The sequence below is a fragment of the Ovis canadensis genome, chromosome 6, assembly GCF_042477335.2.
Source record: "Ovis canadensis isolate MfBH-ARS-UI-01 breed Bighorn chromosome 6, ARS-UI_OviCan_v2, whole genome shotgun sequence".
Classification (NCBI taxonomy): domain Eukaryota; kingdom Metazoa; phylum Chordata; class Mammalia; order Artiodactyla; family Bovidae; genus Ovis; species Ovis canadensis.
In genome coordinates, this window is record NC_091250.1 from 12,645,841 (window position 1) to 12,716,665 (window position 70,825).

Here is a 70,825-nt window from a genome sequence, read left to right on the forward strand (position 1 = left end):
TGATTTCCGGGTGGGGCCCACGTGATTTCCGGGTTGGCCCCACGTGATTTCCGGGTGGGGCCCACGTGATTTCCGGGTGGGGCCCACGTGATTTCCGGGTGGGGCCCACGTGATTTCCGGGTGGGGCCCACGTGATTTCCGGGTGGGGCCCACGTGATTTCCCCGTGGGGCCCACGTGATTTCCCCGTGGGGCCCACGTGATTTCCCCGTGGGGCCCACGTGATTTCCGGGTGGGGCCCACGTGATTTCCGGGTGGGGCCCACGTGATTTCCGGGTGGGGCCCACGTGATTTCCGGGTGGGGCCCACGTGATTTCCGGGTGGGCCCCACGTGATTTCCGTGTGGGGCCCACGTGATTTCCGGGTGGGGCCCACGTGATTTCCGGGTGGGGCCCACGTGATTTCCGGGTGGGCCCCACGTGATTTCCGGGTGGGGCCCACGTGATTTCCGGGTGGGGCCCACGTGATTTCCGGGTGGGGCCCACGTGATTTCCGGGTGGGGCCCACGTGATTTCCGGGTGGGGCCCACGTGATTTCCCCGTGGGGCCCACGTGATTTCCGGCTGGGGCCCACGTGATTTCCGGGTGGGGACCACGTGATTTCCCCGTGGGGCCCACGTAATTTCCCCGTGGGGCCCACGTGATTTCCGGGTGGGGCCCACGTGATTTCCGGGTGGGGCCCACGTGATTTCCCCGTGGGGCCCACGTGATTTCCCCGTGGGGCCCACGTGATTTCCGGGTGGGGCCCACGTGATTTCAGGGTGGGGCCCACGTGATTTCCCCGTGGGGCCCACGTGATTTCCCCGTTGGGCCCACGTGATTTCCCCCTGGGGCCCACGTGATTTCCGGGTGGGGCCCACGTGATTTCCCCGTGGGGCCCACGTGATTTCCGGGTGGGCCCCACGTGATTACCGGGTGGGGCCCACGTGTTTTCCGGGTGGGGCCCACGTGATTTCCGGGTGGGGCCCACGTGATTTCCGGGTGGGGCCCACGTGATTTCCGGGTGGGGCCCACGGGATTTCCGGGTGGGGCCCACGTGATTTCCGGGTGGGGCCCACATGATTTCCCCGTGGGGCCCACGTGTTTTCCGGGTGGGGCCCACGTGATTTCCGGGTGGGGCCCACGTGATTTCCGGGTGGGGCCCACGTGATTTCCCCGTGGGGCCCACGTGATTTCCGGGTGGGGCCCACGTGATTTCCGGGTGTGGCCCACGTGATTTCCGGGTGGGTTCCACGTGATTTCCGGGTGGGGCCCACGTGATTTCCGGGTGGGGCCCACGTGATTTCCGGGTGGGGCCCACGTGATTTTCGGGTGGGGCCCACGTGATTTCCGGGTGGGGCCCACGTGATTTCCGGGTGGGGCCCACGTGATTTCCGGGTGGGGCCCACGTGATTTCCGGGTGGGGCCCACGTGATTTCCCCGTGGGGCCCACGTGATTTCCGGGTGGGGCCCACGTGATTTCCGGGTGGGGCCCACGTGATTTCCGGGTGGGGCCCACGTGATTTCCCCGTGGGGCCAACGTGATTTCCCCGTAGGGCCCACGTGATTTCCGGGTGGGGCCCACGTGATTTCCGGGTGGGGCCCACGTGATTTCCGTGTGGGGCCCATGTGATTTCCGGGTGGGGCCCACGTGATTTCCGGGTTGGCCCCACGTGATTTCCGGGTGGGGCCCACGTGATTTCCGGGTGGGGCCCACGTGATTTCCGGGTGGGGCCCACGTGATTTCCGGGTGGGGCCCACGTGATTTCCGGGTGGGGCCCACGTGATTTCCCCGTGGGGCCCACGTGATTTCCCGGTGGGGCCCACGTGATTTCCGGGTGGGGCCCACGTGATTTCCGAGTGGGGCCCACGTGATTTCCGGGTGGGGCCCACGTGATTTCCGGGTGGGGCCCACGTGATTTCCGGGTGGGGCCCACGTGATTTCCGGGTGGGGCCCACGTGATTTCCGGGTGGGGCCCACGTGATTTCCCCGTGGGGCCCACGTGATTTCCGGGTGGGGCCCACGTGATTTCCCCGTGAGGCCCACGTGATTTCCCCGTGGGGCCCACGTGATTACCGGGTGGGGCCCACGTGATTTCCGGGTGGGGCCCACGTGATTTCCGGGTGGGGCCCACGTGATTTCCGGTTGGGGCCCACGTGATTTCCGGGTGGGGCCCACGTGATTTCCGGGTGGGGCCCACGTGATTTCCGGGTGGGGCCCACGTGATTTCCCCGTGGGGCCCACGTGATTTCCGGGTGGGGCCCACGTGATTTCCGGGTGGGGCCCACGTGATTTCCGGGTGGGGCCCACGTGATTTCCGGGTGGGGCCCACGTGATTTCCGGGTGGGGCCCACGTGATTTCCCCGTGGGGCCCACGTGATTTCCGGGTGGGGCCCACGTGATTTCCGGGTGGGGCCCACGTGATTTCCGGGTGGTGCCCACGTGATTTCCCCGTGGGGCCAACGTGATTTCCGGGTGGGGCCCAGGTGATTTCCGGGTGGGGCCCACGTGATTTCCGGGTGGGGCCCACGTGATTTACGGGTGGGGCCCACGTGATTTCCGGGTGGGGCCCACGTGATTTCCGGGTTGGCCCCACGTGATTTCCGGGTGGGGCCCACGTGATTTCCGGGTGGGGCCCACGTGATTTCCGGGTGGGGCCCACGTGATTTCCGGGTGGGGCCCACGTGATTTCCGGGTGGGGCCCACGTGATTTCCGCGTGGGGCCCACGTGATTTCCCCGTGGGGCCCACGTGATTTCCCCGTGGGGCCCACGTGATTTCCGGGTGGGGCCCACGTGATTTCCGGGTGGGGCCCACGTGATTTCCGGGTGGGGCCCACGTGATTTCCGGGTGGGGCCCACGTGATTTCCGGGTGGGGCCCACGTGATTTCCGGGTGGGCCCCACGTGATTTCCGTGTGGGGCCCACGTGATTTCCGGGTGGGGCCCACGTGATTTCCGGGTGGGGCCCACGTGATTTCCGGGTGGGCCCCACGTGATTTCCGGGTGGGGCCCACGTGATTTCCGGGTGGGGCCCACGTGATTTCCGGGTGGGGCCCACGTGATTTCCCCGTGGGGCCCACGTGATTTCCGGCTGGGGCCCACGTGATTTCCGGGTGGGGACCACGTGATTTCCCCGTGGGGCCCACGTAATTTCCCCGTGGGGCCCACGTGATTTCCGGGTGGGGCCCACGTGATTTCCGGGTGGGGCCCACGTGATTTCCCCGTGGGGCCCACGTGATTTCCCCGTGGGGCCCACGTGAGTTCCGGGTGGGGCCCACGTGATTTCAGGGTGGGGCCCACGTGATTTCCCCGTGGGGCCCAAGTGATTTCCCCGTTGGGCCCACGTGATTTCCCCCTGGGGCCCACGTGATTTCCGGGTGGGGCCCACGTGATTTCCCCGTGGGGCCCACGTGATTTCCGGGTGGGCCCCACGTGATTACCGGGTGGGGCCCACGTGATTTCCAGGTGGGGCCCACGTGATTTCCGGGTGGGGCCCACGTGATTTCCGGGTGGGGCCCACGTGATTTCCGGGTGGGGCCCACGTGATTTCCGGGTGGGGCCCACGTGATTTCCGGGTGGGGCCCACATGATTTCCCCGTGGGGCCCACGTGTTTTCCGGGTGGGGCCCACGTGATTTCCGGGTGGGGCCCACGTGATTTCCGGGTGGGGCCCACGTGATTTCCCCGTGGGGCCCACGTGATTTCCGGGTGGGCCCCACGTGATTTCCGGGTGTGGCCCACGTGATTTCCGGGTGGGGCCCACGTGATTTCCGGGTGGGGCCCACGTGATTTCCGGGTGGGGCCCACGTGATTTCCGGGTGGGGCCCACGTGATTTCCCCGTGGGGCCCACGTGATTTCCGGGTGGGGCCCACGTGATTTCCGGGTGGGGCCCACGTGATTTCCGGGTGGGGCCCACGTGATTTCCGGGTGGGTTCCACGTGATTTCCGGGTGGGGCCCACGTGATTTCCGGGTGGGGCCCACGTGATTTCCGGGTGGGGCCCACGTGATTTCCGGGTGGGGCCCACGTGATTTCCGGGTGGGGCCCACGTGATTTCCGGGTGGGGCCCACGTGATTTCCGGGTGGGGCCCACGTGATTTCCCCGTGGGGCCCACGTGATTTCCGGGTGGGGCCCACGTGATTTCCGGGTGGGGCCCACGTGATTTCCGGGTGGGGCCCACGTGATTTCCGGGTGGGCCCCACGTGATTTCCGGGTGTGGCCCACGTGATTTCCGGGTGGGGCCCACGTGATTTCCGGGTGGGGCCCACGTGATTTCCGGGTGGGGCCCACGTGATTTCCGGGTGGGGTCCACGTGATTTCCGGGTGGGGCCCACGTGATTTCCCCGTGGGGCCCACGTGATTTCCGGGTGGGGCCCACGTGATTTCCGGGTGGGGCCCACGTGATTTCCGGGTGGGGCCCACGTGATTTCCGGGTGGGGCCCACGTGATTTCCCCGTGGGGCCCAGGTGATTTCCGGGTGGGGCCCACGTGATTTCCGGGTGGGGCCCACGTGATTTCCGGGTGGGGCCCACGTGATTTCCGGGTGGGGCCCACGTGATTTCCGGGTGGGGCCCACGTGATTTCCGGGTGGGGCCTTCGTGATTTCCGGGTGGGGCCCACGTGATTTCCGGGTGGGGCCCACGTGATTTCCGGGTGGGGCCCACGTGATTTCCGGGTGGGGCCCACGTGATTTCCGGGTGGGGCCCACGTGATTTCCGGGTGGGGTCCACGTGATTTCCGGGTGGGGCCCACGTGATTTCCGGGTGGGGCCCACGTGATTTCAGGGTGGGGCCCACGTGATTTCCCCGTGGGGCCCACGTGATTTCCCCGTTGGGCCCACGTGATTTCCCCGTGGGGCCCACGTAATTTCCGGGTGGGGCCCACGTGATTTCCGGGTGGGGCCCACGTGATTTCCCCGTGGGGCCCACGTGATTTCCGGGTGGGCCCCACGTGATTACCGGGTGGGGCCCACGTGATTTCCGGGTGGGGCCCACATGATTTCCGGGTGGGGCCCACGTGATTTCCGGGTGGGGCCCACGTGATTTCCGGGTGGGGCCCACGTGATTTCCGGGTGGGGCCCACGTGATTTCCGGGTGGGGCCCACATGATTTCCCCGTGGGGCCCACGTGTTTTCCGGGTGGGGCCCACGTGATTTCCGGGTGGGGCCCACGTGATTTCCGGGTGGGGCCCACGTGATTTCCCCGTGGGGCCCACGTGATTTCCGGGTGGGCCTCACGTGATTTCCGGGTGTGGCCCACGTGATTTCCGGGTGGGGCCCACGTGATTTCCGGGTGGGGCCCACGTGATTTCCGGGTGGGGCCCACGTGATTTCCGGGTGGGGCCCACGTGATTTCCCCGTGGGGCCCACGTGATTTCCGGGTGGGGCCCACGTGATTTCCGGGTGGGGCCCACGTGATTTCCGGGTGGGGCCCACGTGATTTCCGGGTGGGTTCCACGTGATTTCCGGGTGGGGCCCACGTGATTTCCGGGTGGGGCCCACGTGATTTCCGGGTGGGGCCCACGTGATTTTCGGGTGGGGCCCACGTGATTTCCGGGTGGGGCCCACGTGATTTCCGGGTGGGGCCCACGTGATTTCCGGGTGGGGCCCACGTGATTTCCCCGTGGGGCCCACGTGATTTCCGGGTGGGGCCCACGTGATTTCCCCGTGGGGCCCACGTGATTTCCCCGTGGGGCCCACGTGATTTCCGGGTGGGGCCCACGTGATTTCCGGGTGGGGCCCACGTGATTTCCGGGTGGGGCCCACGTGATTTCCGGGTGGGGCCCACGTGATTTCCCCGTGGGGCCCACGTGATTTCCGGGTGGGGCCCACGTGATTTCCCCGTGGGGCCCACGTGATTTCCGGGTGGGGCCCACGTGATTTCCCCGTGGGGCCCACGTGATTTCCGGGTGGGGCCCATGGGATTTCCCCGTGGGGCCCACGTGATTTCCGGGTGGGGCCCACGTGATTTCCCCGTGAGGCCCACGTGATTTCCCCGTGGGGCCCACGTGATTTCCGGGTGGGGCCCACGTGATTTCCGGGTGGGGCCCACGTGATTTCCGGGTGGGGCCCACGTGATTTCCGGGTGGGGCCCACGTGATTTCCGGCTGTGGCCCACGTGATTTCCGGGTGGGGCCCACGTGATTGCCGGGTGGGGCCCACGTGATTTCCGGGTGGGGCCCACGTGATTTCCGGGTGGGTCCCACGGGATTTCCGGGTGGGGCCCACGTGATTTCCGGGTGGGCCCCACTTGATTTCCGGGTGGGGCCCACGTGATTTCCGGGTGGGGCCCACGTGATTTCCGGGTGGGGCCCACGTGATTTCCGGGGGGGGCCCACGTGATTTCCGGGGGGGGCCCACGTGATTTCCCCGTGGGGCCCACGTGATTTCCGGGTGGGGCCCACGTGATTTCCGGGTGGGGCCCACGTGATTTCCGGGTGGGGCCCACGTGATTTCCGGGTGGGGCCCACGTGATTTCCGGGTGGGGCCCACGTGATTTCCCCGTGGGGCCCACGTGATTTCCGGGTGGGGCCCACGTGATTTCCGGGTGGGGCCCACGTGATTTCCGGGTGGGGCCCACGTGATTTCCCCGTGGGGCCAACGTGATTTCCCCGTGGGGCCCACGTGATTTCCGGGTGGGGCCCACGTGATTTCCGGGTGGGGCCCACGTGATTTACGGGTGGGGCCCACGTGATTTCCGGGTGGGGCCGACGTGATTTCCGGGTTGGCCCCACGTGATTTCCGGGTGGGGCCCACGTGATTTCCGGGTGGGGCCCACGTGATTTCCGGGTGGGGCCCACGTGATTTCCGGGTGGGGCCCACGTGATTTCCGCGTGGGGCCCACGTGATTTCCCCGTGGGGCCCACGTGATTTCCCCGTGGGGCCCACGTGATTTCCGGGTGGGGCCCACGTGATTTCCGGGTGGGGCCCACGTGATTTCCGGGTGGGGCCCACGTGATTTCCGGGTGGGGCCCACGTGATTTCCGGGTGGGGCCCACGTGATTTCCGGGTGGGCCCCACGTGATTTCCGTGTGGGGCCCACGTGATTTCCGGGTGGGGACCACGTGATTTCCCCGTGGGGCCCACGTGATTTCCCCGTGGGGCCCACGTGATTTCCGGGTGGGGCCCACGTGATTTCAGGGTGGGGCCCACGTGATTTCCCCGTGGGGCCCACGTGATTTCCCCGTTGGGCCCACGTGATTTCCCCCTGGGGCCCACGTGATTTCCGGGTGGGGCCCACGTGATTTCCCCGTGGGGCCCACGTGATTTCCGGGTGGGCCCCACGTGATTACCGGGTGGGGCCCACGTGATTTCCGGGTGGGGCCCACGTGATTTCCGGGTGGGGCCCACGTGATTTCCGGGTGGGGCCCACGTGATTTCCGGGTGGGGCCCACGTGATTTCCGGGTGGGGCCCACGTGATTTCCGGGTGGGGCCCACATGATTTCCCCGTGGGGCCCACGTGTTTTCCGGGTGGGGCCCACGTGATTTCCGGGTGGGGCCCACGTGATTTCCGGGTGGGGCCCACGTGATTTCCCCGTGGGGCCCACGTGATTTCCGGGTGGGCCCCACGTGATTTCCGGGTGGGGCCCACGTGATTTCCGGGTGGGGCCCACGTGATTTCCGGGTGGGGCCCACGTGATTTCCGGGTGGGGCCCACGTGATTTCCGGGTGGGGCCCACGTGATTTCCGGGTGGGGCCCACGTGATTTCCGGGTGGGGCCCACGTGATTTCCGGGTGGGTTCCACGTGATTTCCGGGTGGGGCCCACGTGATTTCCGGGTGGGGCCCACGTGATTTCCGGGTGGGGCCCACGTGATTTTCGGGTGGGGCCCACGTGATTTCCGGGTGGGGCCCACGTGATTTCCGGGTGGGGCCCACGTGATTTCCGGGTGGGGCCCACGTGATTTCCGGGTGGGGCCCACGTGATTTCCGGGTGGGGCCCACGTGATTTCCCCGTGGGGCCCACGTGATTTCCCCGTGGGGCCCACGTGATTTCCGGGTGGGGCCCACGTGATTTCCGGGTGGGGCCCACGTGATTTCCGGGTGGGGCCCACGTGATTTCCGGGTGGGGCCCACGTGATTTCCGGGTGGGGCCCACGTGATTTCCGGGTTGGCCCCACGTGATTTCCGGGTGGGGCCCACGTGATTTCCGGGTGGGGCCCACGTGATTTCCGGGTGGGGCCCACGTGATTTCCGGGTGGGGCCCACGTGATTTCCGCGTGGGGCCCACGTGATTTCCCCGTGGGGCCCACGTAATTTCCCCGTGGGGCCCACGTGATTTCCGGGTGGGGCCCACGTGATTTCCGGGTGGGGCCCACGTGATTTCCGGGTGGGGCCCACGTGATTTCCGGGTGGGGCCCACGTGATTTCCGGGTGGGGCCCACGTGATTTCCGGGTGGGCCCCACGTGATTTCCGTGTGGGGCCCACGTGATTTCCGGGTGGGGCCCACGTGATTTCCGGGTGGGGCCCACGTGATTTCCGGGTGGGCCCCACGTGATTTCCGGGTGGGGCCCACGTGATTTCCGGGTGGGGCCCACGTGATTTCCGGGTGGGGCCCACGTGATTTCCGGGTGGGGCCCACGTGATTTCCGGGTGGGGCCCACGTGATTTCCCCGTGGGGCCCACGTGATTTCCGGCTGGGGCCCACGTGATTTCCGGGTGGGGACCACGTGATTTCCCCGTGGGGCCCACGTAATTTCCCCGTGGGGCCCACGTGATTTCCGGGTGGGGCCCACGTGATTTCCGGGTGGGGCCCACGTGATTTCCCCGTGGGGCCCACGTGATTTCCCCGTGGGGCCCACGTGATTTCCGGGTGGGGCTCACGTGATTTCAGGGTGGGGCCCACGTGATTTCCCCGTGGGGCCCACGTGATTTCCCCGTTGGGCCCACGTGATTTCCCCCTGGGGCCCACGTGATTTCCGGGTGGGGCCCACGTGATTTCCCCGTGGGGCCCACGTGATTTCCGGGTGGGCCCCACGTGATTACCGGGTGGGGCCCACGTGATTTCCGGGTGGGGCCCACGTGATTTCCGGGTGGGGCCCACGTGATTTCCGGGTGGGGCCCACGTGATTTCCGGGTGGGGCCCACGTGATTTCCGGGTGGGGCCCACGTGATTTCCGGGTGGGGCCCACATGATTTCCCCGTGGGGCCCACGTGTTTTCCGGGTGGGGCCCACGTGATTTCCGGGTGGGGCCCACGTGATTTCCGGGTGGGGCCCACGTGATTTCCGGGTGGGGCCCACGTGATTTCCCCGTGGGGCCCACGTGATTTCCGGGTGGGGCCCACGTGATTTCCGGGTGGGGCCCACGTGATTTCCGGGTGGGGCCCACGTGATTTCCGGGTGGGGCCCACGTGATTTCCGGGTGGGGCCCACGTGATTTCCGGGTGGGGCCCACGTGATTTCCGGGTGGGTTCCACGTGATTTCCGGGTGGGGCCCACGTGATTTCCGGGTGGGGCCCACGTGATTTCCGGGTGGGGCCCACGTGATTTTCGGGTGGGGCCCACGTGATTTCCGGGTGGGGCCCACGTGATTTCCGGGTGGGGCCCACGTGATTTCCGGGTGGGGCCCACGTGATTTCCGGGTGGGGCCCACGTGATTTCCCCGTGGGGCCCACGTGATTTCCGGGTGGGGCCCACGTGATTTCCGGGTGGGGCCCACGTGATTTCCGGGTGGGGCCCACGTGATTTCCGGGTGGGGCCCACGTGATTTCCGGGTGGGGCCCACGTGATTTCCGGGTGGGGCCCACGTGATTTCCGGGTGGGGCCCACGTGATTTCCGGGTGGGGCCCACGTGATTTCCGGGTGGGGCCCACGTGATTTCCGGGTGGGGCCCACGTGATTTCCCCGTGGGGCCCACGTGATTTCCGGGTGGGGCCCACGTGATTTCCGGGTGGGGCCCACGTGATTTCCGGGTGGGGCCCACGTGATTTCCCCGTGGGGCCAACGTGATTTCCCCGTGGGGCCCACGTGATTTCCGGGTGGGGCCCACGTGATTTCCGGGTGGGGCCCACGTGATTTCCGGGTGGGGCCCACGTGATTTCCGGGTGGGGCCCACGTGATTTCCGGGTTGGCCCCACGTGATTTCCGGGTGGGGCCCACGTGATTTCCGGGTGGGGCCCACGTGATTTCCGGGTGGGGCCCACGTGATTTCCGGGTGGGGCCCACGTGATTTCCGGGTGGGGCCCACGTGATTTCCCCGTGGGGCCCACGTGATTTCCCGGTGGGGCCCACGTGATTTCCGGGTGGGGCCCACGTGATTTCCGGGTGGGGCCCACGTGATTTCCGGGTGGGGCCCACGTGATTTCCGGGTGGGGCCCACGTGATTTCCGGGTGGGGCCCACGTGATTTCCGGGTGGGGCCCACGTGATTTCCGGGTGGGGCCCACGTGATTTCCGGGTGGGGCCCACGTGATTTCCCCGTGGGGCCCACGTGATTTCCGGGTGGGGCCCACGTGATTTCCCCGTGAGGCCCACGTGATTTCCCCGTGGGGCCCACGTGATTTCCGGGTGGGGCCCACGTGATTTCCGGGTGGGGCCCACGTGATTTCCGGGTGGGGCCCACGTGATTTCCGGTTGGGGCCCACGTGATTTCCGGGTGGGGCCCACGTGATTTCCGGGTGGGGCCCACGTGATTTCCGGGTGGGGCCCACGTGATTTCCCCGTGGGGCCCACGTGATTTCCGGGTGGGGCCCACGTGATTTCCGGGTGGGGCCCACGTGATTTCCGGGTGGGGCCCACGTGATTTCCGGGTGGGGCCCACGTGATTTCCGGGTGGGGCCCACGTGATTTCCCCGTGGGGCCCACGTGATTTCCGGGTGGGGCCCACGTGATTTCCGGGTGGGGCCCACGTGATTTCCGGGTGGGGCCCACGTGATTTCCCCGTGGGGCCAACGTGATTTCCCCGTGGGGCCCACGTGATTTCCGGGTGGGGCCCACGTGATTTCCGGGTGGGGCCCACGTGATTTCCGGGTGGGGCCCATGTGATTTCCGGGTGGGGCCCACGTGATTTCCGGGTTGGCCCCACGTGATTTCCGGGTGGGGCCCACGTGATTTCCGGGTGGGGCCCACGTGATTTCCGGGTGGGGCCCACGTGATTTCCGGGTGGGGCCCACGTGATTTCCGGGTGGGGCCCACGTGATTTCCCCGTGGGGCCCACGTGATTTCCCGGTGGGGCCCACGTGATTTCCGGGTGGGGCCCACGTGATTTCCGGGTGGGGCCCACGTGATTTCCGGGTGGGGCCCACGTGATTTCCGGGTGGGGCCCACGTGATTTCCGGGTGGGGCCCACGTGATTTCCGGGTGGGGCCCACGTGATTTCCGGGTGGGGCCCACGTGATTTCCCCGTGGGGCCCACGTGATTTCCGGGTGGGGCCCACGTGATTTCCCCGTGAGGCCCACGTGATTTCCCCGTGGGGCCCACGTGATTTCCGGGTGGGGCCCACGTGATTTCCGGGTGGGGCCCACGTGATTTCCGGGTGGGGCCCACGTGATTTCCGGTTGGGGCCCACGTGATTTCCGGCTGTGGCCCACGTGATTTCCGGGTGGGGTCCACGTGATTTCCGGGTGGGGCCCACGTGATTTCCCCGTGGGGCCCACGTGATTTCCGGGTGGGGCCCACGTGATTTCCGGGTGGGGCCCACGTGATTTCCGGGTGGGGCCCACGTGATTTCCGGGTGGGGCCCACGTGATTTCCCCGTGGGGCCCAGGTGATTTCCGGGTGGGGCCCACGTGATTTCCGGGTGGGGCCCACGTGATTTCCGGGTGGGGCCCACGTGATTTCCGGGTGGGGCCCACGTGATTTCCGGGTGGGGCCCACGTGATTTCCGGGTGGGGCCCACGTGATTTCCGGGTGGGGCCCACGTGATTTCCCCGTGGGGCCCACGTAATTTCCCCGTGGGGCCCACGTGATTTCCGGGTGGGGCCCACGTGATTTCCGGGTGGGGCCCACGTGATTTCCCCGTGGGGCCCACGTGATTTCCCCGTGGGGCCCACGTGATTTCCGGGTGGGGCCCACGTGATTTCAGGGTGGGGCCCACGTGATTTCCCCGTGGGGCCCACGTGATTTCCCCGTTGGGCCCACGTGATTTCCCCGTGGGGCCCACGTAATTTCCGGGTGGGGCCCACGTGATTTCCGGGTGGGGCCCACGTGATTTCCGGGTGGGCCCCACGTGATTTCCGTGTGGGGCCCACGTGATTTCCGGGTGGGGACCACGTGATTTCCCCGTGGGGCCCACGTGATTTCCCCGTGGGGCCCACGTGATTTCCGGGTGGGGCCCACGTGATTTCAGGGTGGGGCCCACGTGATTTCCCCGTGGGGCCCACGTGATTTCCCCGTTGGGCCCACGTGATTTCCCCCTGGGGCCCACGTGATTTCCGGGTGGGGCCCACGTGATTTCCCCGTGGGGCCCACGTGATTTCCGGGTGGGCCCCACGTGATTACCGGGTGGGGCCCACGTGATTTCCGGGTGGGGCCCACGTGATTTCCGGGTGGGGCCCACGTGATTTCCGGGTGGGGCCCACGTGATTTCCGGGTGGGGCCCACGTGATTTCCGGGTGGGGCCCACGTGATTTCCGGGTGGGGCCCACATGATTTCCCCGTGGGGCCCACGTGTTTTCCGGGTGGGGCCCACGTGATTTCCGGGTGGGGCCCACGTGATTTCCGGGTGGGGCCCACGTGATTTCCCCGTGGGGCCCACGTGATTTCCGGGTGGGCCCCACGTGATTTCCGGGTGGGGCCCACGTGATTTCCGGGTGGGGCCCACGTGATTTCCGGGTGGGGCCCACGTGATTTCCGGGTGGGGCCCACGTGATTTCCGGGTGGGGCCCACGTGATTTCCGGGTGGGGCCCACGTGATTTCCGGGTGGGGCCCACGTGATTTCCGGGTGGGTTCCACGTGATTTCCGGGTGGGGCCCACGTGATTTCCGGGTGGGGCCCACGTGATTTCCGGGTGGGGCCCACGTGATTTTCGGGTGGGGCCCACGTGATTTCCGGGTGGGGCCCACGTGATTTCCGGGTGGGGCCCACGTGATTTCCGGGTGGGGCCCACGTGATTTCCGGGTGGGGCCCACGTGATTTCCGGGTGGGGCCCACGTGATTTCCCCGTGGGGCCCACGTGATTTCCCCGTGGGGCCCACGTGATTTCCGGGTGGGGCCCACGTCATTTCCGGGTGGGGCCCACGTGATTTCCGGGTGGGGCCCACGTGATTTCCGGGTGGGGCCCACGTGATTTCCGGGTGGGGCCCACGTGATTTCCGGGTTGGCCCCACGTGATTTCCGGGTGGGGCCCACGTGATTTCCGGGTGGGGCCCACGTGATTTCCGGGTGGGGCCCACGTGATTTCCGGGTGGGGCCCACGTGATTTCCGGGTGGGGCCCACGTGATTTCCGCGTGGGGCCCACGTGATTTCCCCGTGGGGCCCACGTGATTTCCCCGTGGGGCCCACGTGATTTCCCCGTGGGGCCCACGTGATTTCCGGGTGGGGCCCACGTGATTTCCGGGTGGGGCCCACGTGATTTCCGGGTGGGGCCCACGTGATTTCCGGGTGGGCCCCACGTGATTTCCGTGTGGGGCCCACGTGATTTCCGGGTGGGGCCCACGTGATTTCCGGGTGGGGCCCACGTGATTTCCGGGTGGGCCCCACGTGATTTCCGGGTGGGGCCCACGTGATTTCCGGGTGGGGCCCACGTGATTTCCGGGTGGGGCCCACGTGATTTCCGGGTGGGTTCCACGTGATTTCCGGGTGGGGCCCACGTGATTTCCGGGTGGGGCCCACGTGATTTCCGGGTGGGGCCCACGTGATTTTCGGGTGGGGCCCACGTGATTTCCGGGTGGGGCCCACGTGATTTCCGGGTGGGGCCCACGTGATTTCCGGGTGGGGCCCACGTGATTTCCCCGTGGGGCCCACGTGATTTCCCCGTGGGGCCCACGTGATTTCCCCGTGGGGCCCACGTGATTTCCGGGTGGGGCCCACGTGATTTCCGGGTGGGGCCCACGTGATTTCCGGGTGGGGCCCACGTGATTTCCGGGTGGGGCCCACGTGATTTCCGGGTGGGGCCCACGTGATTTCCGGGTGGGGCCCACGTGATTTCCGGGTGGGGCCCACGTGATTTCCGGGTGGGGCCCACGTGATTTCCGGGTGGGGCCCACGTGATTTCCGGGTGGGGCCCACGTGATTTCCGGGTGGGGCCCACGTGATTTCCGGGTGGGGCCCACGTGATTTCCCCGTGGGGCCAACGTGATTTCCCCGTGGGGCCCACGTGATTTCCGGGTGGGGCCCACGTGATTTCCGGGTGGGGCCCACGTGATTTCCGGGTGGGGCCCATGTGATTTCCGGGTGGGGCCCACGTGATTTCCGGGTTGGCCCCACGTGATTTCCGGGTGGGGCCCACGTGATTTCCGGGTGGGGCCCACGTGATTTCCGGGTGGGGCCCACGTGATTTCCGGGTGGGGCCCACGTGATTTCCGGGTGGGGCCCACGTGATTTCCCCGTGGGGCCCACGTGATTTCCCGGTGGGGCCCACGTGATTTCCGGGTGGGGCCCACGTGATTTCCGGGTGGGGCCCACGTGATTTCCGGGTGGGGCCCACGTGATTTCCGGGTGGGGCCCACGTGATTTCCGGGTGGGGCCCACGTGATTTCCGGGTGGGGCCCACGTGATTTCCGGGTGGGGCCCACGTGATTTCCGGGTGGGGCCCACGTGATTTCCCCGTGGGGCCCACGTGATTTCCGGGTGGGGCCCACGTGATTTCCCCGTGAGGCCCACGTGATTTCCCCGTGGGGCCCACGTGATTTCCGGGTGGGGCCCACGTGATTTCCGGGTGGGGCCCACGTGATTTCCGGGTGGGGCCCACGTGATTTCCGGTTGGGGCCCACGTGATTTCCGGGTGGGGCCCACGTGATTTCCGGGTGGGGCCCACGTGATTTCCGGGTGGGGCCCACGTGATTTCCCCGTGGGGCCCACGTGATTTCCGGGTGGGGCCCACGTGATTTCCGGGTGGGGCCCACGTGATTTCCGGGTGGGGCCCACGTGATTTCCGGGTGGGGCCCACGTGATTTCCGGGTGGGGCCCACGTGATTTCCCCGTGGGGCCAACGTGATTTCCGGGTGGGGCCCACGTGATTTCCGGGTGGGGCCCACGTGATTTCCGGGTGGGGCCCACGTGATTTCCCCGTGGGGCCAACGTGATTTCCCCGTGGGGCCCACGTGATTTCCGGGTGGGGCCCACGTGATTTCCGGGTGGGGCCCACGTGATTTACGGGTGGGGCCCACGTGATTTCCGGGTGGGGCCCACGTGATTTCCGGGTTGGCCCCACGTGATTTCCGGGTGGGGCCCACGTGATATCCGGGTGGGGCCCACGTGATTTCCGGGTGGGGCCCACGTGATTTCCGGGTGGGGCCCACGTGATTTCCGGGTGGGGCCCACGTGATTTCCGCGTGGGGCCCACGTGATTTCCCCGTGGGGCCCACGTGATTTCCCCGTGGGGCCCACGTGATTTCCGGGTGGGGCCCACGTGATTTCCGGGTGGGGCCCACGTGATTTCCGGGTGGGGCCCACGTGATTTCCGGGTGGGGCCCACGTGATTTCCGGGTGGGGCCCACGTGATTTCCGGGTGGGCCCCACGTGATTTCCGTGTGGGGCCCACGTGATTTCCGGGTGGGGCCCACGTGATTTCCGGGTGGGGCCCACGTGATTTCCGGGTGGGCCCCACGTGATTTCCGGGTGGGGCCCACGTGATTTCCGGGTGGGGCCCACGTGATTTCCGGGTGGGGCCCACGTGATTTCCGGGTGGGGCCCACGTGATTTCCGGGTGGGGCCCACGTGATTTCCCCGTGGGGCCCACGTGATTTCCGGCTGGGGCCCACGTGATTTCCGGGTGGGGACCACGTGATTTCCCCGTGGGGCCCACGTAATTTCCCCGTGGGGCCCACGTGATTTCCGGGTGGGGCCCACGTGATTTCCGGGTGGGGCCCACGTGATTTCCCCGTGGGGCCCACGTGATTTCCCCGTGGGGCCCACGTGATTTCCGGGTGGGGCCCACGTGATTTCAGGGTGGGGCCCACGTGATTTCCCCGTGGGGCCCACGTGATTTCCCCGTTGGGCCCACGTGATTTCCCCCTGGGGCCCACGTGATTTCCGGGTGGGGCCCACGTGATTTCCCCGTGGGGCCCACGTGATTTCCGGGTGGGCCCCACGTGATTACCGGGTGGGGCCCACGTGATTTCCGGGTGGGGCCCACGTGATTTCCGGGTGGGGCCCACGTGATTTCCGGGTGGGGCCCACGTGATTTCCGGGTGGGGCCCACGTGATTTCCGGGTGGGGCCCACGTGATTTCCGGGTGGGGCCCACATGATTTCCCCGTGGGGCCCACGTGTTTTCCGGGTGGGGCCCACGTGATTTCCGGGTGGGGCCCACGTGATTTCCGGGTGGGGCCCACGTGATTTCCCCGTGGGGCCCACGTGATTTCCGGGTGGGCCCCACGTGATTTCCGGGTGTGGCCCACGTGATTTCCGGGTGGGGCCCACGTGATTTCCGGGTGGGGCCCACGTGATTTCCGGGTGGGGCCCACGTGATTTCCGGGTGGGGCCCACGTGATTTCCCCGTGGGGCCCACGTGATTTCCGGGTGGGGCCCACGTGATTTCCGGGTGGGGCCCACGTGATTTCCGGGTGGGGCCCACGTGATTTCCGGGTGGGTTCCACGTGATTTCCGGGTGGGGCCCACGTGATTTCCGGGTGGGGCCCACGTGATTTCCGGGTGGGGCCCACGTGATTTCCGGGTGGGGCCCACGTGATTTCCGGGTGGGGCCCACGTGATTTCCGGGTGGGGCCCACGTGATTTCCGGGTGGGGCCCACGTGATTTCCGGGTGGGGCCCACGTGATTTCCGGGTGGGGCCCACGTGATTTCCCCGTGGGGCCCACGTGATTTCCCCGTGGGGCCCACGTGATTTCCGGGTGGGGCCCACGTGATTTCCGGGTGGGGCCCACGTGATTTCCGGGTGGGGCCCACGTGATTTCCGGGTGGGGCCCACGTGATTTCCGGGTGGGGCCCACGTGATTTCCCCGTGGGGCCCACGTGATTTCCGGGTGGGGCCCACGTGATTTCCGGGTGGGGCCCACGTGATTTCCGGGTGGGGCCCACGTGATTTCCGGGTGGGGCCCACGTGATTTCCGGGTGGGGCCCACGTGATTTCCCCGTGGGGCCCACGTGATTTCCGGGTGGGGCCCACGTGATTTCCGGGTGGGGCCCACGTGATTTCCGGGTGGGGCCCACGTGATTTCCCCGTGGGGCCAACGTGATTTCCCCGTGGGGCCCACGTGATTTCCGGGTGGGGCCCACGTGATTTCCGGGTGGGGCCCACGTGATTTCCGGGTGGGGCCCACGTGATTTCCGGGTGGGGCCCACGTGATTTCCGGGTTGGCCCCACGTGATTTCCGGGTGGGGCCCACGTGATTTCCGGGTGGGGCCCACGTGATTTCCGGGTGGGGCCCACGTGATTTCCGGGTGGGGCCCACGTGATTTCCGGGTGGGGCCCACGTGATTTCCCCGTGGGGCCCACGTGATTTCCCGGTGGGGCCCACGTGATTTCCGGGTGGGGCCCACGTGATTTCCGGGTGGGGCCCACGTGATTTCCGGGTGGGGCCCACGTGATTTCCGGGTGGGGCCCACGTGATTTCCGGGTGGGGCCCACGTGATTTCCGGGTGGGGCCCACGTGATTTCCGGGTGGGGCCCACGTGATTTCCCCGTGGGGCCCACGTGATTTCCGGGTGGGGCCCACGTGATTTCCCCGTGAGGCCCACGTGATTTCCCCGTGGGGCCCACGTGATTTCCGGGTGGGGCCCACGTGATTTCCGGGTGGGGCCCACGTGATTTCCGGGTGGGGCCCACGTGATTGCCGGTTGGGGCCCACGTGATTTCCGGCTGTGGCCCACGTGATTTCCGGGTGGGGTCCACGTGATTTCCGGGTGGGGCCCACGTGATTTCCCCGTGGGGCCCACGTGATTTCCGGGTGGGGCCCACGTGATTTCCGGGTGGGGCCCACGTGATTTCCGGGTGGGGCCCACGTGATTTCCGGGTGGGGCCCACGTGATTTCCCCGTGGGGCCCACGTGATTTCCGGGTGGGGCCCACGTGATTTCCGGGTGGGGCCCACGTGATTTCCGGGTGGGGCCCACGTGATTTCCGGGTGGGGCCCACGTGATTTCCGGGTGGGGCCCACGTGATTTCCGGGTGGGGCCCACGTGATTTCCGGTTGGGGCCCACGTGATTTCCGGGTGGGGCCCACGTGATTTCCGGGTGGGGCCCACGTGATTTCCCCGAGGGGCCCACGTGATTTCCGGGTGGGGCCCACGTGATTTCCGGGTGGGGCCCACGTGATTTCCGGATGTGGCCCACGTGTTTTCCGGGTGGGGCCCACGTGATTTCCGGGTGGGGCCCACGTGATTTCCGGGTGGGGCCCACGTGATTTCCGGGTGGGCCCCACGTGATTTCCGGGTGGGGCCCACGTGATTTCCGGGTGGGGCCCACGTGATTTCGGGGTGGGGCCCACGTGATTTCCGGGTGGGGCCCACGTGATTTCCGGCTGGGGCCCACGTGATTTCCGGGTGGGGCCCACGTGATTTCCCCGTGGGGCCCACGTGATTTCCGGGTGGGGCCCACGTGATTTCCCCGTGAGGCCCACGTGATTTCCCCGTGGGGCCCACGTGATTTCCGGGTGGGGCCCACGTGATTTCCGGGTGGGGCCCACGTGATTTCCGGTTGGGGCCCACGTGATTTCCGGCTGTGGCCCACGTGATTTCCGGGTGGGGTCCACGTGATTTCCGGGTGGGGCCCACGTGATTTCCCCGTGGGGCCCACGTGATTTCCGGGTGGGGCCCACGTGATTTCCGGGTGGGGCCCACGTGATTTCCGGGTGGGGCCCACGTGATTTCCGGGTGGGGCCCACGTGAATTCCCCATGGGCCCACGTGATTTCCGGGTGGGGCCCACGTGATTTCCGGGTGGGGCCCACGTGATTTCCGGGTGGGGCCCACGTGATTTTCGGGTGGGGCCCACGTGATTTCCGGGTGGGGCCCACGTGATTTCCGGCTGTGGCCCACGTGATTTCCGGGTGGGGCCCACGTGATTTCCGGGTGGGGCCCACGTGATTTCCCCGTGGGGCCCACGTGATTTCCGGGTGGGGCCCACGTGATTTCCGGGTGGGGCTCACGTCATTTCCGGGTGGGGCCCACGTGATTTCCGGGTGGGGCCCACGTGATTTCCCCGTGGGGCCCACGTGATTTCCGGGTGGGGCCCACGTGATTTCCGGGTGGGGCCCACGTGATTTCCGGGTGGGGCCCACGTGATTTCCGGGTGGGGCCCACGTGATTTCCGGGTGGGGCCCACGTGATTTCCGGGTGGGGCCCACGTGATTTCCGGGTGGGGCCCACGTGATTTCCGGGTGGGGCCCACGTGATTTCCCCGAGGGGCCCACGTGATTTCCGGGTGGGCCCACGTGATTTCCGGGTGGGGCCCACGTGATTTCCGGGTGGGGCCCACGTGATTTCCGGGTGGGGCCCACGTGATTTCCGGGTGGGGCCCACGTGATTTCCGGGTGGGGCCCACGTGATTTCCGGGTGGGGCCCACGTGATTTCCCCGTGGGGCCCACGTGATTTCCCCATGGGGCCCACGTGATTTCCGGCTGGGGCCCACGTGATTTCCGGGTGGGGTCCACGTGATTTCCAGGTGGGGCCCACGTGATTTCCCCGTGGGGCCCACGTGATTTCCGGGTGGGGCCCACGTGATTTCCGGGTGGGGCCCACGTGATTTCCGGGTGGGGCCCACGTGATTTCCGGGTGGGGCCCACGTGATTTCCGGATGTGGCCCACGTGTTTTCCGGGTGGGGCCCACGTGATTTCCGGGTGGGGCCCACGTGATTTCCGGGTGGGGCCCACGTGATTTCCGGGTGGGCCCCACGTGATTTCCGGGTGGGGCCCACGTGATTTCCGGGTGGGGCCCACGTGATTTCGGGGTGGGGCCCACGTGATTTCCGGGTGGGGCCCACGTGATTTCCGGCTGGGGCCCACGTGATTTCCGGGTGGGGCCCACGTGATTTCCGGGTGGGGCCCACGTGATTTCCGGGTGGGGCCCACGTGATTTCCGGGTGGGGCCCACGTGATTTCCCCGTGGGGCCCACGTGATTTCCGGGTGGGGCCCACGTGATTTCCGGGTGGGGCCCACGTGATTTCCCCGTGGGGCCCACGTGATTTCCGGGTGGGGCCCACGTGATTTCCGGGTGGGGCCCACGTGATTTCCGGGTGGGGCCCACGTGATTTCCGGGTGGGGCCCACGTGATTTCCCCGCGGGGCCCACGTGATTTCCCCGCGGGGCCCACGTGATTTCCGGGTGGGGCCCACGTGATTTCCGGGTGGGGCCCACGTGATTTCCCGGTGGGGCCCACGTGATTTCCGGGTGGGGCCCACGTGATTTCCGGGTGGGGCCCACGTGATTTCCTGGTGGGCCCCACGTGATTTCCGTGTGGGGCCCACGTGATTTCCGGGTGGGGCCCACGTGATTTCCGGGTGGGGCCCACGTGATTTCCTGGTGGGCCCCACGTGATTTCCGTGTGGGGCCCACGTGATTTCCGGGTGGGGCCCACGTGATTTCCCCGTGGGGCCCACGTGATTTCCGGGTGGGCCCCACGTGATTTCCGGGTGGGGCCCACGTGATTTCCCCGTGGGGCCCACGTGATTTCCCCATGGGGCCCACGTGATTTCCGGGTGGGGCCCACGTGATTTCCGGGTGGGGCCCACGTGATTTCCGGGTGGGGCCCACGTGATTTCCGGTTGGGCCCCACGTGATTTCCGTGTGGGGCCCACGTGATTTCAGGGTGGGGCCCACGTGATTTCCGGGTGGGGCCCACGTGATTTCCGGGTGGGGCCCACGTGATTTCCGGGTGGGGCCCACGTGATTTCCGGGTGGGGCCCACGTGATTTCCGGGTGGGGCCCACGTGATTTCCGGGTGGGGCCCACGTGATTTCCGGGTGGGGCCCACGTGATTTCCGGGTGGGGCCCACGTGATTTCCGGGTGGGGCCCACGTGATTTCCGGGTGGGCCCCACGTGATTTCCGGGTGGGGCCCACGTGATTTCCGGGTGGGGCCCACGTGATTTCCGGGTGGGGCCCACGTGATTTCCGGGTGGGGCCCACGTGATTTCCGGGTGGGCCCCACGTGATTTCCGGGTGGGGCCCACGTGATTTCCGGGTGGGGCCCACGTGATTTCCCCGTGGGGCCCACGTGATTTCCGGGTGGGGCCCACGTGATTTCCGGGTGGGGCCCACGTGATTTCCCCGTGGGGCCCACGTGATTTCCCCGTGGGGCCCACGTGATTTCCCCGTGGGGCCCACGTGATTTCCGGCTGGGGCCCACGTGATTTCCGGGTGGGGCCCACGTGATTTCCGGGTGGGGCCCACGTGATTTCCGGGTGGGGCCCACGTGATTTCCGGGTGGGGCCCACGTGATTTCCGGGTGGGGCCCACGTGATTTCCGGGTGGGGCCCACGTGATTTCCGGGTGGGGCCCACGTGATTTCCGCGTGGGGCCCACGTGATTTCCCCGTGGGGCCCACGTGATTTCCCCGTGGGGTCCACGTGATTTCCGGGTGGGGCCCACGTGATTTCCGGGTGGGGCCCACGTGATTTCCGGGTGGGGCCCACGTGATTTCCGGGTGGGGCCCACGTGATTTCCCCGTGGGGCCCACGTGATTTCCGGGTGGGCCCCACGTGATTTCCGTGTGGGGCCCACGTGATTTCCGGGTGGGGCCCACGTGATTTCCGGGTGGGGCCCACGTGATTTCCGGGTGGGCCCACGTGATTTCCGGGTGGGGCCCACGTGATTTCCGGGTGGGGCCCACGTGATTTCCGGGTGGGGCCCACGTGATTTCCGGGTGGGGCCCACGTGATTTCCGGGTGGGGCCCACGTGATTTCCTCTTGGGGCCCACGTGATTTCCGGCTGGGGCCCACGTGATTTCCGGGTGGGGACCACGTGATTTCCCCGTGGGGCCCACGTGATTTCCCCGTGGGGCCCACGTGATTTCCGGGTGGGGCCCACGTGATTTCCGGGTGGGGCCCACGTGATTTCCCCGTGGGGCCCACGTGATTTCCCCGTGGGGCCCACGTGATTTCCGGGTGGGGCCCACGTGATTTCAGGGTGGGGCCCACGTGATTTCCCCGTGGGGCCCACGTGATTTCCCCGTTGGGCCCACGTGATTTCCCCGTGGGGCCCACGTGATTTCCGGGTGGGGCCCACGTGATTTCCGGGTGGGGCCCACGTGATTTCCCCGTGGGGCCCACGTGATTTCCGGGTGGGCCCCACGTGATTACCGGGTGGGGCCCACGTGATTTCCGGGTGGGGCCCACGTGATTTCCGGGTGGGGCCCACGTGATTTCCCCGTGGGGCCCACGTGATTTCCGGGTGGGCCCCACGTGATTTCCGGGTGTGGCCCACGTGATTTCCGGGTGGGGCCCACGTGATTTCCGGGTGGGGCCCACGTGATTTCCGGGTGGGGCCCACGTGATTTCCGGGTGGGGCCCACGTGATTTCCCCGTGGGGCCCACGTGATTTCCGGGTGGGGCCCACGTGATTTCCGGGTGGGGCCCACGTGATTTCCGGGTGGGGCCCACGTGATTTCCGGGTGGGGTCCACGTGATTTCCAGGTGTGGCCCACGTGATTTCCCGGTGGGGCCCACGTGATTTCCGGGTGGGGCCTTCGTGATTTCCGGGTGGGGCCCACGTGATTTCCGGGTGGGGCCCACGTGATTTCCGGGTGGGGCCCACGTGATTTCCGGGTGGGGCCCACGTGATTTCCGGGTGGGGCCCACGTGATTTCCGGGTGGGGCCCACGTGATTTCCGGGTGGGGTCCACGTGATTTCCGGGTGGGGCCCACGTGATTTCCCGGTGGGGCCCACGTGATTTCCGGGTGGGGCCCACGTGATTTCCGGGTGGGGCCCACGTGATTTCCGAGTGGGGCCCACGTGATTTCCGGGTGGGGCCCACGTGATTTCCGGGTGGGGCCCACGTGATTTCCGGGTGGGGCCCACGTGATTTCCCCGTGGGGCCCACGTGATTTCCGGGTGGGGCCCACGTGATTTCCCCGTGAGGCCCACGTGATTTCCCCGTGGGGCCCACGTGATTTCCGGGTGGGGCCCACGTGATTTCCGGGTGGGGCCCACGTGATTTCCGGGTGGGGCCCACGTGATTTCCGGTTGGGGCCCACGTGATTTCCGGCTGTGGCCCACGTGATTTCCGGGTGGGGTCCACGTGATTTCCGGGTGGGGCCCACGTGATTTCCCCGTGGGGCCCACGTGATTTCCGGGTGGGGCAAACGTGATTTCCGGGTGGGGCCCACGTGATTTCCGGGTGGGGCCCACGTGATTTCCGGGTGGGGCCCACGTGATTTCCCCGTGGGGCCCACGTGATTTCCGGGTGGGGCCCACGTGATTTCCGGGTGGGGCCCACGTGATTTCCGGGTGGGGCCCACGTGATTTCCGGGTGGGGCCCACGTGATTTCCGGGTGGGGCCCACGTGATTTCCGGGTGGGGCCCACGTGATTTCCGGGTGGGGCCCACGTGATTTCCGGGTGGGGCCCACGTGATTTCCCCGAGGGGCCCACGTGATTTCCGGGTGGGGCCCACGTGATATCCGGGTGGGGCCCACGTGATTTCCGGGTGGGGCCCACGTGATTTCCGGGTGGGGCCCACGTGAATTCCGGGTGGGGCCCACGTGATTTCCCCGTGGGGCCCACGTGATTTCCCCGTGGGGCCCACGTGATTTCCGGGTGGGGCCCACGTGATTTCCGGGTGGGGCCCACGTGATTTCCGGGTGGGGCCCACGTGATTTCCGGGTGGGGCCCACGTGATTTCCCCGTGGGGCCCACGTGATTTCCCCGTGGGGCCCACGTGATTTCCCCATGGGGCCCACGTGATTTCCGGGTGGGGCCCACGTGATTTCCCCGTGGGGCCCACGTGATTTCCGGGTGGGGCCCACGTGATTTCCGGGTGGGGCCCACGTGATTTCCGGGTGGGGCCCACGTGATTTCCGGGTGGGGCCCACGTGATTTCCGGATGTGGCCCACGTGTTTTCCGGGTGGGGCCCACGTGATTTCCTGGTGGGGCCCACGTGATTTCCGGGTGGGGCCCACGTGATTTCCGGGTGGGCCCCACGTGATTTCCGGGTGGGGCCCACGTGATTTCCGGGTGGCGCCCACGTGATTTCCGGGTGGGGCCCACGTGATTTCCGGGTGGGGCCCACGTGATTTCCGGCTGGGGCCCACGTGATTTCCGGGTGGGGCCCACGTGATTTCCGGGTGGGGCCCACGTGATTTCCGGGTGGGGCCCACGTGATTTCCGGGTGGGTCCCACGTGATTTCCCGGTGGGGCCCACGTGATTTCCGGGTGGGGCCCACGTGATTTCCGGGTGGGGCCCACGTGATTTCCGGCTGGGGCCCACGTGATTTCCGGGTGGGGCCCACGTGATTTCCGGGTGGGGCCCACGTGATTTCCGGGTGGGGCCCACGTGATTTCCGGGTGGGCCCCACGTGATTTCCGGGTGGGGCCCACGTGATTTCCGGGTGGGGCCCACGTGATTTCCCCGTGGGGCCCACGTGATTTCCCCGTGGGGCCCACGTGATTTCCGGGTGGGGCCCACGTGATTTCCGGGTGGGGCCCACGTGATTTCCGGGTGGGGCCCACGTGATTTCCCCGTGGGGCCCACGTGATTTCCCCGTGGGGCCCACGTGATTTCCCCGTGGGGCCCACGTGATTTCCGGGTGGGGCCCACGTGATTTCCGGGTGGGGCCCACGTGATTTCCCGGTGGGGCCCACGTGATTTCCCCGTGGGGCCCACGTGATTTCCGGGTGGGGCCCACGTGATTTCCGGGTGGGGCCCACGTGATTTCCCGGTGGGGCCCACGTGATTTCCGGGTGGGGCCCACGTGATTTCCGGGTGGGGCCCACGTGATTTCCGGGTGGGCCCCACGTGATTTCCCCGTGGGGCCCACGTGATTTCCCCGTGGGGCCCACGTGATTTCCGGGTGGGGCCCACGTGATTTCAGGGTGGGGCCCACGTGATTTCCCCGTGGGGCCCACGTGATTTCCCCGTTGGGCCCACGTGATTTCCCCCTGGGGCCCACGTGATTTCCGGGTGGGGCCCACGTGATTTCCCCGTGGGGCCCACGTGATTTCCGGGTGGGCCCCACGTGATTACCGGGTGGGGCCCACGTGATTTCCGGGTGGGGCCCACGTGATTTCCGGGTGGGGCCCACGTGATTTCCGGGTGGGGCCCACGTGATTTCCGGGTGGGGCCCACGTGATTTCCGGGTGGGGCCCACGTGATTTCCGGGTGGGGCCCACATGATTTCCCCGTGGGGCCCACGTGTTTTCCGGGTGGGGCCCACGTGATTTCCGGGTGGGGCCCACGTGATTTCCGGGTGGGGCCCACGTGATTTCCCCGTGGGGCCCACGTGATTTCCGGGTGGGCCCCACGTGATTTCCGGGTGTGGCCCACGTGATTTCCGGGTGGGGCCCACGTGATTTCCGGGTGGGGCCCACGTGATTTCCGGGTGGGGCCCACGTGATTTCCCCGTGGGGCCCACGTGATTTCCCCGTGGGGCCCACGTGATTTCCGGGTGGGGCCCACGTGATTTCCGGGTGGGGCCCACGTGATTTCCGGGTGGGGCCCACGTGATTTCCGGGTGGGTTCCACGTGATTTCCGGGTGGGGCCCACGTGATTTCCGGGTGGGGCCCACGTGATTTCCGGGTGGGGCCCACGTGATTTCCGGGTGGGGCCCACGTGATTTCCGGGTGGGGCCCACGTGATTTCCGGGTGGGGCCCACGTGATTTCCGGGTGGAGCCCACGTGATTTCCCCGTGGGGCCCACGTGATTTCCCCGTGGGGCCCACGTGATTTCCGGGTGGGGCCCACGTGATTTCCGGGTGGGGCCCACGTGATTTCCGGGTGGGGCCCACGTGATTTCCGGGTGGGGCCCACGTGATTTCCGGGTGGGGCCCACGTGATTTCCCCGTGGGGCCCACGTGATTTCCGGGTGGGGCCCACGTGATTTCCGGGTGGGGCCCACGTGAATTCCGGGTGGGGCCCACGTGATTTCCGGGTGGGGCCCACGTGATTTCCGGGTGGGGCCCACGTGATTTCCGGGTGGGGCCCACGTGATTTCCGGGTGGGGCCCACGTGATTTCCGGGTGGGGCCCACATGATTTCCCCGTGGGGCCCACGTGTTTTCCGGGTGGGGCCCACGTGATTTCCGGGTGGGGCCCACGTGATTTCCGGGTGGGGCCCACGTGATTTCCCCGTGGGGCCCACGTGATTTCCGGGTGGGCCCCACGTGATTTCCGGGTGTGGCCCACGTGATTTCCGGGTGGGGCCCACGTGATTTCCGGGTGGGGCCCACGTGATTTCCGGGTGGGGCCCACGTGATTTCCCCGTGGGGCCCACGTGATTTCCGGGTGGGGCCCACGTGATTTCCGGGTGGGGCCCACGTGATTTCCGGGTGGGGCCCACGTGATTTCTGGGTGGGTTCCACGTGATTTCCGGGTGGGGCCCACGTGATTTCCGGGTGGGGCCCACGTGATTTCCGGGTGGGGCCCACGTGATTTCCGGGTGGGGCCCACGTGATTTCCGGGTGGGGCCCACGTGATTTCCGGGTGGGGCCCACGTGATTTCCGGGTGGGGCCCACGTGATTTCCGGGTGGGGCCCACGTGATTTCCCCGTGGGGCCCACGTGATTTCCCCGTGGGGCCCACGTGATTTCCGGGTGGGGCCCACGTGATTTCCGGGTGGGGCCCACGTGATTTCCGGGTGGGGCCCACGTGATTTCCGGGTGGGGCCCACGTGATTTCCGGGTGGGGCCCACGTGATTTCCCCGTGGGGCCCACGTGATTTCCGGGTGGGGCCCACGTGATTTCCGGGTGGGGCCCACGTGATTTCCGGGTGGGGCCCACGTGATTTCCGGGTGGGGCCCACGTGATTTCCGGGTGGGGCCCACGTGATTTCCCCGTGGGGCCCACGTGATTTCCGGGTGGGGCCCACGTGATTTCCGGGTGGGGCCCACGTGATTTCCGGGTGGGGCCCACGTGATTTCCCCGTGGGGCCAACGTGATTTCCCCGTGGGGCCCACGTGATTTCCGGGTGGGGCCCACGTGATTTCCGGGTGGGGCCCACGTGATTTCCGGGTGGGGCCCATGTGATTTCCGGGTGGGGCCCACGTGATTTCCCCGTGGGGCCCACGTGATTTCCGGGTGGGGCCCACGTGATTTCCCCGTGAGGCCCACGTGATTTCCGGGTGGGGCCCACGTGATTTCCGGGTGGGGCCCACGTGATTTCCGGGTGGGGCCCACGTGATTTCCGGGTGGGGCCCACGTGATTTCCGGTTGGGGCCCACGTGATTTCCGGCTGTGGCCCACGTGATTTCCGGGTGGGGTCCACGTGATTTCCGGGTGGGGCCCACGTGATTTCCCCGTGGGGCCCACGTGATTTCCGGGTGGGGCCCACGTGATTTCCGGGTGGGGCCCACGTGATTTCCGGGTGGGGCCCACGTGATTTCCGGGTGGGGCCCACGTGATTTCCCCGTGGGGCCCACGTGATTTCCGGGTGGGGCCCACGTGATTTCCGGGTGGGGCCCACGTGATTTCCGGGTGGGGCCCACGTGATTTCCGGGTGGGGCCCACGTGATTTCCGGGTGGGGCCCACGTGATTTCCGGGTGGGGCCCACGTGATTTCCCCGTGGGGCCCACGTAATTTCCCCGTGGGGCCCACGTGATTTCCGGGTGGGGCCCACGTGATTTCCGGGTGGGGCCCACGTGATTTCCCCGTGGGGCCCACGTGATTTCCCCGTGGGGCCCACGTGATTTCCGGGTGGGGCCCACGTGATTTCAGGGTGGGGCCCACGTGATTTCCCCGTGGGGCCCACGTGATTTCCCCGTTGGGCCCACGTGATTTCCCCGTGGGGCCCACGTAATTTCCGGGTGGGGCCCACGTGATTTCCGGGTGGGGCCCACGTGATTTCCCCGTGGGGCCCACGTGATTTCCGGGTGGGCCCCACGTGATTACCGGGTGGGGCCCACGTGATTTCCGGGTGGGGCCCACATGATTTCCGGGTGGGGCCCACGTGATTTCCGGGTGGGGCCCACGTGATTTCCGGGTGGGGCCCACGTGATTTCCGGGTGGGGCCCACGTGATTTCCGGGTGGGGCCCACATGATTTCCCCGTGGGGCCCACGTGTTTTCCGGGTGAGGCCCACGTGATTTCCGGGTGGGGCCCACGTGATTTCCGGGTGGGGCCCACGTGATTTCCCCGTGGGGCCCACGTGATTTCCGGGTGGGCCCCACGTGATTTCCGGGTGTGGCCCACGTGATTTCCGGGTGGGGCCCACGTGATTTCCGGGTGGGGCCCACGTGATTTCCGGGTGGGGCCCACGTGATTTCCGGGTGGGGCCCACGTGATTTCCCCGTGGGGCCCACGTGATTTCCGGGTGGGGCCCACGTGATTTCCGGGTGGGGCCCACGTGATTTCCGGGTGGGGCCCACGTGATTTCCGGGTGGGTTCCACGTGATTTCCGGGTGGGGCCCACGTGATTTCCGGGTGGGGCCCACGTGATTTCCGGGTGGGGCCCACGTGATTTTCGGGTGGGGCCCACGTGATTTCCGGGTGGGGCCCACGTGATTTCCGGGTGGGGCCCACGTGATTTCCGGGTGGGGCCCACGTGATTTCCGGGTGGGGCCCACGTGATTTCCGGGTGGGGCCCACGTGATTTCCCCGTGGGGCCCACGTGATTTCCCCGTGGGGCCCACGTGATTTCCGGGTGGGGCCCACGTGATTTCCGGGTGGGGCCCACGTGATTTCCGGGTGGGGCCCACGTGATTTCCGGGTGGGGCCCACGTGATTTCCCCGTGGGGCCCACGTGATTTCCGGGTGGGGCCCACGTGATTTCCCCGTGGGGCCCACGTGATTTCCGGGTGGGGCCCACGTGATTTCCCCGTGGGGCCCACGTGATTTCCGGGTGGGGCCCATGGGATTTCCCCGTGGGGCCCACGTGATTTCCGGGTGGGGCCCACGTGATTTCCCCGTGAGGCCCACGTGATTTCCCCGTGGGGCCCACGTGATTTCCGGGTGGGGCCCACGTGATTTCCGGGTGGGGCCCACGTGATTTCCGGGTGGGGCCCACGTGATTTCCGGGTGGGGCCCACGTGATTTCCGGCTGTGGCCCACGTGATTTCCGGGTGGGGCCCACGTGATTTCCGGGTGGGGCCCACGTGATTTCCGGGTGGGGCCCACGTGATTTCCGGGTGGGTCCCACGGGATTTCCGGGTGGGGCCCACGTGATTTCCGGGTGGGCCCCACTTGATTTCCGGGTGGGGCCCACGTGATTTCCGGGTGGGGCCCACGTGATTTCCGGGTGGGGCCCACGTGATTTCCGGGTGGGGCCCACGTGATTTCCGGGTGGGGCCCACGTGATTTCCGGGTGGGGCCCACGTGATTTCCGGGTGGGGCCCACGTGATTTCCGGGTGGGGCCCACGTGATTTCCCCGTGGGGCCCACGTGATTTCCGGGTGGGGCCCACGTGATTTCCGCGAGGGGCCCACGTGATTTCCGGGTGGGGCCCACGTGATTTCCGCGTGGGGCCAACGTGATTTCCCCGTGGGGCCCACGTGATTTCCGGGTGGGGCCCACGTGATTTCCGGGTGGGGCCCACGTGATTTACGGGTGGGGCCCACGTGATTTCCGGGTGGGGCCCACGTGATTTCCGGGTTGGCCCCACGTGATTTCCGGGTGGGGCCCACGTGATTTCCGGGTGGGGCCCACGTGATTTCCGGGTGGGGCCCACGTGATGTCCGGGTGGGGCCCACGTGATTTCCGGGTGGGGCCCACGTGATTTCCGCGTGGGGCCCACGTGATTTCCCCGTGGGGCCCACGTGATTTCCCCGTGGGGCCCACGTGATTTCCGGGTGGGGCCCACGTGATTTCCGGGTGGGGCCCACGTGATTTCCGGGTGGGGCCCACGTGATTTCCGGGTGGGGCCCACGTGATTTCCGGGTGGGGCCCACGTGATTTCCGGGTGGGCCCCACGTGATTTCCGTGTGGGGCCCACGTGATTTCCGGGTGGGGACCACGTGATTTCCCCGTGGGGCCCACGTGATTTCCCCGTGGGGCCCACGTGATTTCCGGGTGGGGCCCACGTGATTTCAGGGTGGGGCCCACGTGATGTCCCCGTGGGGCCCACGTGATTTCCCCGTTGGGCCCACGTGATTTCCCCCTGGGGCCCACGTGATTTCCGGGTGGGGCCCACGTGATTTCCCCGTGGGGCCCACGTGATTTCCGGGTGGGCCCCACGTGATTACCGGGTGGGGCCCACGTGATTTCCGGGTGGGGCCCACGTGATTTCCGGGTGGGGCCCACGTGATTTCCGGGTGGGGCCCACGTGATTTCCGGGTGGGGCCCACGTGATTTCCGGGTGGGGCCCACGTGATTTCCGGGTGGGGCCCACATGATTTCCCCGTGGGGCCCACGTGTTTTCCGGGTGGGGCCCACGTGATTTCCGGGTGGGGCCCACGTGATTTCCGGGTGGGGCCCACGTGATTTCCCCGTGGGGCCCACGTGATTTCCGGGTGGGCCCCACGTGATTTCCGGGTGGGGCCCACGTGATTTCCGGGTGGGGCCCACGTGATTTCCGGGTGGGGCCCACGTGATTTCCGGGTGGGGCCCACGTGATTTCCGGGTGGGGCCCACGTGATTTCCGGGTGGGGCCCACGTGATTTCCGGGTGGGGCCCACGTGATTTCCGGGTGGGTTCCACGTGATTTCCGGGTGGGGCCCACGTGATTTCCGGGTGGGGCCCACGTGATTTCCGGGTGGGGCCCACGTGATTTTCGGGTGGGGCCCACGTGATTTCCGGGTGGGGCCCACGTGATTTCCGGGTGGGGCCCACGTGATTTCCGGGTTGGCCCCACGTGATTTCCGGGTGGGGCCCACGTGATTTCCGGGTGGGGCCCACGTGATTTCCGGGTGGGGCCCACGTGATTTCCGGGTGGGGCCCACGTGATTTCCGGGTGGGGCCCACGTGATTTCCGCGTGGGGCCCACGTGATTTCCCCGTGGGGCCCACGTGATTTCCCCGTGGGGCCCACGTGATTTCCGGGTGGGGCCCACGTGATTTCCGGGTGGGGCCCACGTGATTTCCGGGTGGGGCCCACGTGATTTCCGGGTGGGGCCCACGTGATTTCCGGGTGGGGCCCACGTGATTTCCGGGTGGGCCCCACGTGATTTCCGTGTGGGGCCCACGTGATTTCCGGGTGGGGCCCACGTGATTTCCGGGTGGGGCCCACGTGATTTCCGGGTGGGGCCCACGTGATTTCCGGGTGGGGCCCACGTGATTTCCGGGTGGGGCCCACGTGATTTCCGGGTGGGGCCCACGTGATTTCCGGGTGGGGCCCACGTGATTTCCCCGTGGGGCCCACGTGATTTCCGGCTGGGGCCCACGTGATTTCCGGGTGGGGACCACGTGATTTCCCGGTGGGGCCCACGTAATTTCCCCGTGGGGCCCACGTGATTTCCGGGTGGGGCCCACGTGATTTCCGGGTGGGGCCCACGTGATTTCCCCGTGGGGCCCACGGGATTTCCCCGTGGGGCCCACGTGATTTCCGGGTGGGGCTCACGTGATTTCAGGGTGGGGCCCACGTGATTTCCCCGTGGGGCCCACGTGATTTCCCCGTTGGGCCCACGTGATTTCCCCCTGGGGCCCACGTGATTTCCGGGTGGGGCCCACGTGATTTCCCCGTGGGGCCCACGTGATTTCCGGGTGGGCCCCACGTGATTACCGGGTGGGGCCCACGTGATTTCCGGGTGGGGCCCACGTGATTTCCGGGTGGGGCCCACGTGATTTCCGGGTGGGGCCCACGTGATTTCCGGGTGGGGCCCACGTGATTTCCGGGTGGGGCCCACGTGATTTCCGGGTGGGGCCCACATGATTTCCCCGTGGGGCCCACGTGTTTTCCGGGTGGGGCCCACGTGATTTCCGGGTGGGGCCCACGTGATTTCCGGGTGGGGCCCACGTGATTTCCGGGTGGGGCCCACGTGATTTCCCCGTGGGGCCCACGTGATTTCCGGGTGGGCCCCACGTGATTTCCGGGTGTGGCCCACGTGATTTCCGGGTGGGGCCCACGTGATTTCCGGGTGGGGCCCACGTGATTTCCGGGTGGGGCCCACGTGATTTCCGGGTGGGGCCCACGTGATTTCCGGGTGGGGCCCACGTGATTTCCGGGTGGGTTCCACGTGATTTCCGGGTGGGGCCCACGTGATTTCCGGGTGGGGCCCACGTGATTTCCGGGTGGGGCCCACGTGATTTTCGGGTGGGGCCCACGTGATTTCCGGGTGGGGCCCACGTGATTTCCGGGTGGGGCCCACGTGATTTCCGGGTGGGGCCCACGTGATTTCCGGGTGGGGCCCACGTGATTTCCCCGTGGGGCCCACGTGATTTCCCCGTGGGGCCCACGTGATTTCCGGGTGGGGCCCACGTGATTTCCGGGTGGGGCCCACGTGATTTCCGGGTGGGGCCCACGTGATTTCCGGGTGGGGCCCACGTGATTTCCGGGTGGGGCCCACGTGATTTCCGGGTGGGGCCCACGTGATTTCCGGGTGGGGCCCACGTGATTTCCGGGTGGGGCCCACGTGATTTCCGGGTGGGGCCCACGTGATTTCCCCGTGGGGCCCACGTGATTTCCGGGTGGGGCCCACGTGATTTCCGGGTGGGGCCCACGTGATTTCCGGGTGGGGCCCACGTGATTTCCCCGTGGGGCCAACGTGATTTCCCCGTGGGGCCCACGTGATTTCCGGGTGGGGCCCACGTGATTTCCGGGTGGGGCCCACGTGATTTCCGGGTGGGGCCCATGTGATTTCCGGGTGGGGCCCACGTGATTTCCGGGTTGGCCCCACGTGATTTCCGGGTGGGGCCCACGTGATTTCCGGGTGGGGCCCACGTGATTTCCGGGTGGGGCCCACGTGATTTCCGGGTGGGGCCCACGTGATTTCCGGGTGGGGCCCACGTGATTTCCCCGTGGGGCCCACGTGATTTCCCGGTGGGGCCCACGTGATTTCCGGGTGGGGCCCACGTGATTTCCGGGTGGGGCCCACGTGATTTCCGGGTGGGGCCCACGTGATTTCCGGGTGGGGCCCACGTGATTTCCGGGTGGGGCCCACGTGATTTCCGGGTGGGGCCCACGTGATTTCCGGGTGGGGCCCACGTGATTTCCGGGTGGGGCCCACGTGATTTCCCCGTGGGGCCCACGTGATTTCCGGGTGGGGCCCACGTGATTTCCCCGTGAGGCCCACGTGATTTCCCCGTGGGGCCCACGTGATTTCCGGGTGGGGCCCACGTGATTTCCGGGTGGGGCCCACGTGATTTCCGGGTGGGGCCCACGTGATTTCCGGTTGGGGCCCACGTGATTTCCGGGTGGGGCCCACGTGATTTCCGGGTGGGGCCCACGTGATTTCCGGGTGGGGCCCACGTGATTTCCCCGTGGGGCCCACGTGATTTCCGGGTGGGGCCCACGTGGGGCCTCAGGAAAGGCCAGTCCCCATGCGAGTTACTAGGAGGCCTCTCGGGATTCCTCTCACTTCGATGCCGGGGCCTAAGACCTTGTGTGGAGTCGGGGCCGGAACGTGAGGATTCCTCTCCAGTGCTGACATGGATCTTGGGGTACTTCTGGAGTCTCCCCAGGGGACTAAGTCCGCGTCTCGAATGGAGGCATGCACGTGCGCTTTCCTCCAGAGCGGTAGCAGCAGTGTCACCCTTCCCGTCGCGTCGATCATGGGATCTTTGTCTTTCCCCTGAGGATTTCCCATGAGGCTTTCCCACGAGGCTTTCCCACAAGGCTATCCCTCAGGGCCGTCCCACGTGCCACCGTGGTGTGAGTCGAAAACAGTTTCCTCTGGACTGTACTGGGACATCTAGAAGACTCTGGGAATGGTGGAACGACCCTGGAGTTCCTCTCGCCTTTCCTATGGAGAGCGCCTCCTATTGAGATGCGACTGTAACGCCCAGAATTCTTTCCCAACCAAGCAGGGAAAGGATCCCTCATCGGGAACTACGATGCGGCAACGGGGCTCCTCTCGATGTGGGCGGGACCATCGTGTTTCCTCTAGAGTGGAGATGGGTAGTTGGGGAACTTCTTGTGTTGCCGCAACTGTGTGAAGGTCCTTTTGGAAGTTCCAGAGGTTCGGTGTGATTAGCCTGGAGAAGCCTCAGCGGAAATGGGCCTCATCTCGCCTGGAGGGCAAAACCTCCTGGATTTTCTCGAGTTGCGGCAGGTGCTCTCGACTTACGATGGGGACCTTAGGGACCCGCTCTGGTGGCCTCAGGAAATCCAGTCCCCATGCGAATTAGTAGGGGGCCTCTCGGGATGCCTCTCCCGTCCATGCTGGGGCCCAAGACATTGTTGGTAGTCATGGCCGGAACCTGAGGATTCCTCTCCAGTGCTGACATTGGTCTTGGGGTACTTCGGGAGTCTCCCCCAGGGAGTCAGTCCTCGTCTCGAGAGGGGGCATGCACGTGCGCTTTCCTCCCGAGTTGTAGCAACAGTGTCACGCTTCCTGTAGGGTGGATCAAGGGATCTGTGGCTTTCCCTAGACTCTTTCCCACGAGGCTTTCCATGAGTCTTACCCACAGCGCTTTCCCACGTGCCACCGTGCTGTGCGTCGATCCTCGGCGTGGAAGTCGATGCAGTGCAGGGAAAACAGGTTCCTCTGGAATGGACTGAGACATCTGGGGGACTCTTGGAATGGAGGCAGGACCCTGGAATTCCTCTCGCCTTTCCTGTGGAGAATGCCTCCTCTTGAGATGCGACGGGAACGCAGGGAATTTTTTCCCTAACAAGCAGGGAAGGGATCCCTCATCTCGAGCTACGAGGCGGAAACGGGGCTCCTCTGGATGTGGGCGGGACCCTCGTGCTTCCTCTCGAGTGGAGACGAGTATGTCGGGAAACTTCTTGAGTTGCAGCAGGGCTTTGAAGGACCTTTAATAAGTTCCAGAGGTTAGGTGTGATTAGCCTCGAGAATCCTCAGTGGAAATGGGCCTCATCTAGCCTGGAGGGGAGAACCTCCTGGATTTTCACGAGTTGCGGCAGGTGCTCTCCACTTACGATGGTGACCTATGGGACCCGCTCTGGTGGCCTCAGGAAAGGCCAGTCCCCATGCGAGTTGCTTGCGGGCCTTTTGGGATTCCTCTCCCTTCGATGCCAGGGCCTTAAACCTTGTGTGGAGGCCGGGCCAGAACCTGAGGATTCCTCTCCAGTGCTGACATGGATCTTGGGGTACTTCTCGAGTCTCCCCAGGGGAGTAAGTCCTCGTCTCGGATGGGGGCATGCACGTGCTCTTTCCTCCAGAGCGGTAGCAGCTGTGTCACGCTTCCCAACGCCTGGATCAAGGGATCTTTGGCTTTCCCTCGAGGCTTTTGCACGACGCTTTCCCACAGGGCTGTCCCACGTGCCCCCGTGGTGGGAGTCAATCCTCGGCGTGAAAGTCGACTCATTGCAGGGAAAACAGGTTCCTCTGGTATGGACTGAGACATCTGGGGGACTCTTGGAATGGTAGCACGACCCTGGAGTTCCTCTCGCCTTTCCTGTGGAGAGCGCCTCCTCTTGAGGTGAGAGGGGAATGCCGGGAACTCTTTCCCGACAAAGAGGCGAAATGTCCCTCATCTCGAGCTACGAGGCGGAAACGGGGCTCCTCTGCATATGCCCGGGACCCTCGTGCTTCCTCTAGAGTGGAGACGGGTATGTCAGGCAACTTCTTGAGTAGCAGTAAGGGTGTGAAGGACCTTTTGGAAGTTCCAGAGGTTAGGTGTGATTAGCTTTGAGAAGCCTCAGCGGAAATGGGTCTCATCTCGCCGGGAGGTTAAAACCTCCTTGATTTTCTCGAGTTGCGGCAGGTGCTCTCGATTTACAACGGGGACCTCAGGGACCCGCTCTGGTGGCCTCAGGAAAGGCCAGTCCACATGCGAGTTGCTCGGGGGCCTCTCGGGATTCCTCTCCCTTTGATGACGGGGCCTTTGACCTTGAGTGGTGTCAGGTCCGGAACCTGAGGATTCCTCTCCAGTGCTCACATGGTTCTTGGGTACTTCTGGAGTCTCCCCAGGGGAGTAACTCCTCGTCTCGAATGGGGGCATGCACGTGCGCTTTCCTCCAGAGCTGTAGCAGTAGTGTCACGCTTCCCATCGCCTGGATCAAGGGATCTGTGGCTTTCCCTCGAGGCTTTCCCACGAGGCTTTCCCACGAGGCTTTCCCACAGGGCTGTGATTCGATCCTCGGCGTGAAAGTCGACGCAGTGCAGGGAAAACAGGTTCCTCTGGAATGGACTGAGAATTCTGGGGGACTCTTGGATTGGTGGCACGACACTGGAGTTCCTCTCGCCTTTCCTGTGGAGAGGGCCTCCTGTTGAGATGGGACGGGAACGCCGGGAATTCTTTCCCGACCAAGCAGCGAAAGGATCCCTCATCTCGAGCTACGAGGCGGAAACGGGGCTCCTCTGGATGTTTGCAGGACACTCGTGCTTCCTCTAGAGTGGAGCCGGGTATGTCAGGGAACTTCTTGAGTTGCAGCAAGGTTGTGAAGCACCCTTTGGAAGTTCCAGAGGTTAGATGTGATTAGCCTAGAGATGCCTCATCAGAAATGGGCCTCATCAAGCCTGGAGGGGAGAACCTCCTGGATTTTCTCGAGTTGCAGCAGGTTCTCCCGTCTTACGACGGTTACCTTAGGGACCCGCTCTGGTGGCCTCAGGTTTGGCCAGTCCCCAATCGATGCTCATGGGCCTCCTGGATTCCTTTCTCGTCAATGCCTGGGCCTAAGACCTTTTGTGGAGTCGGGCCCAGAACCTGAGGATTCCTCTCCAGTGCTGACATGGATCTTGGGGTACTTCTGGAGTCTCCCCAGGGGAGTCAGTCCTCATCTTGAATGGGGGCATGCACGAGCGCTTTCCTCCAGAGCGGTAGCAGCAGTGTCACGCTTCCCATCGCGTGGATCAAGAGATCTGTGGCTTTCCCTCGATGCTTTCCCACGAGGCTTTCCCACAGGGCTGTCCCAGGTGCCATCGTGGTGGGAGTCGATCCTCGCCATGATAGTCGAGGAAGTCAGGGAAAACAGGTTCCTCTGGAATGGACTGAGACACCTGGGGGACTCTGGGATGGTGGCACGACCCTTGAGTTCCTCTCGCCTTCCTGTGGAGAACGCCTCCTCTTGAGATGTGACGGGAACGTCCAGAATTCTTTCCCGACAAAGCAGCGAAAGGATCCCTCATCTCCAGCTAAGAGGCGGAAACGGGGCTCCTCTGGATGTGGGCGGGACCCTCGTGCTTCCTCTCGAGTGGAGACGGGTATGTCGGGGAACTTCTTGAGCTGCAGCAAGGGTGTGAAGGACCTTTTGGAAGTTCCAGAGGTTAGGTGTGATTAGCCTCGTGAAGCCTCAGTGGAAATGGGCCTCATCTCGCCTGGAGGGCAAAACCTCCTGGATTTTCTCGAGTTGTGGCAGGTGCTCTCGACTTAAGACAGGGACCTCAGGGACCCGCTCTGGTGGCCTCGGGACTGGCCAGTCCCCCAGTGAGTTGCTCGCGGGCCTCTGGGATTCTTCTCCCTTCGATGCCAGGGCCTAAGACATTGTGTGGAGTCGGGGCGGGAACCTGAGGATTCCTCTCCAGTGCTGACTTGGTTCTTGGGGTACTTCTGGAGTCTCCTCAGGGGAGTAAGTCCTCGTCTCGAATGGGGGCATGCACCTGCGGTTTCCTCCAGAGCGGTAGCAGCAGTGTCGCGCTTCCCGGCGCGTGGATCAAGGGATCTGTGGCTTTCCCTCCAGGCTTTCCCACGAGGCTTTCCCACGAGGCTTTCCCACAGGGCTGTCCCACGTGCCACCTTGGTGGGAGTCGATCCTCGGCATGAAAGTCGAGGCAGTGCAGGTAACACAGGTTCCTCTGGAATGGACTGAGACATCTGGGGTCTCTGGGAATGGTGACAAGACCCTGGAGTTCCTGTCGCCTTTCCTGTGGAGAGTGCCTCCTTTTGAGATTCGACAGGTACGCCGGGAATTCTTTCCAGACCAAGCAGAGAAAGAATCCCTCATCTCGAGCTACGAGGCGGAAACGGGGCTCCTCTGGATGTGGGCGGGACCGTCGTGCTTCCTTGAGAGTTAGGCCGGGTATGTCGGGGAACTTCTTGAGTTGCAGCAAGGGTGTGAAGGACCTTTGGAAGTTCCACAGGTTAAGTGTGATTAGCCTCGTGACGCCTCAGCGGAAATGGGCCTCATCTAGCCTGAAGGGCAAAACCTCCTGGATTTTCTCGTGTTGCCGCAGGTACTTTCGTCTTACGACGGTGACCTAAGTGACCCACTCTGGTGGCCTCAGGAAAGGCCAGTCCCCATGCGAGTTGCTCGGGCGCCTCTCGGGGTTCCTCTCCCTTCGATGCCGGGGCCTAAGTCCTTGTGTGGAGTCGGGGCCAGAACCTGAGGATTCCTCTGCAGTGCTGACATGGATCTTGGGTTATTTCTGCAGTCTCCCCATGGGAGTAAGTCCTCATCTCGAATGGGGGCATGCACGTGCGCTTTCCTCCAGTGCCGTAGCAGCAGTGTCACGCTTCCCGTCGCGTCAATCAAGGGATCTGTGGCTTTCCCTCGAGGCTTTCCCACAGGGCTGTCCCACGTGCCACCGTGGTGGGAGTCGATCCTCGGCATGAAAGTTGAGGCAGTGAAGGGAAAACAGGTTCCTCTGGAATGGACTGAAAGATATGTGGGACTCTGGGAATGGAGACAAGACCCTGGAGTTCCTCTCGCCTTTCCTCTGGAGAGCGCCTCCTCTTGAGATGCGCCAGGAATGCCCAGAATTCTTTCCCGACCAAGCAGCGAAAGGATCCCTCATCTCGAGCTAAGAGGTGAAAACTGGGCTCCTCTGGATGTGGGCGTGACCCTCGTGCTTCCTCTAGAATGGAGACGGGTTGTCGGGGAACTTCTTGAGTTGCAGCAAGGTTGTGAAGCACCCTTTGGAAGTTCCAGATGTTAGATGTGATTAGCCTCGAGACGCCTCATCGGAAATGGTCCTCATCTAGCCTGGAGGGCAAAATATCCTGGATTTTCTCGAGTTCCGGCAGATGCTGTCATCTTACGACGGTGACGATAGGGCCCGCTCTGGTGGCCTCAGGACTGCTCAGTCCCCATTCGAGTTGCTCGGGGGTCTCCTGGGATTCCTCTCCCTTTGATGCCGGGGACTAAGACCTTCTGTGGAGTAGAGCCCGGAACATGAGGATTCCTCTCCAGTGCTGACATGGAACTTGGGCTACTTCTGGAGCCTCCCCAGGGCAGTAAGTCCTCTTCTCAAGAGGGGGCATGCACTTTCGCTTTCCTCCAAAGCGGGTGCAGCAGTGTCACGCTTCCCATAGCGTCGATCAAGGGATCTGCGCCTTTCTGTCTAGGCTTTCCCACGAGGCTTTCCCACGAGGCTTTCCCACAGGGCTGTCCCACGTGCCGCCTTGGTGGGAGTCGATCCTTGGCATGAAAGTCGAGGCAGTGCAGGGAACACAGGTTCCTCTGGAATGGACTGAGACATCTGGGGGACTCTGGGAATGGTGACAAGACCCTGGAGTTCCTCTCGCCTTTCCTGTGGAGAGCTCCTCCTTTTGAGATTGGACACGGGAATTCTTTCCAGACCAAGCAGAGAAAGGATCCCTCATCTCGAGCTACGAGGCGGAAACGGGGCTCCTCTGGATGTGAGCGGGACCCTCGTGCTTCCTTTAGGGTTAGGGCGGGTATGTCGGGGAACTTCTTGAGTTGCAGCAAGGGTGTGAAGGACCTTTGGAAGTTCCAGAGGTTAGGTGTGATTAGCCTCGTGAGGCCTCAGCGGAAATGGGCCTCATCTAGCCTGAAGGGCAAAACCTCCTGGATTTTCTCGAGTTGCCGCAGGTCCTTTCGTCTTAGGACGGTGACCTAAGGGACCCGCTCTGGTGGCCTCAGGAAAGGACAGTCCCCATGCGAGTTGCTCGGGGGCCTCTCGTGGTCCTCTCCCTTCGATGCCGGGTCCTAAGACCTTGTGTGGAGTCGGGGCCGGAACCTGAGGATTCCTCTCCAGTGCTGACATGGATCTTAGGGTACTTCTGGAGTCTCCCCAGGGGAGTAAGTCCTCGTCTCGAATGGGGGCATGCACGTTCGCTTTCCACCAGAGCGGTAGCAGCAATGTCATGCACCCGTCGCATGGATCAAGGGATCTGTGGCTTTCCCTCGAGGCTTTCCCCCGAGGTTTTGCAACGAGGCTTTCCCACAGGGCTGTCCCACGTGCCACCGTGGTGGGAGTCGAGCCTTGGCGTGAAAGTCGAGGCAGTGCAGGAAAACAGGTTCCTCTGGAATGGACTGAGACATCTGGGGGTCTCTGGGAATGGTGGCACGACGCTGGAGTTCTCGCCTTTTCTGTGGAGAGCACCTCCTCTTGAGATGCGACAGGAATGCCCAGAATTCTTTCCCGAACAAGCAGCCAAAGGATCCCTCATCACGAGCTACGAGGCGGAAACGGGGCTCCTCTGGATGTGGGCGGGGCCCTCTTGCTTCCTCTCGAGTGGAGACGGGTATGTCGGGGAACTTCTTGAGTTGCAGAAAGGGTGTGAAGGACCCTTTGGACTTTCTAGAGGTTAGATGTGATTAACCTCAACGCCTCAGCGGAAATGGGCCTCATCTAGCCTGGAGGGCAGAACCTCCTGGATTTTCTCGAGATGCAGCAGGTGCTCTCGTCTTACCACGGTGACGAAAGGGACCTGCTCTTATCGCCTTAGGACTGGCCAGTCCCCATGCGAGTTACTCGGGAGCCTCTCGGGATTCCTTTCCCGTCGATGCCGGGCCTAAGACCTTGTGTGGAGTAGTGGCCGGAACCTGAGGATTCCTCTAAAGTGCTGACATGGATCATGGGGTGCTTCTGGAGTCTCCCCAGGGGAGTAAGTCCTCATCTCGAAAGGAGGCATGCACGTGCGCTTCCCTGCAGAGCGGTAGCAGCAGTGTCACGATTCCCGTCACGTGCATCAAGGGAACTGTGGCTTTCCCTCGAGGCTTTCCACAGGGCTGTCCCACGTGCCACCGTGGTGGGAGACGATCCTCGGCGTGAAAGTCGAGGCAGTGCAGGGAAAACAGGTTCCTCTGTAATGGACTGAGACATCTGGGGTACTCTGGGAATGGTGGCACGACCCTGGAGTTCCTCTCGCCTTTCCTGTGGAGAGCGCCTCCCCTTGAGATGCGACGGGGACTCACAGAATTCTTTCCGGACCAAGTAGCAAAAGGATCCCTCATCTCCAGCTATGAGGCGAAACGGGGCTCCTCTGGATGTGGGCGGGACCCTCGTGCTTCCTCTAGAGTGGAGACGGGGATGTCCGGGAACTTCTTGAGTTGCAGCAAAGGTGTGAAGGACCTTTTGGAAGTTCCAGAGTTTAGATGTGATTAGCCTTGAGAAGCCTCAGCGGAAATGGGCCTCATCTCGCCTGGAGGGCAAAACCTCCTGGATTTTCTCGAGTTGCGGCAGGTGCTCTCGACTTACGACGGGGACCTCAGGGACTCGCTCTGGTGGCCTCAGGAAAGGCCAGTCTCCATGCGAGTTGCTCGCGGGCCTCTCGGTATTCCTCTCTCGTCGATGCCGGGGCCCAAGACCTTGTGTGGAGTCGGGGCCGGAACCTGAGGATTCCTCTCCAGTGCTGACATGGATCTTGGGGTACTTCTGGAGTCTCCTCAGGGTAGTGAGTCCTCGTCTCGAGAGGGAGCATTCACGTGGGCTTTCCTCCCGAGCTGTAGCAGCAGTGTCACACTTCCCTTCTCGTCGATCATGGGATCTGTGGCTTTCCCTCGAGGATTTCCCATAAGGCTTTCCCACGAGGCTTTCCCACAGGGCTGTCCCACGTGCCACCGTGGTGGGAGTCGATCCTCAGCGTGAAAGTCGAGGCAGTGCAGGGAAAACAGGTTCCTCTGGAATGGATTGAGACATCTGGGGGACTCTCCGAATGGTGGCACGACCCTGGAGTTCCTCTCGCCTTTCCTGTGGAGAGGACCTCCTCTTGAGATGCGACGGGAATGCCAGGAATTCTTTCCCGACCAAGCAGGGAAAGGATCTCTCATCTCGAGGTACGAGGCGGAAACGGGGCTCCTCTGGATGTGGGCGGGACCCTCGTGCTTCCTCTGTAGTGGAGACGGGTATGTCAGGGAACTTCCTGAGTCGCAGCAATGGTTGAAGGACCTTTTGGAAGTTCCAGAGAGTAGGTGTGATTAACCTCGAGAAGCCTCAGCGGAAATGGGCATCATCTCGCCTGGAGGGCAAAACATCCTGGATTGTCTCGAATTGTGGCAGGTGCTCTGGACTTACGACGGGTACTTCAGGGACCCACTCTGGTGGCCTCACGAAAGGCCAGTCCCCATGCCAGTTGATCGGGGGCCTCTCGGGATTCCTCTCCCGTCGATGTCGAGGCCTAAGAATTGTGTGGAGTCGGGGCCGGAAACTTGAGAATTCCTCTCCAGTGCTGACATGGATCTTGGGGTACTTCTGGAGTCTCCCCAGAGGAGTAAGTACTCGTCTCCAATGGGGGCATGCACGTGCGCTTTACTCCAGAGCGGTAGCAGCAGTGTGACGCTTCCCATCGCCTGGATCAAGGGATCTGTGGCTTTCCCTCGAGGCTTTTCCAGGAGGCTTTCCCACAAGGCTTTCCCACAGGGCTGTCCCACGTGCGACCGTGGTGGTAGTCGATCCTCATCCTGAAAGTCGAGGCAGTGCAGGGAAAACAGGTTCCTCTGGAATGGACTGAGACATCAGGGGAACTCTGGGAATGGTGACACGACCCTGGAGTTCCTCTCGCCTTTCCTGTGGAGAGCGCCTCCTCTTGAGATGCGACGGGAACACCGGCAATTCTTTCCAGACCAAGCAGGGAAAGGATCCCTCATCTCAAGCTTCGAGGCGGAAACGGGGCTCTTCTGGATGTGGGCGGGAACCGCTTGCTTCCTCTAGAGTGGAGACGGGGATGTCAGGGAACTTCTTGAGTTGCAGCAGGGGTGTGAAGGACCTTTTGGAAGTTCCAGAGGTTAGGTGTGATTAGCCTCGAGAAGCCTCAGCGGAAATGGGCCTCATCTCGCCTGGAGGCAGAACCTCCTGGATTTTCTCGAGTTGAGGCAGGTGGTTTCGTGATTTCCGGGTGGGGCCCACGTGATTTCCGGGTGGGGCCCACGTGATTTCCGGGTGGGGCCCACGTGATTTCCGGGTGGGGCCCACGTGATTTCCGGGTGGGGCCCACGTGATTTCCCCGTGGGGCCCACGTGATTTCCGGGTGGGGACCACGTGATTTCCGGGTGGGGCCCACGTGATTTCAACGTGGGGCCCACGTGATTTCCCCTGGGGGCCCACGTGTTTTCCGGGTGGGGCCCACGTGATTTCCGGGTTGCGCCCACGTGATTTCTGGGTGGGGCCCACGTGATTTCCGGGTGGGGCCCACGTGATTTCCGGGTGGGTCCCACGTGATTTCCCCGTGGGGCCCACGTGATTTCCGGGTGGGGCCCACGTGATTTCCGGGTGGGGCCCACGTGATTTCCCTTGGGGGCCCACGTGATTTCCCTTGGGGGCCCACGTGATTTCCGGGTGGGGCCCACGTGATTTCCGGGTGGGGCCCACGTGATTTCCGGGTGGGGCCCACGTGATTTCCGGGTGGGGCCCACGTGATTTCCGGGTGGGGCCCACGTGATTTCCCCGTGGGGCCCACGTGATTTCCGGGTGGGCCCCACGTGATTTCCGGGTGGGGCCCACGTGATTTCCGGGTGGGGCCCACGTGATTTCCGGGTGGGGCCCACGTGATTTCCGGGTGGGGCCCACGTGATTTCCCCGTGGGGCCCACGTGATTTCCGGGTGGGGACCACGTGATTTCCGGGTGGGGTCCACGTGATTTCAACGTGGGGCCCACGTGATTTCCGGGTGGGGCCCACGTGTTTTCCGGGTGGGGCCCACGTGATTTCCGGGTTGCGCCCACGTGATTTCTGGGTGGGGCCCACGTGATTTCCGGGTGGGGCCCACGTGATTTCCGGGTGGGTCCCACGTGATTTCCCCGTGGGGCCCACGTGATTTCCGGGTGGGGCCCACGTGATTTCCGGGTGGGGCCCACGTGATTTCCCTTGGGGGCCCACGTGATTTCCCTTGGGGGCCCACGTGATTTCCGGGTGGGGCCCACGTGATTTCCGGGTGGGGCCCACGTGATTTCCGGGTGGGGCCCACGTGATTTCCGGGTGGGGCCCACGTGATTTCCGGGTGGGGCCCACGTGATTTCCCCGTGGGGCCCACGTGATTTCCGGGTGGGCCCCACGTGATTTCCGGGTGGGGCCCACGTGATTTCGAGGTGGGGCCCACGTGATTTCCGGGTGGGGCCCACGTGATTTCCGGGTGGGGCCCACGTGATTTCCGGGTGGGGCCCACGTGATTTCCGGGTGGGGCCCACGTGATTTCCGGGTGGGGCCCACGTGATTTCCCCGTGGGGCCCACGTGATTTCCGGCTGGGGCCCACGTGATTTCCGGGTGGGGACCACGTGATTTCCCCGTGGGGCCCACGTGATTTCCCCGTGGGGCCCACGTGATTTCCGGGTGGGGCCCACGTGATTTCCGGGTGGGGCCCACGTGATTTCCCCGTGGGGCCCACGTGATTTCCCCGTGGGGCCCACGTGATTTCAGGGTGGGGCCCACGTGATTTCCCCGTGTGGCCCACGTGATTTCCCCGTTGGGCCCACGTGATTTCCCCGTGGGGCCCACGTGATTTCCGGGTGGGGCCCACGTGATTTCCGGGTGGGGCCCACGTGATTTCCCCGTGGGGCCCACGTGATTTCCCCGTGGGGCCCACGTGATTTCCCCGTGGGGCCCACGTGATTTCCGGCTGGGGCCCACGTGATTTCCGGCTGGGGCCCACGTGATTTCCGGGTGGGGCCCACGTGATTTCCGGGTGGGGCCCACGTGATTTCCGGGTGGGCCCCACGTGATTTCCCCGTGGGGCCCACGTGATTTCCGGGTGGGGCCCACGTGATTTCCGGGTGGGGCCCACGTGATTTCCGGGTGGGGCCCACGTGATTTCCGGGTGGGGCCCACGTGATTTCCCCGTGGGGCCCACGTGATTTCCCGGTGGGGCCCACGTGATTTCCGGGTGGGGCCCACGTGATTTCCGGGTGGGGCCCACGTGATTTCCGGGTGGGGCCCACGTGATTTCCGGGTGGGGCCCACGTGATTTCCGGGTGGGGCCCACGTGATTTCCGGGTGGGGCCCACGTGATTTCCGGGTGGGGCCCACGTGATTTCCGGGTGGGGCCCACGTGATTTCCCCGTGGGGCCCACGTGATTTCCGGGTGGGGCCCACGTGATTTCCCCGTGAGGCCCACGTGATTTCCCCGTGGGGCCCACGTGATTTCCGGGTGGGGCCCACGTGATTTCCGGGTGGGGCCCACGTGATTTCCGGGTGGTGCCCACGTGATTTCCGGGTGGGGCCCACGTGATTTCCCCGTGGGGCCCACGTGATTTCCGGGTGGGGCCCACGTGATTTCCCCGTGAGGCCCACGTGATTTCCCCGTGGGGCCCACGTGATTTCCGGGTGGGGCCCACGTGATTTCCGGGTGGGGCCCACGTGATTTCCGGGTGGGGCCCACGTGATTTCCGGGTGGGGCCCACGTGATTTCCGGGTGGGGCCCACGTGATTTCCGGGTGGGGCCCACGTGATTTCCCCGTGGGGCCCACGTGATTTCCGGGTGGGGCCCACGTGATTTCCCCGAGGGGCCCACGTGATTTCCGGGTGGGGCCCACGTGATTTCCGGGTGGGGCCCACGTGATTTCCGGGTGGGGCCCACGTGATTTCCGGGTGGGGCCCACGTGATTTCCCCGAGGGGCCCACGTGATTTCCGGGTGGGGCCCACGTGATTTCCGGGTGGGGCCCACGTGATTTCCGGGTGGGGCCCACGTGATTTCCGGGTGGGGCCCACGTGATTTCCGGTTGGGGCCCACGTGATTTCCGGGTGGGGCCCACGTGATTTCCGGGTGGGGCCCACGTGATTTCCCCGTGGGGCCCACGTGATTTCCCCAAGGGGCCCACGTGATTTCCGGCTGGGGCCCACGTGATTCCCGGGTGGGGTCCACGTGATTTCCAGGTGGGGCCCACGTGATTTCCCCGTGGGGCCCACGTGATTTCCGGGTGGGGCCCACGTGATTTCCGGGTGGGGCCCACGTGATTTCCGGGTGGGGCCCACGTGATTTCCGGGTGGGGCCCACGTGATTTCCGGATGTGGCCCACGTGTTTTCCGGGTGGGGCCCACGTGATTTCCGGGTGGGGCCCACGTGATTTCCGGGTGGGGCCCACGTGATTTCCGGGTTTGCCCCACGTGATTTCCGGGTGGGGCCCACGTGATTTCCGGGGGGGGCCCACGTGATTTCCGGGTGGGGCCCACGTGATTTCCGGCTGGGGCCCACGTGATTTCCGGGTGGGGCCCACGTGATTTCCGGGTGGGGCCCACGTGATTTCCGGGTGGGGCCCACGTGATTTCCGGGTGGGGCCCACGTGATTTCCGGGTGGGGCCCACGTGATTTCCGGGTGGGGCCCACGTGATTTACCCGTGGGGCCCACGTGATTTCCGGGTGGGGCCCACGTGATTTCCGGGTGGGGCCCACGTGATTTCCGGGTGGGGCCCACGTGATTTCCGGGTGGGGCCCACGTGATTTCCCCGTGGGGCCCACGTGATTTCCCCGTGGGGCCCACGTGATTTCCGGGTGGGGCCCACGTGATTTCCGGGTGGGGCCCACGTGATTTCCCGGTGGGGCCCACGTGATTTCCGGGTGGGGCCCACGTGATTTCCGGGTGGGGCCCACGTGATTTCCGGGTGGGCCCCACGTGATTTCCGTGTGGGGCCCACGTGATTTCCGGGTGGGGCCCACGTGATTTCTGGGTGGGGCCCACGTGATTTCCGGGTGGGGCCCACGTGATTTCCGGCTGGGGCCCACGTGATTTCCGGGTGGTGCCCACGTGATTTCCCCGTGGGGCCCACGTGATTTCCCCGTGGGGCCCACGTGATTTCCGGGTGGGCCCCACGTGATTTCCGGGTGGGGCCCACGTGATTTCCCCGTGGGGCCCACGTGATTTCCCCATGGGGCCCACGTGATTTCCGGGTGGGGCCCACGTGATTTCCGGGTGGGGCCCACGTGATTTCCGGGTGGGGCCCACGTGATTTCCGGTTGGGCCCCACGTGATTTCCGTGTGGGGCCCACGTGATTTCCGGGTGGGGCCCACGTGATTTCCGGGTGGGGCCCACGTGATTTCCGGGTGGGGCCCACGTGATTTCCGGGTGGGGCCCACGTGATTTCCGGGTGGGGCCCACGTGATTTCCGGGTGGGGCCCCCGTGATTTCCCCGTGGGGCCCACGTGATTTCCCCGTGGGGCCCACGTGATTTCCGGCTGGGGCCCACGTGATTTCCGGGTGGGGCCCACGTGATTTCCGGGTGGGGCCCACGTGATTTCCGGGTGGGGCCCACGTGATTTCCGGGTGGGGCCCACGTGATTTCCGGTTGGGTCCCACGTGATTTCCGGGTGGGGCCCACGTGATTTCCGGGTGGGGCCCACGTGATTTCCAGGTGGGGCCCACGTGATTTCCGCGTGGGGCCCACGTGATTTCCCCGTGGGGCCCACGTGATTTCCCCGTGGGGCCCACGTGATTTCCGGGTGGGGCCCACGTGATTTCCGGGTGGGGCCCACGTGATTTCCGGGTGGGGCCCACGTGATTTCCGGGTGGGGCCCACGTGATTTCCGGGTGGGCCCCACGTGATTTCCGTGTGGGGCCCACGTGATTTCCGGGTGGGGCCCACGTGATTTCCGGGTGGGGCCCACGTGATTTCCCGGTGGGCCCCACGTGATTTCCGGGTGGGGCCCACGTGATTTCCGGGTGGGGCCCACGTGATTTCCGGGTGGGGCCCACGTGATTTCCGGGTGGGGCCCACGTGATTTCCGGGTGGGGCCCACGTGATTTCCCCGTGGGGCCCACGTGATTTCCGGCTGGGGCCCACGTGATTTCCGGGTGGGGACCACGTGATTTCCCCGTGGGGCCCACGTGATTTCCCCGTGGGGCCCACGTGATTTCCGGGTGGGGCCCACGTGATTTCCGGGTGGGGCCCACGTGATTTCCCCGTAGGGCCCACGTGATTTCCCCGTGGGGCCCACGTGATTTCCGGGTGGGGCCCACGTGATTTCAGGGTGGGGCCCACGTGATTTCCCCGTGGGGCCCACGTGATTTCCCCGTTGGGCCCACGTGATTTCCCCGTGGGGCCCACGTGATTTCCGGGTGGGGCCCACGTGATTTCCGGGTGGGGCCCACGTGATTTCCCCGTGGGGCCCACGTGATTTCCCCGTGGGGCCCACGTGATTTCCCCGTGGGGCCCACGTGATTTCCGGCTGGGGCCCACGTGATTTCCGGCTGGGGCCCACGTGATTTCCGGGTGGGGCCCACGTGATTTCCGGGTGGGGCCCACGTGATTTCCGGGTGGGCCCCACGTGATTTCCCCGTGGGTCCCACGTGATTTCCGGGTGGGGCCCACGTGATTTCCGGGTGGGGCCCACGTGATTTCCGGGTGGGGCCCACGTGATTTCCGGGTGGGGCCCACGTGATTTCCGGGTGGGCCCCACGTGATTTCCGGGTGGGGCCCACGTGATTTCCGGGTGGGCCCCACGTGATTTCCGGGTGGGGCCCACGTGATTTCCGGGTGGGGCCCACGTGATTTCCGGGTGGGGCCCACGTGATTTCCGGGTGGGCCCCACGTGATTTCCGGGTGGGGCCCACGTGATTTCCGGGTGGGGCCCACGTGATTTCCGGGTGGGCCCCACGTGATTTCCGGGTGGGGCCCACGTGATTTCCGGGTGGGGCCCACGTGATTTCCGTGTGGGGCCCACGTGATTTCCGGGTGGGGCCCACGTGATTTCCGGGTGGGGCCCACGTGATTTCCGGGTGGGGCCCACGTGATTTCCGGGTGGGGCCCACGTGATTTCCGGGTGGGGCCCACGTGATTTCCGGGTGGGGCCCACGTGATTTCCGGGTGGGGCCCACGTGATTTCCCCGTGGGGCCCACGTGATTTCCGGGTGGGGCCCACGTGATTTCCGGGTGGGGCCCACGTGATTTCCGGGTGGGGCCCACGTGATTTCCCCGTGGGGCCAACGTGATTTCCCCGTGGGGCCCACGTGATTTCCGGGTGGGGCCCACGTGATTTCCGGGTGGGGCCCACGTGATTTCCGGGTGGGGCCCATGTGATTTCCGGGTGGGGCCCACGTGATTTCCGGGTTGGCCCCACGTGATTTCCGGGTGGGGCCCACGTGATTTCCGGGTGGGGCCCACGTGATTTCCGGGTGGGGCCCACGTGATTTCCCCGTGGGGCCCACATGATTTCCTGGTGGGGCCCACGTGATTTCCGGGTGGGGCCCACGTGATTTCCGGGTGGGGCCCACGTGATTTCCCCGTGGGGCCCACGTGATTTCCAGGTGGGGCCCACGTGATTTCCGCGTGGGGCCCACGTGATTTCCCCGTGGGGCCCACGTGATTTCCCCGTGGGGCCCACGTGATTTCCGGGTGGGGCCCACGTGATTTCCGGGTGGGGCCCACGTGATTTCCGGGTGGGGCCCACGTGATTTCCGGGTGGGGCCCACGTGATTTCCGGGTGGGCCCCACGTGATTTCCGTGTGGGGCCCACGTGATTTCCGGGTGGGGCCCACGTGATTTCCGGGTGGGGCCCACGTGATTTCCGGGTGGGCCCCACGTGATTTCCGGGTGGGGCCCACGTGATTTCCGGGTGGGGCCCACGTGATTTCCGGGTGGGGCCCACGTGATTTCCGGGTGGGGCCCACGTGATTTCCCCGTGGGGCCCACGTGATTTCCCCGTGGGGCCCACTTGATTTCCGGCTGGGGCCCACGTGATTTCCGGGTGGTGACCACGTGATTTCCCCGTGGGGCCCACGTGATTTCCCCGTGGGGCCCACGTGATTTCCGGGTGGGGCCCACGTGATTTCCGGGTGGGGCCCACGTGATTTCCCCGTGGGGCCCACGTGATTTCCCCGTGGGGCCCACGTGATTTCCGGGTGGGGCCCACGTGATTTCAGGGTGGGGCCCACGTGATTTCCCCGTGGGGCCCACGTGATTTCCCCGTTGGGCCCACGTGATTTCCCCGTGGGGCCCACGTGATTTCCCCGTGGGGCCCACGTGATTTCCGGGTGGGGCCCACGTGATTTCCCCGTGGGGCCCACGTGATTTCCCCGTGGGGCCCACGTGATTTCCCCGTGGGGCCCACGTGATTTCCGGCTGGGGCCCACGTGATTTCCGGCTGGGGCCCACGTGATTTCCGGGTGGGGCCCACGTGATTTCCGGGTGGGGCCCACGTGATTTCCGGGTGGGCCCCACGTGATTTCCCCGTGGGGCCCACGTGATTTCCGGGTGGGGCCCACGTGATTTCCGGGTGGGGCCCACGTGATTTCCGGGTGGGGCCAACGAGATTTCCCCGTGGGGCCCACGTGATTTCCGGGTGGGGCCCACGTGATTTCCGGGTGGGGCCCACGTGATTTCCGGGTGGGGCCCACGTGATTTCCGGGTGGGGCCCACGTGATTTCCGGGTGGGGCCCACGTGATTTCCGGGTGGGGCCCACGTGATTTCCGGGTGGGGCCCACGTGATTTCCGGGTGGGGCCCACGTGATTTCCGGGTGGGGCCCACGTGATTTCCGGGTGGGCCCCACGTGATTTCCGGGTGGGGCCCACGTGATTTCCGGGTGGGGCCCACGTGATTTCCGGGTGGGGCCCACGTGATTTCCGGGTGGGCCCCACGTGATTTCCGGGTGGGGCCCACGTGATTTCCGGGTGGGGCCCACGTGATTTCCGGGTGGGCCCCACGTGATTTCCGGGTGGGGCCCACGTGATTTCCGGGTGGGGCCCACGTGATTTCCGGGTGGGGCCCACGTGATTTCCGGGTGGGCCCCACGTGATTTCCGGGTGGGGCCCACGTGATTTCCGGGTGGGGCCCACGTGATTTCCGGGTGGGCCCCACGTGATTTCCGGGTGGGGCCCACGTGATTTCCGGGTGGGGCCCACGTGATTTCCGGGTGGGGCCCACGTGATTTCCGGGTGGGGCCCACGTGATTTCCGGGTGGGGCCCACGTGATTTCCCCGTGGGGCCCACGTGATTTCCGGGTGGGGCCCACGTGATTTCCGGGTGGGGCCCACGTGATTTCCGGGTGGGGCCCACGTGATTTCCGGGTGGGGCCCACGTGATTTCCGGGTGGGGCCCACGTGATTTCCCCGTGGGGCCCACGTGATTTCCGGGTGGGGCCCACGTGATTTCCGGGTGGGGCCCACGTGATTTCCGGGTGGGGCCCACGTGATTAGCCCGTGGGGCCAACGTGATTTCCCCGTGGGGCCCACGTGATTTCCGGGTGGGGCCCACGTGATTTCCGGGTGCGGCCCACGTGATTTCCGGGTGGGGCCCACGTGATTTCCGGGTGGGGCCCACGTGATTTCCGGGTTGGGCCCACGTGATTTCCGGGTGGGGCCCACGTGAGTTCCGGGTGGGGCCCACGTGATTTCCGGGTGGGGCCCACGTGATTTCCGGGTGGGGCCCACGTGATTTCCGGGTGGGGCCCACGTGATTTCCCCGTGGGGCCCACGTGATTTCCGGGTGGGGCCCACGTGATTTCCGGGTGGGGCCCACGTGATTTCCGGGTGGGGCCCACGTGATTTCCGGGTGGGGCCCACGTGATTTCCGGGTGGGGCCCACGTGATTTCCGGGTGGGGCCCACGTGATTTCCGGGTGGGGCCCACGTGATTTCCGGGTGGGGCCCACGTGATTTCCCCGTGGGGCCCACGTGATTTCCGGGTGGGGCCCACGTGATTTCCCCGTGAGGCCCACGTGATTTCCCCGTGGGGCCCACGTGATTTCCGGGTGGGGCCCACGTGATTTCCGGGTGGGGCCCACGTGATTTCCGGGTGGGGCCCACGTGATTTCCGGTTGGGGCCCACGTGATTTCCGGCTGTGGCCCACGTGATTTCCGGGTGGGGTCCACGTGATTTCCGGGTGGGGCCCACGTGATTTCCCCGTGGGGCCCACGTGATTTCCGGGTGGGGCCCACGTGATTTCCGGGTGGGGCCCACGTGATTTCCGGGTGGGGCCCACGTGATTTCCGGGTGGGGCCCACGTGAATTCCCCATGGGGCCCACGTGATTTCCGGGTGGGGCCCACGTGATTTCCGGGTGGGGCCCACGTGATTTCCGGGTGGGGCCCACGTGATTTTCGGGTGGGGCCCACGTGATTTCCGGGTGGGGCCCACGTGATTTCCGGCTGTGGCCCACGTGATTTCCGGGTGGGGCCCACGTGATTTCCGGGTGGGGCCCACGTGATTTCCCCGTGGGGCCCACGTGATTTCCGGGTGGGGCCCACGTGATTTCCGGGTGGGGCCCACGTGATTTCCGGGTGGGGCCCACGTGATTTCCGGGTGGGGCCCACGTGATTTCCCCGTGGGGCCCACGTGATTTCCGGGTGGGGCCCACGTGATTTCCGGGTGGGGCCCACGTGATTTCCGGGTGGGGCCCACGTGATTTCCGGGTGGGGCCCACGTGATTTCCGGGTGGGGCCCACGTGATTTCCGGGTGGGGCCCACGTGATTTCCGGGTGGGGCCCACGTGATTTCCGGGTGGGGCCCACGTGATTTCCCCGAGGGGCCCACGTGATTTCCGGGTGGGGCCCACGTGATTTCCGGGTGGGGCCCACGTGATTTCCGGGTGGGGCCCACGTGATTTCCGGGTGGGGCCCACGTGATTTCCGGGTGGGGCCCACGTGATTTCCGGGTGGGGCCCACGTGATTTCCGGGTGGGGCCCACGTGATTTCCCCGTGGGGCCCACGTGATTTCCCCATGGGGCCCACGTGATTTCCGGCTGGGGCCCACGTGATTTCCGGGTGGGGTCCACGTGATTTCCAGGTGGGGCCCACGTGATTTCCCCGTGGGGCCCACGTGATTTCCGGGTGGGGCCCACGTGATTTCCGGGTGGGGCCCACGTGATTTCCGGGTGGGGCCCACGTGATTTCCGGGTGGGGCCCACGTGATTTCCGGATGTGGCCCACGTGTTTTCCGGGTGGGGCCCACGTGATTTCCGGGTGGGGCCCACGTGATTTCCGGGTGGGGCCCACGTGATTTCCGGGTGGGCCCCACGTGATTTCCGGGTGGGGCCCACGTGATTTCCGGGTGGGGCCCACGTGATTTCGGGGTGGGGCCCACGTGATTTCCGGGTGGGGCCCACGTGATTTCCGGCTGGGGCCCACGTGATTTCCGGGTGGGGCCCACGTGATTTCCGGGTGGGGCCCACGTGATTTCCGGGTGGGGCCCACGTGATTTCCGGGTGGGGCCCACGTGATTTCCCCGTGGGGCCCACGTGATTTCCGGGTGGGGCCCACGTGTTTTCCGGGTGGGGCCCACGTGATTTCCCCGTGGGGCCCACGTGATTTCCGGGTGGGGCCCACGTGATTTCCGGGTGGGGCCCACGTGATTTCCGGGTGGGGCCCACGTGATTTCCGGGTGGGGCCCACGTGATTTCCCCGTGGGGCCCACGTGATTTCCCCGTGGGGCCCACGTGATTTCCGGGTGGGGCCCACGTGATTTCCGGGTGGGGCCCACGTGATTTCCCGGTGGGGCCCACGTGATTTCCGGGTGGGGCCCACATGATTTCCGGGTGGGGCCCACGTGATTTCCTGGTGGGCCCCACGTGATTTCCGTGTGGGGCCCACGTGATTTCCGGGTGGGGCCCACGTGATTTCCCCGTGGGGCCCACGTGATTTCCGGGTGGGCCCCACGTGATTTCCGGGTGGGGCCCACGTGATTTCCCCGTGGGGCCCACGTGATTTCCCCATGGGGCCCACGTGATTTCCGGGTGGGGCCCACGTGATTTCCGGGTGGGGCCCACGTGATTTCCGGGTGGGGCCCACGTGATTTCCGGTTGGGCCCCACGTGATTTCCGTGTGGGGCCCACGTGATTTCCGGGTGGGGCCCACGTGATTTCCGGGTGGGGCCCACGTGATTTCCGGGTGGGGCCCACGTGATTTCCGGGTGGGGCCCACGTGATTTCCGGGTGGGGCCCACGTGATTTCCGGGTGGGGCCCACGTGATTTCCGGGTGGGGCCCACGTGATTTCCGGGTGGGGCCCACGTGATTTCCGGGTGGGGCCCACGTGATTTCGGGGTGGGGCCCACGTGATTTCCGGGTGGGGCCCACGTGATTTCCGGCTGGGGCCCACGTGATTTCCGGGTGGGGCCCACGTGATTTCCGGGTGGGGCCCACGTGATTTCCGGGTGGGGCCCACGTGATTTCCGGGTGGGCCCCACGTGATTTCCGGGTGGGGCCCACGTGATTTCCGGGTGGGGCCCACGTGATTTCCCCGTGGGGCCCACGTGATTTCCAGGTGGGGCCCACGTGATTTCCGGGTGGGGCCCACGTGATTTCCGGGTGGGGCCCACGTGATTTCCCCGTGGGGCCCACGTGATTTCCCCGTGGGGCCCACGTGATTTCCGGCTGGGGCCCACGTGATTTCCGGGTGGGGCCCACGTGATTTCCGGGTGGGGCCCACGTGATTTCCGGGTGGGGCCCACGTGATTTCCGGGTGGGGCCCACGTGATTTCCGGGTGGGGCCCACGTGATTTCCGGGTGGGGCCCACGTGATTTCCGGGTGGGGCCCACGTGATTTCCGCGTGGGTCCCACGTGATTTCCGGGTGGGGCCCACGTGATTTCCGGGTGGGGCCCACGTGATTTCCGGGTGGGGCCCACGTGATTTCCGGGTGGGGCCCACGTGATTTCCGGGTGGGGCCCACGTGATTTCCTCGTGGGGCCCACGTGATTTCCGGCTGGGGCCCACGTGATTTCCGGGTGGGGACCACGTGATTTCCCCGTGGGGCCCACGTGATTTCCCCGTGGGGCCCACGTGATTTCCGGGTGGGGCCCACGTGATTTCCGGGTGGGGCCCACGTGATTTCCCCGTGGGGCCCACGTGATTTCCCCGTGGGGCCCACGTGATTTCCGGGTGGGGCCCACGTGATTTCAGGGTGGGGCCCACGTGATTTCCCCGTGGGGCCCACGTGATTTCCCCGTTGGGCCCACGTGATTTCCCCGTGGGGCCCACGTGATTTCCGGGTGGGGCCCACGTGATTTCCGGGTGGGGCCCACGTGATTTCCCCGTGGGGCCCACGTGATTTCCGGGTGGGCCCCACGTGATTACCGGGTGGGGCCCACGTGATTTCCGGGTGGGGCCCACGTGATTTCTGGGTGGGGCCCACGTGATTTCCCCTTGGGGCCCACGTGATTTCCGGGTGGGCCCCACGTGATTTCCGGGTGTGGCCCACGTGATTTCCGGGTGGGGCCCACGTGATTTCCGGGTGGGGCCCACGTGATTTCCCCGTGGGGCCCACGTGATTTCCGGGTGGGGCCCACGTGATTTCCGGGTGGGGCCCACGTGATTTCCGGGTGGGGCCCACGTGATTTCCGGTTGGGGCCCACGTGATTTCCGGCTGTGGCCCACGTGATTTCCGGGTGGGGTCCACGTGATTTCCGGGTGGGGCCCACGTGATTTCCCCGTGGGGCCCACGTGATTTCCGGGTGGGGCCCACGTGATTTCCGGGTGGGGCCCACGTGATTTCCGGGTGGGGCCCACGTGATTTCCGGGTGGGGCCCACGTGATTTCCGGGTGGGGCCCACGTGATTTCCGGGTGGGGCCCACGTGATTTCCGGGTGGGGCCCACGTGATTTCCGGGTGGGGCCCACGTGATTTCCGGGTGGGGCCCACGTGATTTCCGGGTGGGGCCCACGTGATTTCCGGGTGGGGCCCACGTGATTTCCGGGTGGGGCCCACGTGATTTCCGGGTGGGGCCCACGTGATTTCCCCGAGGGGCCCACGTGATTTCCGGGTGGGGCCCACGTGATTTCCGGGTGGGGCCCACGTGATTTCCGGGTGGGGCCCACGTGATTTCCGGGTGGGGCCCACGTGATTTCCGGGTGGGGCCCACGTGATTTCCGGGTGGGGCCCACGTGATTTCCGGGTGGGGCCCACGTGATTTCCGGGTGGGGCCCACGTGATTTCCGGGTGGGGCCCACGTGATTTCCGGGTGGGGCCCACGTGATTTCCGGGTGGGGCCCACGTGATTTCCCCGTGGGGCCCACGTGATTTCCCCATGGGGCCCACGTGATTTCCGGCTGGGGCCCACGTGATTTCCGGGTGGGGTCCACGTGATTTCCAGGTGGGGCCCACGTGATTTCCCCGTGGGGCCCACGTGATTTCCGGGTGGGGCCCACGTGATTTCCGGGTGGGGCCCACGTGATTTCCGGGTGGGGCCCACGTGATTTCCGGGTGGGGCCCACGTGATTTCCGGATGTGGCCCACGTGTTTTCCGGGTGGGGCCCACGTGATTTCCGGGTGGGGCCCACGTGATTTCCGGGTGGGGCCCACGTGATTTCCGGGTGGGCCCCACGTGATTTCCGGGTGGGGCCCACGTGATTTCCGGGTGGGGCCCACGTGATTTCCGGGTGGGGCCCACGTGATTTCCGGCTGGGGCCCACGTGATTTCCGGGTGGGGCCCACGTGATTTCCGGGTGGGGCCCACGTGATTTCCGGGTGGGGCCCACGTGATTTCCGGGTGGGTCCCACGTGATTTCCCGGTGGGGCCCACGTGATTTCCGGGTGGGGCCCACGTGATTTCCGGGTGGGGCCCACGTGATTTCCGGGGGGGGCCCACGTGATTTCCGGCTGGGGCCCACGTGATTTCCGGCTGGGGCCCACGTGATTTCCGGGTGGGGCCCACGTGATTTCCGGGTGGGGCCCACGTGATTTCCGGGTGGGGCCCACGTGATTTCCGGGTGGGGCCCACGTGATTTCCGGGTGGGGCCCACGTGATTTCCGGGTGGGGCCCACGTGATTTCCGGGTGGGGCCCACGTGATTTCCCCGTGGGGCCCACGTGATTTCCGGGTGGGGCCCACGTGATTTCCGGGTGGGGCCCACGTGATTTCCGGCTGGGGCCCACGTGATTTCCGGGTGGTGCCCACGTGATTTCCCCGTGGGGCCCACGTGATTTCCCCGTGGGGCCCACGTGATTTCCGGGTGGGCCCCACGTGATTTCCGGGTGGGGCCCACGTGATTTCCCCATGGGGCCCACGTGATTTCCCCATGGGGCCCACGTGATTTCCGGGTGGGGCCCACGTGATTTCCGGGTGGGGCCCACGTGATTTCCGGGTGGGGCCCACGTGATTTCCGGTTGGGCCCCACGTGATTTCCGTGTGGGGCCCACGTGATTTCCGGGTGGGGCCCACGTGATTTCCGGGTGGGGCCCACGTGATTTCCGGGTGGGGCCCACGTGATTTCCGGGTGGGGCCCACGTGATTTCCGGGTGGGGCCCACGTGATTTCCGGGTGGGGCCCACGTGATTTCCGGGTGGGGCCCACGTGATTTCCGGGTGGGGCCCACGTGATTTCCCCGTGGGGCCCACGTGATTTCCGGCTGGGGCCCACGTGATTTCCGGGTGGGGCCCACGTGATTTCCGGGTGGGGCCCACGTGATTTCCGGGTGGGGCCCACGTGATTTCCGGGTGGGGCCCACGTGATTTCCGGGTGGGGCCCACGTGATTTCCGGGTGGGGCCCACGTGATTTCCGGGTGGGGCCCACGTGATTTCCGGGTGGGCCCCACGTGATTTCCGTGTGGGGCCCACGTGATTTCCGGGTGGGGCCCACGTGATTTCCGGGTGGGGCCCACGTGATTTCCGGGTGGGGCCCACGTGATTTCCGGGTGGGGCCCACGTGATTTCCGGGTGGGGCCCACGTGATTTCCGGGTGGGGCCCACGTGATTTCCCCGTGGGGCCCACGTGATTTCCCCGTGGGGCCCACGTGATTTCCGGATGGGGCCCACGTGATTTCCGGGTGGGGCCCACGTGATTTCCGGGTGGGGCCCACGTGATTTCCGGGTGGGCCCCACGTGATTTCCGGGTGGGGCCCACGTGATTTCCGGGTGGGGCCCACGTGATTTCCGGGTGGGGCCCACGTGATTTCCGGGTGGGGCCCACGTGATTTCCGGGTGGGGCCCACGTGATTTCCCCGTGGGGCCCACGTGATTTCCGGCTGGGGCCCACGTGATTTCCGGGTGGGGACCACGTGATTTCCCCGTGGGGCCCACGTAATTTCCCCGTGGGGCCCACGTGATTTCCGGGTGGGGCCCACGTGATTTCCGGGTGGGGCCCACGTGATTTCCCCGTGGGGCCCACGTGATTTCCCCGTGGGGCCCACGTGATTTCCGGGTGGGGCCCACGTGATTTCAGGGTGGGGCCCACGTGATTTCCCCGTGGGGCCCACGTGATTTCCCCGTGGGGCCCACGTGATTTCCGGGTGGGGCCCACGTGATTTCCGGGTGGGGCCCACGTGATTTCCCCGTGGGGCCCACGTGATTTCCGGGTGGGCCCCACGTGATTACCGGGTGGGGCCCACGTGATTTCCGGGTGGGGCCCACGTGATTTCCGGGTGGGGCCCACGTGATTTCCGGGTGGGGCCCACGTGATTTCCGGGTGGGGCCCACGTGATTTCCGGGTGGGGCCCACGTGATTTCCGGGTGGGGCCCACATGATTTCCCCGTGGGGCCCACGTGTTTTCCGGGTGGGGCCCACGTGATTTCCGGGTGGGGCCCACGTGATTTCCGGGTGGGGCCCACGTGATTTCCCCGTGGGGCCCACGTGATTTCCGGGTGGGCCCCACGTGATTTCCGGGTGTGGCCCACGTGATTTCCGGGTGGGGCCCACGTGATTTCCGGGTGGGGCCCACGTGATTTCCGGGTGTGGCCCACGTGATTTCCGGGTGGGGCCCACGTGATTTCCGGGTGGGGCCCACGTGATATCCGGGTGGGCCCCACGTGATTTCCGGGTGGGGCCCACGTGATTTCCCCATGGGGCCCACGTGATTTCCCCATGGGGCCCACGTGATTTCCGGGTGGGGCCCACGTGATTTCCGGGTGGGGCCCACGTGATTTCCGGTTGGGCCCCACGTGATTTCCGTGTGGGGCCCACGTGATTTCCGGGTGGGGCCCACGTGATTTCCGGGTGGGGCCCACGTGATTTCCGGGTGGGGCCCACGTGATTTCCCCGTGGGGCCCACGTGATTTCCCCGTGGGGCCCACGTGATTTCCGGGTGGGGCCCACGTGATTTCCGGGTGGGGCCCACGTGATTTCCGGGTGGGGCCCACGTGATTTCCGGGTGGGGCCCACGTGATTTCCGGGTGGGGCCCACGTGATTTCCGGGTGGGGCCCACGTGATTTCCGGGTGGGCCCCACGTGATTTCCGTGTGGGGCCCACGTGATTTCCGGGTGGGGCCCACGTGATTTCCGGGTGGGGCCCACGTGATTTCCGGGTGGGGCCCACGTGATTTCCGGGTGGGGCCCACGTGATTTCCGGGTGGGGCCCACGTGATTTCCCCGTGGGGCCCACGTGATTTCCCCGTGGGGCCCACGTGATTTCCCCGTGGGGCCCACGTGATTTCCGGCTGGGGCCCACGTGATTTCCGGGTGGGGCCCACGTGATTTCCGGGTGGGGCCCACGTGATTTCCGGGTGGGGCCCACGTGATTTCCGGGTGGGGCCCACGTGATTTCCGGGTGGGGCCCACGTGATTTCCGGGTGGGGCCCACGTGATTTCCGGGTGGGGCCCACGTGATTTCCGGGTGGGGCCCACGTGATTTCCGGGTGGGGCCCACGTGATTTCCCCGTGGGGCCCACGTGATTTCCCCGTGGGGCCCACGTGATTTCCGGGTGGGGCCCACGTGATTTCCGGGTGGGGCCCACGTGATTTCCGGGTGGGGCCCACGTGATTTCCGGGTGGGGCCCACGTGATTTCCGGGTGGGGCCCACGTGATTTCCGGGTGGGCCCCACGTGATTTCCGTGTGGGGCCCACGTGATTTCCGGGTGGGGCCCACGTGATTTCCGGGTGGGGCCCACGTGATTTCCGGGTGGGCCCCACGTGATTTCCGGGTGGGGCCCACGTGATTTCCGGGTGGGGCCCACGTGATTTCCGGGTGGGGCCCACGTGATTTCCGGGTGGGGCCAACGTGATTTCCGGGTGGGGCCCACGTGATTTCCCCGTGGGGCCCACGTGATTTCCGGCTGGGGCCCACGTGATTTCCGGGTGGGGCCCACGTGATTTCCGGGTGGGGCCCACGTGATTTCCGGGTGGGGCCCACGTGATTTCCGGGTGGGGCCCACGTGATTTCCGGGTGGGGCCCACGTGATTTCCCCGTGGGGCCCACGTGATTTCCCCGTGGGGCCCACGTGATTTCCGGGTGGGGCCCACGTGATTTCAGGGTGGGGCCCACGTGATTTCCCCGTGGGGCCCACGTGATTTCCCCGTTGGGCCCACGTGATTTCCCCGTGGGGCCCACGTAATTTCCGGGTGGGGCCCACGTGATTTCCGGGTGGGGCCCACGTGATTTCCCCGTGGGGCCCACGTGATTTCCGGGTGGGCCCCACGTGATTACCGGGTGGGGCCCACGTGATTTCCGGGTGGGGCCCACATGATTTCCGGGTGGGGCCCACGTGATTTCCGGGTGGGGCCCACGTGATTTCCGGGTGGGGCCCACGTGATTTCCGGGTGGGGCCCACGTGATTTCCGGGTGGGGCCCACGTGATTTCCCCGTGGGGCCCACGTGTTTTCCGGGTGGGGCCCACGTGATTTCCGGGTGGGGCCCACGTGATTTCCGATTGGGGCCCACGTGATTTCCCCGTGGGGCCCACGTGATTTCCGGGTGGGCCCCACGTGATTTCCGGGTGTGGCCCACGTGATTTCCGGGTGGGGCCCACGTGATTTCCGGGTGGGGCCCACGTGATTTCCGGGTGGGGCCCACGTGATTTCCGGGTGGGGCCCACGTGATTTCCCCGTGGGGCCCACGTGATTTCCGGGTGGGGCCCACGTGATTTCCGGGTGGGGCCCACGTGATTTCCGGGTGGGGCCCACGTGATTTCCGGGTGGGTTCCACGTGATTTCCGGGTGGGGCCCACGTGATTTCCGGGTGGGGCCCACGTGATTTCCGGGTGGGGCCCACGTGATTTTCGGGTGGGGCCCACGTGATTTCCGGGTGGGGCCCACGTGATTTCCGGGTGGGGCCCACGTGATTTCCGGGTGGGGCCCACGTGATTTCCGGGTGGGGCCCACGTGATTTCCGGGTGGGGCCCACGTGATTTCCCCGTGGGGCCCACGTGATTTCCCCGTGGGGCCCACGTGATTTCCGGGTGGGGCCCACGTGATTTCCGGGTGGGGCCCACGTGATTTCCGGGTGGGGCCCACGTGATTTCCGGGTGGGGCCCACGTGATTTCCCCGTGGGGCCCACGTGATTTCCGGGTGGGGCCCACGTGATTTCCCCGTGGGGCCCACGTGATTTCCGGGTGGGGCCCACGTGATTTCCCCGTGGGGCCCACGTGATTTCCGGGTGGGGCCCATGGGATTTCCCCGTGGGGCCCACGTGATTTCCGGGTGGGGCCCACGTGATTTCCCCGTGAGGCCCACGTGATTTCCCCGTGGGGCCCACGTGATTTCCGGGTGGGGCCCACGTGATTTCCGGGTGGGGCCCACGTGATTTCCGGGTGGGGCCCACGTGATTTCCGGGTGGGGCCCACGTGATTTCCGGCTGTGGCCCACGTGATTTCCGGGTGGGGCCCACGTGATTTCCGGGTGGGGCCCACGTGATTTCCGGGTGGGGCCCACGTGATTTCCGGGTGGGTCCCACGGGATTTCCGGGTGGGGCCCACGTGATTTCCGGGTGGGCCCCACTTGATTTCCGGGTGGGGCCCACGTGATTTCCGGGTGGGGCCCACGTGATTTCCGGGTGGGGCCCACGTGATTTCCGGGTGGGGCCCACGTGATTTCCGGGTGGGGCCCACGTGATTTCCGCGTGGGGCCCACGTGATTTCCGGGTGGGGCCCACGTGATTTCCGGGTGGGGCCCACGTGATTTCCGGGTGGGGCCCACGTGATTTCCGGGTGGGGCCCACGTGATTTCCGGGTGGGGCCCACGTGATTTCCCCGTGGGGCCCACGTGATTTCCGGGTGGGGCCCACGTGATTTCCGGGTGGGGCCCACGTGATTTCCGGGTGGGGCCCAGGTGATTTCCCCGTGGGGCCAACGTGATTTCCCCGTGGGGCCCACGTGATTTCCGGGTGGGGCCCACGTGATTTCCGGGTGGGGCCCACGTGATTTACGGGTGGGGCCCACGTGATTTCCGGGTGGGGCCCACGTGATTTCCGGGTTGGCCCCACGTGATTTCCGGGTGGGGCCCACGTGATTTCCGGGTGGGGCCCACGTGATTTCCGGGTGGGGCCCACGTGATTTCCGGGTGGGGCCCACGTGATTTCCGGGTGGGGCCCACGTGATTTCCGCGTGGGGCCCACGTGATTTCCCCGTGGGGCCCACGTGATTTCCGGGTGGGCCCCACGTGATTTCCGGGTGGGGCCCACGTGATTTCCGGGTGGGGCCCACGTGATTTCCGGGTGGGGCCCACGTGATTTCCGGGTGGGGCCCACGTGATTTCCGGGTGGGGCCCACGTGATTTCCGGGTGGGCCCCACGTGATTTCCGTGTGGGGCCCACGTGATTTCCGGGTGGGGACCACGTGATTTCCCCGTGGGGCCCACGTAATTTCCCCGTGGGGCCCACGTGATTTCCGGGTGGGGCCCACGTGATTTCCGGGTGGGGCCCACGTGATTTCCCCGTGGGGCCCACGTGATTTCCCCGTGGGGCCCACGTGATTTCCGGGTGGGGCCCACGTGATTTCAGGGTGGGGCCCACGTGATTTCCCCGTGGGGCCCACGTGATTTCCCCGTTGGGCCCACGTGATTTCCCCCTGGGGCCCACGTGATTTCCGGGTGGGGCCCACGTGATTTCCCCGTGGGGCCCACGTGATTTCCGGGTGGGCCCCACGTGATTACCGGGTGGGGCCCACGTGATTTCCGGGTGGGGCCCACGTGATTTCCGGGTGGGGCCCACGTGATTTCCGGGTGGGGCCCACGTGATTTCCGGGTGGGGCCCACGTGATTTCCGGGTGGGGCCCACGTGATTTCCGGGTGGGGCCCACATGATTTCCCCGTGGGGCCCACGTGTTTTCCGGGTGGGGCCCACGTGATTTCCGGGTGGGGCCCACGTGATTTCCGGGTGGGGCCCACGTGATTTCCCCGTGGGGCCCACGTGATTTCCGGGTGGGCCCCACGTGATTTCCGGGTGTGGCCCACGTGACTTCCGGGTGGGGCCCACGTGATTTCCGGGTGGGGCCCACGTGATTTCCGGGTGGGGCCCACGTGATTTCCGGGTGGGGCCCACGTGATTTCCGGGTGGGGCCCACGTGATTTCCGGGTGGGGCCCACGTGATTTCCGGGTGGGTTCCACGTGATTTCCGGGTGGGGCCCACGTGATTTCCGGGTGGGGCCCACGTGATTTCCGGGTGGGGCCCACGTGATTTTCGGGTGGGGCCCACGTGATTTCCGGGTGGGGCCCACGTGATTTCCGGGTGGGGCCCACGTGATTTCCGGGTGGGGCCCACGTGATTTCCGGGTGGGGCCCACGTGATTTCCGGGTGGGGCCCACGTGATTTCCCCGTGGGGCCCACGTGATTTCCCCGTGGGGCCCACGTGATTTCCCCGTGGGGCCCACGTGATTTCCAGGTGGGGCCCACGTGATTTCCGGGTGGGGCCCACGTGATTTCCGGGTGGGGCCCACGTGATTTCCGGGTGGGGCCCACGTGATTTCCGGGTGGGGCCCACGTGATTTCCGGGTTGGCCCCACGTGATTTCCGGGTGGGGCCCACGTGATTTCCGGGTGGGGCCCACGTGATTTCCGGGTGGGGCCCACGTGATTTCCGGGTGGGGCCCACGTGATTTCCGGGTGGGGCCCACGTGATTTCCGCGTGGGGCCCACGTGATTTCCCCGTGGGGCCCACGTGATTTCCCCGTGGGGCCCACGTGATTTCCGGGTGGGGCCCACGTGATTTCCGGGTGGGGCCCACGTGATTTCCCCGTTGGGCCCACGTGATTTCCCCCTGGGGCCCACGTGATTTCCGGGTGGGGCCCACGTGATTTCCGGGTGGGCCCCACGTGATTTCCGTGTGGGGCCCACGTGATTTCCGGGTGGGGCCCACGTGATTTCCGGGTGGGGCCCACGTGATTTCCGGGTGGGCCCCACGTGATTTCCGGGTGGGGCCCACGTGATTTCCGGGTGGGGCCCACGTGATTTCCGGGTGGGGCCCACGTGATTTCCGGGTGGGGCCCACGTGATTTCCGGGTGGGGCCCACGTGATTTCCCCGTGGGGCCCACGTGATTTCCGGCTGGGGCCCACGTGATTTCCGGGTGGGGACCACGTGATTTCCCCGTGGGGCCCACGTAATTTCCCCGTGGGGCCCACGTGATTTCCGGGTGGGGCCCACGTGATTTCCGGGTGGGGCCCACGTGATTTCCCCGTGGGGCCCACGTGATTTCCCCGTGGGGCCCACGTGATTTCCGGGTGGGGCCCACGTGATTTCAGGGTGGGGCCCACGTGATTTCCCCATGGGGCCCACGTGATTTCCCCGTTGGGCCCACGTGATTTCCCCCTGGGGCCCACGTGATTTCCGGGTGGGGCCCACGTGATTTCCCCGTGCGGCCCACGTGATTTCCAGGTGGGCCCCACGTGATTACCGGGTGGGGCCCACGTGATTTCCGGGTGGGGCCCACGTGATTTCCGGGTGGGGCCCACGTGATTTCCGGGTGGGGCCCACGTGATTTCCGGGTGGGGCCCACGGGATTTCCGGGTGGGGCCCACGTGATTTCCGGGTGGGGCCCACATGATTTCCCCGTGGGGCCCACGTGTTTTCCGGGTGGGGCCCACGTGATTTCCGGGTGGGGCCCACGTGATTTCCGGGTGGGGCCCACGTGATTTCCCCGTGGGGCCCACGTGATTTCCGGGTGGGGCCCACGTGATTTCCGGGTGGGGCCCACGTGATTTCCCCGTGGGGCCAACGTGATTTCCCCGTGGGGCCCACGTGATTTCCGGGTGGGGCCCACGTGATTTCCGGGTGGGGCCCACGTGATTTCCGGGTGGGGCCCACGTGATTTCCGGGTGGGGCCCACGTGATTTCCGGGTTGGCCCCACGTGATTTCCGGGTGGGGCCCACGTGATTTCCGGGTGGGGCCCACGTGATTTCCGGGTGGGGCCCACGTGATTTCCGGGTGGGGCCCACGTGATTTCCGGGTGGGGCCCACGTGATTTCCCCGTGGGGCCCACGTGATTTCCCGGTGGGGCCCACGTGATTTCCGGGTGGGGCCCACGTGATTTCCGAGTGGGGCCCACGTGATTTCCGGGTGGGGCCCACGTGATTTCCGGGTGGGGCCCACGTGATTTCCGGGTGGGGCCCACGTGATTTCCGGGTGGGGCCCACGTGATTTCCGGGTGGGGCCCACGTGATTTCCGGGTGGGGCCCACGTGATTTCCCCGTGGGGCCCACGTGATTTCCGGGTGGGGCCCACGTGATTTCCCCGTGAGGCCCACGTGATTTCCCCGTGGGGCCCACGTGATTTCCGGGTGGGGCCCACGTGATTTCCGGGTGGGGCCCACGTGATTTCCGGGTGGGGCCCACGTGATTTCCGGTTGGGGCCCACGTGATTTCCGGGTGGGGCCCACGTGATTTCCGGGTGGGGCCCACGTGATTTCCGGGTGGGGCCCACGTGATTTCCCCGTGGGGCCCACGTGATTTCCGGGTGGGGCCCACGTGATTTCCGGGTGGGGCCCACGTGATTTCCGGGTGGGGCCCACGTGATTTCCGGGTGGGGCCCACGTGATTTCCGGGTGGGGCCCACGTGATTTCCCCGTGGGGCCCACGTGATTTCCGGGTGGGGCCCACGTGATTTCCGGGTGGGGCCCACGTGATTTCCGGGTGGGGCCCACGTGATTTCCCCGTGGGGCCAACGTGATTTCCCCGTGGGGCCCACGTGATTTCCGGGTGGGGCCCACGTGATTTCCGGGTGGGGCCCACGTGATTTACGGGTGGGGCCCACGTGATTTCCGGGTGGGGCCCACGTGATTTCCGGGTTGGCCCCACGTGATTTCCGGGTGGGGCCCACGTGATTTCCGGGGGGGCCCACGTGATTTCCGGGTGGGGCCCACGTGATTTCCGGGTGGGGCCCACGTGATTTCCGGGTGGGGCCCACGTGATTTCCGCGTGGGGCCCACGTGATTTCCCCGTGGGGCCCACGTGATTTCCCCGTGGGGCCCACGTGATTTCCGGGTGGGGCCCACGTGATTTCCGGGTGGGGCCCACGTGATTTCCGGGTGGGGCCCACGTGATTTCCGGGTGGGGCCCACGTGATTTCCGGGTGGGGCCCACGTGATTTCCGGGTGGGCCCCACGTGATTTCCGTGTGGGGCCCACGTGATTTCCGGGTGGGGCCCACGTGATTTCCGGGTGGGGCCCACGTGATTTCCGGGTGGGCCCCACGTGATTTCCGGGTTTGGCCCACGTGATTTCCGGGTGGGGCCCACGTGATTTCCGGGTGGGGCCCACGTGATTTCCCCGTGGGGCCCACGTGATTTCCGGCTGGGGCCCACGTGATTTCCGGGTGGGGACCACGTGATTTCCCCGTGGGGCCCACGTAATTTCCCCGTGGGGCCCACGTGATTTCCGGGTGGGGCCCACGTGATTTCCGGGTGGGGCCCACGTGATTTCCCCGTGGGGCCCACGTGATTTCCGGGTGGGGCCCACGTGATTTCCCCGTGAGGCCCACGTGATTTCCCCGTGGGGCCCACGTGATTTCCGGGTGGGGCCCACGTGATTTCCGGGTGGGCCCCACGTGATTTCCGTGTGGGGCCCACGTGATTTCCGGGTGGGGCCCACGTGATTTCCGGGTGGGGCCCACGTAATTTCCCCGTGGGGCCCACGTGATTTCCGGGTGGGGCCCACGTGATTTCCGGGTGGGGCCCACGTGATTTCCCCGTGGGGCCCACGTGATTTCCGGGTGGGGCCCACGTGATTTCCGGGTGGGGCCAACGTGATTTCCGGGTGGGGCCCACGTGATTTCCCCGTGGGGCCCACGTGATTTCCGGCTGGGGCCCACGTGATTTCCGGGTGGGGACCACGTGATTTCCCCGTGGGGCCCACGTAATTTCCCCGTGGGGCCCACGTGATTTCCGGGTGGGGCCCACGTGATTTCCGGGTGGGGCCCACGTGATTTCCCCGTGGGGCCCACGTGATTTCCCCGTGGGGCCCACGTGATTTCCGGGTGGGGCCCACGTGATTTCAGGGTGGGGCCCACGTGATTTCCCCGTGGGGCCCACGTGATTTCCCCGTTGGGCCCACGTGATTTCCCCGTGGGGCCCACGTAATTTCCGGGTGGGGCCCACGTGATTTCCGGGTGGGGCCCACGTGATTTCCCCGTGGGGCCCACGTGATTTCCGGGTGGGCCCCACGTGATTACCGGGTGGGGCCCACGTGATTTCCGGGTGGGGCCCACATGATTTCCGGGTGGGGCCCACGTGATTTCCGGGTGGGGCCCACGTGATTTCCGGGTGGGGCCCACGTGATTTCCGGGTGGGGCCCACGTGATTTCCGGGTGGGGCCCACATGATTTCCCCGTGGGGCCCACGTGTTTTCCGGGTGGGGCCCACGTGATTTCCGGGTGGGGCCCACGTGATTTCCGATTGGGGCCCACGTGATTTCCCCGTGGGGCCCACGTGATTTCCGGGTGGGCCCCACGTGATTTCCGGGTGTGGCCCACGTGATTTCCGGGTGGGGCCCACGTGATTTCCGGGTGGGGCCCACGTGATTTCCGGGTGGGGCCCACGTGATTTCCGGGTGGGGCCCACGTGATTTCCCCGTGGGGCCCACGTGATTTCCGGGTGGGGCCCACGTGATTTCCGGGTGGGGCCCACGTGATTTCCGGGTGGGGCCCACGTGATTTCCGGGTGGGTTCCACGTGATTTCCGGGTGGGGCCCACGTGATTTCCGGGTGGGGCCCACGTGATTTCCGGGTGGGGCCCACGTGATTTTCGGGTGGGGCCCACGTGATTTCCGGGTGGGGCCCACGTGATTTCCGGGTGGGGCCCACGTGATTTCCGGGTGGGGCCCACGTGATTTCCGGGTGGGGCCCACGTGATTTCCGGGTGGGGCCCACGTGATTTCCCCGTGGGGCCCACGTGATTTCCCGTGGGGCCCACGTGATTTCCGGGTGGGGCCCACGTGATTTCCGGGTGGGGCCCACGTGATTTCCGGGTGGGGCCCACGTGATTTCCGGGTGGGGCCCACGTGATTTCCCCGTGGGGCCCACGTGATTTCCGGGTGGGGCCCACGTGATTTCCCCGTGGGGCCCACGTGATTTCCGGGTGGGGCCCACGTGATTTCCCCGTGGGGCCCACGTGATTTCCGGGTGGGGCCCATGGGATTTCCCCGTGGGGCCCACGTGATTTCCGGGTGGGGCCCACGTGATTTCCCCGTGAGGCCCACGTGATTTCCCCGTGGGGCCCACGTGATTTCCGGGTGGGGCCCACGTGATTTCCGGGTGGGGCCCACGTGATTTCCGGGTGGGGCCCACGTGATTTCCGGGTGGGGCCCACGTGATTTCCGGCTGTGGCCCACGTGATTTCCGGGTGGGGCCCACGTGATTTCCTGGTGGGGCCCACGTGATTTCCGGGTGGGGCCCACGTGATTTCCGGGTGGGTCCCACGGGATTTCCGGGTGGGGCCCACGTGATTTCCGGGTGGGCCCCACTTGATTTCCGGGTGGGGCCCACGTGATTTCCGGGTGGGGCCCACGTGATTTCCGGGTGGGGCCCACGTGATTTCCGGGTGGGGCCCACGTGATTTCCCCGTGGGGCCCACGTGATTTCCGGGTGGGGCCCACGTGATTTCCGGGTGGGGCCCACGTGATTTCCGGGTGGGGCCCACGTGATTTCCGGGTGGGGCCCACGTGATTTCCGGGTGGGGCCCACGTGATTTCCCCGTGGGGCCCACGTGATTTCCGGGTGGGGCCCACGTGATTTCCGGGTGGGGCCCACGTGATTTCCGGGTGGGGCCCAGGTGATTTCCCCGTGGGGCCAACGTGATTTCCCCGTGGGGCCCACGTGATTTCCGGGTGGGGCCCACGTGATTTCCGGGTGGGGCCCACGTGATTTACGGGTGGGGCCCACGTGATTTCCGGGTGGGGCCCACGTGATTTCCGGGTTGGCCCCACGTGATTTCCGGGTGGGGCCCACGTGATTTCCGGGTGGGGCCCACGTGATTTCCGGGTGGGGCCCACGTGATTTCCGGGTGGGGCCCACGTGATTTCCGGGTGGGGCCCACGTGATTTCCGCGTGGGGCCCACGTGATTTCCCCGTGGGGCCCACGTGATTTCCCCGTGGGGCCCACGTGATTTCCGGGTGGGGCCCACGTGATTTCCGGGTGGGGCCCACGTGATTTCCGGGTGGGGCCCACGTGATTTCCGGGTGGGGCCCACGTGATTTCCGGGTGGGCCCCACGTGATTTCCGTGTGGGGCCCACGTGATTTCCGGGTGGGGACCACGTGATTTCCCCGTGGGGCCCACGTAATTTCCCCGTGGGGCCCACGTGATTTCCGGGTGGGGCCCACGTGATTTCCGGGTGGGGCCCACGTGATTTCCCCGTGGGGCCCACGTGATTTCCCCGTGGGGCCCACGTGATTTCCGGGTGGGGCCCACGTGATTTCAGGGTGGGGCCCACGTGATTTCCCCGTGGGGCCCACGTGATTTCCCCGTTGGGCCCACGTGATTTCCCCCTGGGGCCCACGTGATTTCCGGGTGGGGCCCACGTGATTTCCCCGTGGGGCCCACGTGATTTCCGGGTGGGCCCCACGTGATTACCGGGTGGGGCCCACGTGATTTCCGGGTGGGGCCCACGTGATTTCCGGGTGGGGCCCACGTGATTTCCGGGTGGGGCCCACGTGATTTCCGGGTGGGGCCCACGTGATTTCCGGGTGGGGCCCACGTGATTTCCGGGTGGGGCCCACATGATTTCCCCGTGGGGCCCACGTGTTTTCCGGGTGGGGCCCACGTGATTTCCGGGTGGGGCCCACGTGATTTCCGGGTGGGGCCCACGTGATTTCCCCGTGGGGCCCACGTGATTTCCGGGTGGGCCCCACGTGATTTCCGGGTGTGGCCCACGTGACTTCCGGGTGGGGCCCACGTGATTTCCGGGTGGGGCCCACGTGATTTCCGGGTGGGGCCCACGTGATTTCCGGGTGGGGCCCACGTGATTTCCGGGTGGGGCCCACGTGATTTCCGGGTGGGGCCCACGTGATTTCCGGGTGGGTTCCACGTGATTTCCGGGTGGGGCCCACGTGATTTCCGGGTGGGGCCCACGTGATTTCCGGGTGGGGCCCACGTGATTTTCGGGTGGGGCCCACGTGATTTCCGGGTGGGGCCCACGTGATTTCCGGGTGGGGCCCACGTGATTTCCGGGTGGGGCCCACGTGATTTCCGGGTGGGGCCCACGTGATTTCCGGGTGGGGCCCACGTGATTTCCCCGTGGGGCCCACGTGATTTCCCCGTGGGGCCCACGTGATTTCCCCGTGGGGCCCACGTGATTTCCGGGTGGGGCCCACGTGATTTCCGGGTGGGGCCCACGTGATTTCCGGGTGGGGCCCACGTGATTTCCGGGTGGGGCCCACGTGATTTCCGGGTGGGGCCCACGTGATTTCCGGGTTGGCCCCACGTGATTTCCGGGTGGGGCCCACGTGATTTCCGGGTGGGGCCCACGTGATTTC